Below are 70,135 nucleotides of genomic sequence, written 5' to 3'. Positions count from 1 at the left end.
ATGGGTGTTTATTGTGAAACTTAAAGCTAATGGGAGCATTGACAGGTACAAAGCAAGATTAGTTGCCAAATAATACATCCATGGCTATGGAATTGATTATGAAGAGACGTTTGCCCCTGTAGCAAAGATCAATACTGTTTGAATCTTGATTTCACTTGCAGCAACTAAAGATTGGCCTCTACATCAGTTTGATGTGAAGAATGCTTTCCTCAATGGAAACTTGGAGGAAGAAGTGTATATGGATATGCCACTAGGAATCAAAAATATGCCTTGCGATACTGACAAGGTTTGTAAGTTGAAGAAGTCTCTGTATGGTTTGAAGCAGTCTCCAAGAGCTTGGTTTGGAAGGTTCTCTAAGTCTATGAGGGTGTTCGGATATAGACAAAGCAACTCAGAACATACCTTGTTCATCAAGTGTAATCAGGGTAGGATTACCACACAGATAGTATATGTTGATGATACGATTGTCACAGGGGATGATCTAAAAGAGATGGTGGCCCTAAAAAAAAATCTTTCTAAGAAGTTTGAGATGAAGGACCTTGGGCAATTAAAGTACTTTCTTGGAATCGAAGTTGCAAGGTCTAAGAAGGGGATTTCTTTTTCCCAACGTAAGTATGTACTTGACTTGTTAGCTGAGACTGGGATGCTTAATTGCAATCCTATTGAGACACCAATCGAGATGAACCACAACCTAGCCATCTATCCAGATCAAGTTCCAACGGATAAAGGAAGGTACCAACGTCTAGTAGGGAGACTTATTTATCTTTCTCATACTAGACCTGATATTGCTTATGCTGTGAGTGTGGTTAGTCAGTTTATGCATTGTCCAAGTGAAGAGCATATGGATGCAGTCTATCGCATTCTGAGATACCTTAAGATGGCACCTGGAAGAGGTTTGTTGTTTGAAAAAAATGATGAGTTGGAAGTTGCGGGGTACACGAATGCAAATTGGGCTGGCAATAAGACAGACAGACGATCCACATCTGGGTATTTTACATTTGTTGGAGGAAACCTCGTGACTTGGCACAGTAAGAAACAGAAGGTTGTTGCTAGGTCAAGTGTTGAAGTCGAGTTTCGAGGTATGGCACATGGAGTTTGTGAGATGTTGTGGATTCATAATGTGTTGAAAGATTTGAGTTTTAAACTCAAGAAGTCTATGAACTTGCATTGTGATAGCATATCTGCTATCTAAATTGCTCGTAATCCTGTACAACATGACCAGACTAAGCAGGTGGAAGTAAATCGGCATTTCATTAAGGAAAACCTGGATAGGAAGATTATCTGTTTCCCTTTCGTGTATACAGAAGATCAGTTAGCAGATGTTCTTACGAAAGGAGTGTCAAGGAAAGTGTTTGACAACTCAATTGACAAGTTGGGCATGATCGACATCTATGAACCAACTTGAGGCGGAGTGTAGAATATTCTGTAAATATTTACTTTCCTTGTACATGTAGATTACGTATTCTGTATAATTGTAGGAGATTTTTTCCTATTAGGATTACTCTTGTATCTCTTTATAAACCTCCTTTTTTGGAGAGGAATATTATTGAAGCATTCTAAACATATCGAATTCTTATTTTCTACTAGAAGAACTGACAGAATTTTTTTTTTTTTTTTTTTTTTAAGAATAAAGGGTAAATTGGTCATAAAATGACCAAAATATGCTAGCTACTAGCTTCAGTAACGGAGCTAACGGCCCCAGGTACATATATTCAGTCGGAGTACGAATCTCAAGTACCGTTATGATAACTCTGAAACTTGATGTACCGAAGTTTAAAAAGTGAGACAGTTCAGGTACCATTTGGACCAATGTCCCTTTTCAAAACCAAAATTTCTTTGGTTACTAACCACTAATAAACCTTTATTGGGGGCATTAAACTGTTATTACCCCCCTTCCCCCAATAAACATCCTTAGACTTTCAAAATGCTTTCTGTAGTTTTTGACCCCTCAGAAAACCTTTATTTGGGGGCAGTAAACGTAAAAAACCTTTATTTGGGGGCAGTAAATGTTTATTGACTTGCAAAAAGCCCATAATAAATCTCCATTTTCAATCATTTTTGCAGGTTTTTGTTGTCCAACAAACACAAAACAACATATACATCAATTTATAACGGATTTCGTCCACAAACCCTATATTTGACAGAATTTCACACATGCAAATCCAACCTTCTCATCTACAAACTCGATTAACCAAATTTAGGCTACAAACAACTTTAAAATGCATATTCAATTTCACAGAATACTCCAAAATCTCAAAAGTGAAATCGGATATTGAATTTTTAACCAACATGTCACAGCTCACGAACTAAAAGTTAGTAGTTGGTTTCTGAAATAAATTTTTAATTAATTATTTATTTATGATTTAACTTTTTCATCTCTAACAATTAGAAAAATATATAAAAATATTTAATATTTTAAGATTGTAAAAGTAAAAAAAGTCAGTTATGGTGAGCAACGCCTCTACGGCTCTACTCTTGCAAAACTTCAAGGTTCCATTTCCCCGCTGTACGAACACTAGTCTTTTGGTCATAAAAAAGAAAAAGAAAAAGTAAGGTCTTCTCCAAGTCTTTCGAATTCCGAGACGAGAATTTGATTCGACACTGCAGCCCGTAGCCATACGAAGACACTGAAGCTCAAGATGGGCTTACTGGGTCTTGTTGGATTTGCGCTCCAATGCTTTGGTGTTCTTGCATGGTACGCTTCCTCTACGAAGATGAACGTTCACCCTGGTAAAGTTGAGAAAAATTTTCTCAGAATATAATAACAATTTTGGTTTTGTTTATGATTTACTTGCAGGCCTCTCTTTGCTCTCGGCTATCCTCTGTAAGTCCCTCTCTGACTTAACAATTGTAATATTTAACTCATGATGATGATGGTGATCATGATGATGGTTTCCCTGATCATTATTCTGACAGGTGTTCTTCCATTAGAGCAATCGAGACAAATTCCATTACAGATACTCACAAGATAAATACGTATTGGGTTGTCTTCTCATTGATCTTGCTATTTGAGCATGCTTTTATGAAGTTTCTTGAATGGTAATTCTTTATTTTCTTTTGCTTTTTTATTGGGTATTTCTATTTTTGATTGCCAATCAATGAAAGATCACAAATTTTGGAGCCTTGTATAATGCAGGCAAGATAACAGTGGTGAAATCCTATTTGTAATGTGGACTGAAAGTTGTTAATTATCCCCAAATTTTTTGCAATTGAATTGGTTATTCGTGCTTATATTTGTAACTACATACTGAAAGAAATGAAAAAGTAGTAGTAAAATTTAGAAAGCAATCTTTAAACATTTCCTACCCATTACCAGAATTGATACAAAAGAAACTTTTCACACTATGGCTGTACTTAAATGCTGGACATGTAGTGACAGGTATAAAATGCAGAGTTGGCATGACATATCCATTGTTTTTGGTATAATCGAGGAGAAATGGAGTGTTTTTCTTCACTAAGGAACAGAAAGTTTCACGAGTCGTTTTGAAAGTAACATCTAGACGGATATGATATATGTATGTGTATTGTTATATTAGATAAAGCATTGTTACTTTTGTAAGGGGAAATATTGATAACCATAGTTTGTTTAGATGTAGATGATCCTCATGTGTAAAGAGTAGGATTACATGAATTTTCTGTTCTTTGTTGTTCTCTAATGTACTTCAAGCTTTTCTAATGGATGTAATATATCATTTCAGTTTCAAACTCAATGTCAAATCAATATATTTGCATGTACCAATGTATATCTGTGAGGAAGCCTTCATTCCTTTTTCTTTTATCCAGATGTTTTTATGTGTTTTTCAATGAAAAGAGCTACTTAGTTTGATATCAGTCAGGTTTCCTTTATGACAAAGTGCTGAATCTTGTTATAATTTTTCAATGATCGCGATGTAATATTCGTTTCATTAACTTTAGTTTCCTATTTTCCATTTCAATACCTATCAGGTTCCTGCTATGGCCATACATTAGGCTACTGATTGTCTTCTTTTTGGTGATGCCCCATTTTGATGGTGCTTTATATGTCTATAAACACCTTATATGTCCATGCCTCTCCATGGATCCCCAAATTGTTATCAACTCGTTCAACAAGCGGAAGGAGTCCTTTGTGAGGGATAACTTTCTCTCTGAGGTGGAGAGATATGTAAAGGAAAATGGACCTGAAAGTTTGGAAAAATTTATTCCTTGCAAGGTAAGCAGATCTTGTTACTTGTATCATTCTATTTATTCATTAAGTACATGAATGCTTCAAAATTTGAAATTTGAGAAAACACAAAATCAGTCTTGGTCAGTAGTACCTTTGATGAAATCATTGTTAGGGATTGATTACTAGCTCCTGACCTGGTGTCTCACTCCAATTTTTTGTTTCAGTCAACAAGGACAAATCTCGATGTACAAGAGTTCAATGCAGTTTCATCCATGGATAATGAAGCGGTAGAATGCATAAGATCCTTTATGTGATTCATGAAGATGTCATGGTTCTTTCAATACAGTATTAGTCATTTTGAGCTAGATGACTTGCCTAATAATCCCAAATGGCATAGGAAATATCTTAGTTGTTTAATGTGATCACTGATAAACCCTGAAATTCTGGCTTTCTTTTATTACTTCAACTGACCTAACTATTAAGGTGATGATCTGACCTTTCCTTGTCTTTTCTTATAGTCAAAATCCTTAAAGCCGAATGATCGACAGAATGATATCAAAGCTGTGCCGGTAACGGCAAAAAAGAAGCAAACAACTGCTACTCAAGTAAGGTTTCACATGAATTTGAGCTTTACTCTTTATGTGGAATGTTTTGTTCATGTTTACTTTCTTTATTGCAAAAGAATTGTGTCCATTTCAGGAGTGTATAAATTAAATGGAAAAAAAAAAAATCCTTTTGAACCTTGTTTCATTGCTTGTCAGGCAGAGCCTAATCTCACTGTGAATGAAGATGGATTTTCTTCTAGGAAGATGAATGAAAAAGTCATCGAAGTTGCAGCCGACAGGGAAATTCTGAAGACTCCGCCTCCAATGAGAGTCCAGAAGGAGTGGACCACAGTCAATCCGGTGCAAAGTCAAACTAATGCAACTTTGAATTCCCCTCTCGGTGATAATAAACACAAGGCTACATACGAGGCACTGAACATAAAGAATGAGGCAGAGCCTAAGCTCACTTGCCCTGAAAACCGTACTGTTGCAGGTATAGAAGATCCAGAGTCTCCTAAAGAAGTCCAGAAAGAGTGGACTTGTGCTCTTTGTCAGGTAACTACTTCAAGTGAAAGCATTTTGAATTCCCACCTGCAAGGGAGAAGACACAAGGCAGCATATGAGGCACTGAAAGCAAGGAACCAGGCATTTGTGTCCAAGATTGCCCCAGCTTCAAGTGCAGAAACATCCAATCAACCGAATAAGGAGCCAGGAAAGAGTATTCCGAGCAGTGGATCAAAACAAAAAGTTCCTGTAAGTGAAAATGTGCAAGGCCAGAAAAATAGTAGTCCAGCTCAAATCACAAAGAAGCACCACAAACAGAAAGAGGAGCGCGCAGACGGTGTATCCAGCAATGGCCAGAAAGGGAAAATTCCTATACACGTCGAGAAGGTACAAAGTCAACAAACGAAGCCAAATAAAGTTCCAAGGGTGAAGAGTTCTTTGTGGTGCACAATTTGTAGCATACGCTGTCCTGGTGAGATTGACTTGCTGTCTCATCTCAAGGGAAAAAAACACAAGGAAAAGGTGCAAGAACTACAAGAGAACCTAATCAAGCCCAGGGACCCTTTGTAATACCGCAACTGGTGAGTTTGACATGGTATATCATCTTAATTTAATTGCCGTCATAGTTTATTACCAGAAACGCAGGTTGTGGAGATATGCTTAAAAAACTCTTGTAATTCTGATTTATTTCTCTTTGCCAAGCAACTGAAGACATTTCGTGATCAGTTTAAATCATGTTCTATGATCTACATGAGTTGCATCCCCTTTAAAGGCTAACAGGACCTCACAAACTTACTCAACACGTGCTTAATATATAGACAAAAACAACGTAATTGGCTTATATGAGTTCCATTGACTTTACCCTTCAACAAAGGCCCTCTTTCACGGCAACCACTACATAAAATAACTACAAATTCCATATGCTCAAAACCCCTCAAGTAATGTATTCAAAGCCAAGTGAATGGTGGAAAACTATGGGCTTATTGTCTCGCATGGTCCAAAAAAATAGCTAGAAGCCCTTGTGTCAAACTCATGTTTTAATTTTTTCACAAATACAGCTTCTGGTTTTGTAATTGGGGAACTGGGATTCAAAAGACTATGGTCCTAAACCATAAGTCCTAAAGCCCTTGCTTTAACAGAAGGATTCCTCTGCGCACAAGATGGAGGGTATTTGAAAATTATGCTAAAATGGAAAGTGGATGCAGCATTCCTTGGCATCTAAAGATGCTCATACTTGACATCAACTCTCTTGTTCGAAGAGATCCCGTTTTCTCACATCTTGGGCTTGTGATCTTACACTTTCGACCTAGAATTTGTTGCCCTAACCGATAGTCCAGTTTACTAGGATTGGCAATTGAATTCCAAAGGAAACTGATTCTTCCAGCAGAACTTAAATGTTATGCTAGAACAACTTCAAGTCTACTTGACACTGAACAGAGCTAAATCAAAGTCTAGGGGGCAGTGATAATTCCTTTTTCTTTGTTTCTGTCAGTAAATTCTTTAGTTTAAGTCATTTTTTGCTCCGAGTATGGCCACATATTCTCTTGGCCAAAGATAACTCTGCGCTTCCAACGCAACAACATTAATAGGTATATCTTAAACTAATACAGGTTGTTTCTTTTGACATTCACTTAGCTATTGGGGTTTAGGCCCTATACCAACTGCCCACTTCTTCAAAAGAAAACACCAAATGTGGTAGATAGCAAACATATAAAGGGAAGAAGAGACCTTGACATTGATTTATTGTAATGAGTTCCAGTTGGTACAATGTTTTGTAGACAACTATGCCTTTTGAGAAGTTGGCATGGCAAGATTAACTACATTGCTGCCTGGTAAACTTTTCCACTGCTGGGTTACTGTTTTGATCTGGGTGAAAAAGTTAACACCTGCCTTGCCTGTAATTAAATAACAAACTCGGTAATTAATACCTCAAAGGAATTATTTACAATCAGCTTTTAACCAATAACTAGCAAAATAGATCACTACTATCACCAAACATAAAGCCAAGTAACTGGGAAAAGATAGGTCATACCATAGAAGTTCAAATCCCCTGCAAAAGATGCCTTGCTGCCAGTAAATGAGAAAAAGGGCAAGGGAACTGGAATAGGAACGTTGATACCAACCTGTTTCATACTCGAAATAAGTTAGAAATTATATAAAATGTATTAACTTTTCTTGCCAGGTTGTTCTTAATAAGTTGACCATCACAATTCATCAGTAATAAAGCTAGAAGGGAGACTGTAAACACCGGCCAGCGCAGCCAAGAAAAATTTGTAATTTAGTTTCTTGTTTGAACTTTCTATCAGTCCAACTATTATTCTTGCAAATTCAGCTACATAAGATGCTCAAAAACACTGCCCAGCAGAGCCAAGAAAAAATTTGTAATATAGTTTCTTGTTTGAACTTTCTATCAGTCCAATTATTTTTCTTGCAGATTCAGCTACATAAGATGCTCAAAAACGTAATTACCTGCCCAGCCTCAATCTCCGTCTGAAATTTCCTAGCAGCTACCCCAGATGTAGTAAATATAGAAGCGCCATTGCCATATCTGTTCCAAAAAATAAAGTCCAAAAATAATGAACCCCGCAGAATACTTGGGAAATTGTTCTAATATTAAGGAAATAAGGGAAGCAACAATGAGTACCTGTTTCTGTTAACAATGCTTATTGCCTCTTCTAGACTGTCAGCCTGGTATTAAGAAGAAAAAATGTATGTTAGCAATCTCCTTGCCAGGAAAAGAAAAGAGGTGCCACGCTGAGAAACAGGAATGTAGTCATCTATATACCTCCAAGCAAAGAAGAACTGGACCAAAAATTTCTTCCTGCACAGAAGGTAGAAGATAAATAAGTTCCCATCATCATAAAATCCAAACAATTTACCAACGGGTACAAGTCTATCCTATCCACTGAAGAATATATTGATATCCAAGTTCATAACTATGAAATATCAATGTTGGAGGATTCTTCAGCAACACAAACAGTGGAAAATGATGTATAAAAAACTATAGTTTACAAAAATTGCTAATTGATACAGTAGGATGGATAGTGAACAAGCTGATTGAAATGGGTCAATGATCACAAATAGTTTTATGTCTTTTTTTAACCCTCTTATTTGAGCCATAAAATTAGAAGGGAAGAATGTCCACCAGAAGAAGAATTTTGAAAATCTTCACCATTCACACTAGTGCTAAAATCCATTATTCCTAAAAAGAACCTAAATAATGTACTTTCCTCATTTCATTATATTCTGGCCAGATATTGGATTGATGATATCCTCCATTCCCATATCCATATCAGTGGCTTCATAAACAGATATGTTGGTGGATATTTTAATTCATGATCTACCAAGTGCTCTCTAGAAACTAAGACTGATCCACCAAGCAGAAAACAAAATGGAAAATTTAAGGAAAAGAAAAATGCCAAAAAGAAAAAAAGAAATATTTTCATTCATGATCTACCAAGTGCTCTCTAGAAACTAAGATTGATCCACCAAGCAGAAAATAAAATGGAAAGTTTAAGGAAAAGAAATATGTCAAAAATACCTTGTAGCACTCCATGTCAGCTGTAACATTTGATAAGATAGTAGGGCCAATAAAATTGCCATGCTCATAACCTGGGACCTGCATGTCATGCATGAAGGAATCAGAGCAAATCAATCTCTCTGAAAACCGAGTCAGTTGCATATATAGACATTAAGAGGAAAATTATTAAATCTACAAAAAAGTACCACTATATCTCGCCCATCCAGCAGTAGCTTGGCACCACTTTCAACACCAGATTGGATTAGATTGCATATGCGCTCCTTGGCCTGTGAGTGAATCCCATAACATGTCATTAATAAAATCTAAAAAGCAACCATGTCACCCTGATGTTTTCAAGGACCTGATACCGCTGCCTTAACAACATATGCTATTTTTGGCAACAGCTATGTAAATAATGGATAATATATAGAAAGACAACTTTCAATATCACTATTGTGTCTCTTGAAAAATAAAAATCATAATCTTGTCGTAAAATTGGTCTTCAGGAAAAAAAAAAAGGAACTTCCATGCACATACTTGCTTGCTAATCACAGGACCAAGGTCAGCATCAGGTTCTGTTCCTGAACTTACTTTCAGTGATTTTCCGTACTCCACAAGTTTATTCTCCCTGGAAAAGAGTAATAGTTTAAATCTAATGTCAGTTATTCATTTTGTTTTTTAAGAAATGACATTGAAATAATAATAATCTTAAGGCGGAGACTACAAGGATACAAATAAAAAATACAGATGAACATAGTAAAGTAGGTAGAAAATTCCTTTTCTCTAATGTACATAGCAAAGAATTGGATCTTAATATGTCAGTCTTCTTAAACATGTGGTTTGATTTTTCATTTTTCCAGAAATACAAAGGTATATTTCATACAAGAACTGTGGAAATGGTTAGTAAATATACTTTACTAAACCTATATGTTACCAGATGGGAAAATGTTGGAACTCGAAATTTACAGGAACATTGAACCAGGGAGGTCATTTTGCTTGACAAGTGAAAGGAGCTAGGCAAGACAAGTGCCATATAGATTATCTAAAGATTGAGTAGAAGTATGAAATCTTTATAAATCTTGATTCTACAAGAAGAGTAGAACAATGTTCTTTTCATCAAAAAGTAAAATAATGATGACATGGTAACCAATTTCAATTAGGTCTTCGGAAAACAGAGTAATGTATCCACATTTGTTTTTAGTCTTCACAAGACCCACATTTTTTTTTTTTGGCAGAGTCCTTTAACTATGTAGAACATTGTGAGAGCAGCAAGTGGAAATGGTTTACTATCTTTTAGTGTCATTATCTTCTAATGCATATGACTACCAAGCAATTTAAAGGCCAATAGAAATTTTCCTGTAGTTATGCTCTGTATGTAGGTTTAATAGCTTTTAAGTTTTAACCTTCCAAAAAAAAATGACTAATGTGCCTAAACCTTGAGAAAATCAAACAAATTTGAAAGAGTAAAACTCAAAAATACGAAACAAACAACCAAAGAAAGTGCCATACCATGACTTTGAACCTCCAACGAAAACAACTGTGCTGAGTGCCATGCACCTCTGTCCTGCAGCACCAAAACCAGCGGCAACTAGAGCACTCAAAGTAGCATCAGGACTTGCATCAGGCATGACAATCCCATGATTTTTTGCCCCCATATTGGACTGGAAAAAGTAGCTTATCAGGTACCTATCAGTTCACCTTCAACAGTTCCAAAAAAATGAAGGCCACTACTTTCTCTTAAGAAAGCTGACTAACCTGAACGCGTTTCCCTTTAGCTGATGCTCTTGAATATATGTGCATGCCAGCCTTTTGATGTAAAGAATATTGTGTAAGAGTACAGTTAGGAAAACTAATTAGCATGACAGGAAAAATTGCGAAAAAGAAAAACTGAGAAGATCACATGTGTTTGTCCCAGAACCATATTTATTCTATAAATGCTAAAGCAGCTATTCTGCCAAAGATAGTGATAGCATACTCACCCATCTCAAAGACTGTTGACAACAAAGGTAAAAGTGGAACTTGAATCCCACACAAAAAACTATAACTCGAGGAATATCTTCAGAAAGACAATTCATATTGAAAATATGTCATATTTGAAACTCAAGCGCTTTCATTCTTAAACTTAGACATGTTTGCATTTCTTGCTTGAATGAAAACCACTTTCACAGACAAACTACGAATCTATACTTATCCTCATTAACTTCATATGCAGGCTATCAACTCCATTGTAGATTAAACCCTAAACCAACCAGATAGACAACTAGTAGGACTATTTGGGTTATCAACATGCAAATATGCATCAACTAATGAATTAATGATACATAATACAACACAGGAACTGGAGCAAGGATGCAATCACGATGAGAATACTTACTGTATTAGAACCCACAAATGATACAGCTCTGATATCATCATCATCACAAATTGCATTAACAATATCCTGCCACAAAGTACTACGCGTTTAGGAAAACCAAGTTCTCAAAGGTAGCAAACTTATTACAGAGTACCCAAATTTAAACACAACTGTACAAAATATAGTAAATTCAAATATTGAGATATTTAGAGGTGAAAACCAACAATCATCAGAAAGAGAAATTGCACCGCACAATTAGTGGTTACCAAATTCCTGCTTGTCTCCAGGAGAAAATATCTTCTTCACAAAAATACATAAACCAAACCGAAGGAAAACCTTTGTTCACACACTCTCAATACCTGGAAGAGCATTCTCACTCAAACCGTTCGTGCAATCAAGCTAGAGTCACATGTCTAAGGATAACATGAAATATTTTTTTTTTAATTCAAAAAATGGAAAAGCTTTTCATTGTAGGAAAGGAATTCAAAGCTGCCATTAGCATCCCATTTTGGCTAATATTGATGATTTTCACAAAAACAAAAAAAAGGTAACTCCAAGCAAGTCAAGGAAAACAACTTATTTTTGTGCATCCCTTACTTTTATTCTCACCAATATCAAGTAGCATATCAGTAAAGATCCGAAATAAGAGCAAAAGAATACCTAACCATCTACTTGGGCAAAACTGAAGATAAGTAATGTATAGGTAAGTAAAAGTAGTTTGAGTGCAGGCATACATTGGTTCCATGAACAATATTTAAGACACCATCAGGCAACCCAGCCTCCATTGCCAACTCTGCTAGCAGTACAGAAGCACCTGCGGAAAAGAAAGTATAGCCCCCAATTGGTAAGAAAAATTCAAAAGAAAATTATGTGAATATAATATAACATGACAGATGATTTCAATAGATGGATGCAATTGGTAGATTCTAGAAAAGTAGATGTAAGCCTCTTATATGACTTCAGATTTAAAACAGAGTACAAGTAAACTAATCCCATGAGAATAACATCCTTCAAGTTCCCTAGGAAAAAAATTCTTGTTCCACAAATAACATCAACAAGCAGAAACAGCACCTACTATATTAAAAACCTAAAATAATTTATACACCAACATCAGGAAGCATATTGAATCTTTCTCATGTTTACTCTTCCCTTTTGATTTTATAAACACAAAGTTGAGGGAGGTAATGCTCCAGGATTAGATACACAAAATTTAAGTCACAATCACCTGGATCTTTTTCTGATGGCTTTAGGATAAAGGTATTCCCACAGGCAACTGCAATTGGGAACATCTGCGGTAAGATCATGAGACAAACAATTAGAAATGGTTGATGTTTTCTTTTTCATTCTCTGGAAAACTGAACACTCAACTACCATTTAAAAATCCGGAAAAAAATAAATGTAGTAGAAGTAGTAGTGGCTTTAGTGTGCTTGTGTGCTTATGTGAAAATAAATATGGAAAGCTGAGATAGAGGGAGGGAGGGAGGGGGGGTTTCGGACACCGGAATCCACTACAGTATCAGAAGCTGCAGTGTTGAAGCAGATGCATCATGACAGTGTCTTGCCGAAGCATTTACGCGACACACACACACACACGAATCCTGTTGTATAACTTATGAACAATAAGAGAAAAAGAGGTGAAGGCAAAAGAAGAAATATGTTTTCAGACATGCACGGTCAATCATGCAAATGATAAAAATTAGAAAGGACAGCAGTCAGTCAATCATCCAAGTAGAAGGGGAAAAAAGAGATAGTAGGCTCACCCATAATGGAATCATTGCCGGAAAGTTGAACGGACAAATCCCGGCACAAACACCAAGTGGCTCTCTAATGCTATACGTGTCAATTCCATTTGATACATTAGAAACATATTCCCCCATTTGAAGAGTCGCTGTGCCACATGCATGTTCTACCACCTCTGAATAAGAAAAACGCAAAAATAATCATCACCGACTAAAACTCCACTATTAAAATGCACAAAGTATTCTTAACAGCAAAGCGCGCGCGCACTAACCTAGCCCACGAAACACATCACCATGCGCATCCTTTAACGTCTTCCCCTGTTCTGTAGTAATATTCAAAGCTAACTTGTCCTGAAAATAGAACACAGTGATCAACATCACTCAACCAAAAGCATTTCATTTAAATCAAGGAAATAAAATTTGAAACCCATCACACTCACAATATCTCTCCGGATAAGCTCTTGCAGCTTAAACATGACACGCTGACGTGTCGTAACCGGTGTGTGACGCCACGACTGAAAAGCCTTCTTTGCTGAAGACACTGCGGCTTTGAACTCTTCATTTGTGGTCAACGGAACTTGCGAAACAACTTGTTGCGTGGCCTAAAACAAAAACAAATTAGAAAAAAAAAAAAAAAAAAAAAATCAGATTCATAAATTTAGCAACTAAAACAAGGGAAAAAAAAAAAGATACAAGTGAAGCATATGAAGAGCTTACAGGATTTATGACATCTATGGACGCAGAGGATTGTGAATTAACAAAAGCACCTCCAATTAGATTGGGAACTCTCTGATATTATACAAACAAATCAAACACGAAATTCAATAAACAAATTACAAACATCATAAGATTGGAAATCAAAATAGTAAGATGGATCGATTACCGGAGGAGTAGAAGACGAGGATGGCTCGGCCGCTGTGGAGAAATGAGAGCTACGGACAGCAAAGATCGTCGCTCTAAAAGCCTTGAGATTTCTCACTGCGAAACACAGACCATTTCACACAGTGCATCACAAAATCCAAATTCTATGAACAAAATGGTTTTGATTTTTCCGTACCTCTTGGAATTGAAAGCTGCAACATTTCTTCCTTCTCTGTTCTTCTTTAGATGAATTTTGATCGAGTAGTCAAGAGTGTCACTGAAAGGCCTACTGGATTTGGGCTTTTAAAGAAAAGGGTGGCGAGGAACTAGCGCCGTCCGATGGAACGCTGACGTCAGCGGAGTGATTCTTTTTGATAGTAACGGACGGTTGGCCTTTATTGTGGACACCTGGAGTGCGATCACTACTTACTATTTAAATATTTATTTGCTGACGATGGAGGGATAAGGGATATATCTTACACGTTATTGCTGCTGAGTGTGATAATAATATTTTTTTTGGAAATGTGAAATTTTTTTTTTCTTAATTCTTTTTTAGGAAATTTTAAATATACACCCCAAACTACTTAATACACATTCTTATTATTTTATATTTCAAATCAGATTTTATAGATACATTAAATGACCAAAATAGATATCTATATATTAAAACAAAAATAATAATAATCATATCTTCCTTATATGATTCTATAATTATAAATACAATAAATTTATATACATGCATCCTCATTTAAAATAAGAATAAAGTTAGAAACCATCTAATTTAAATTTTCCTTAAATAAATTGTAATTAAATGGGGTGAGAAACTATATAATTAAGAATTTTACAACTTTTACTATTTCATTCTTAATTGTTAGATAAAATCTCATGACCAATAAAATCAAAACAGTTGGCTATTACTATATGAATCTTGTTTTTACACATAGAAAACCCATATAAAAAGAGGATTTAAATTCGGATATTAGTGTAAATTTACACACACACACACACACACACATTTTAACCATGAACCAAATCATATATAAATAACAAAGACATAAATATCCACATTTAACATTTTCAAAAAAAAAAATCCACATTTATTATGATTTAAATTGCATAATGTTCATCTAGTCAGTAGCTGACGAAGAAATTTATGTTCAATCATCGTTGAATGTAAATCTAATGGTAAAAAAATAAACTCAATTAAGAAATAATTAATACCACAATTGAATTTATATCTAAGAGTGATTTGAGTATAATTTCTTTAGTCAGTTACCAAGCAAACACCATTGTTTAAATTGTTATAATCTAACATTTCTAGATCATATAATTACTCTATAAAGACAAAAATGTAAATAAATAAATAAATCACATGAGTCGATCAAATCATAAAATGGGCAAAGCATTTGGTGCTGATTGAAATATTTCTTTTCAACAAAATATTGGTAGAAATCGTTTAATATAGGATTAGTGGAGGCTCCTATTTATAATTCAGGATGCATTTCCATTGATCAATGTCATCGGAGTTTAGATACTAGGTCCCCCCCCCTCCCCTGGGCAACCAAATTGTACGTGTTCAGTAGTTTTACTAATCAAGGAGGTTTGAGTCATACTGGATTTGAGCTTTTAAAGAAAAGGGTGGCAAGGAACTAGCGTGGTCCGATGGAACGCTGACGTCAGCGGAGTGATCTTTTTGGTAGTAACGAACGGTTGGCCTTTATTGTGGACACCTAGAGTGCAATCTCTACTTACTATTTAAATATTTATTTGCTGACGATTGAGGGATATGGGATATATCTTACACGTTATTGCTGCTGAGTGTGATAATAATGTTTTTTTTTTTTAAATGTGAAAAAAAAAAAAAAAATTCTGAATTCTTATTTTCATTCGATACCTAGTGAGATTTGATTTGAAAATTTATATATTGAAATACGTTCGATGATGATATGACAATGTAGGTTGTACCATGTTTGTAGGATGGAGACGTACGTGCACGAGTGTTCACATGTGTGAATGCAATAAAAAACAATCATATGAAATATATCAAAAATCATTGAATATGACATTGTAGATACGACTTTTACTATTTCATTCTTAATTGTTAGATAAAATCTCATAACCAATAAAATCAAAACAGTTGGCAATTACTATATTGAAATAACCAATAAAATTTATATATTGAAATACGTTCGATTTAAAAATTTATATATTGAAATACGTTCGATGATGATATGACAATGTAAGTGGTACCATGTTTGTAGGATGGAGACGTATGTGCACGAGTGTTCAGATGTGTTGATAGGAGCACAATGTGTGACGATATTAATGAGTATGTGCTCCATTTTAGCCTTGTTTCTCCCTGAAGTTTCGTGTTTTGAGTCATCGAGTCATTTTAAGAGTCTTGTAGAGTGTTTGGCATGAAATAAGCAGAAAACGCAAAATTCATGAAAAATCCTAGCTAGATTAGAATTCCTCACCATCATGCTAATCTGTGGGCCTTAAGAGAGAATTTATGGGTGTATTTTTCTGAAATTAAATTGTTTTAATTTCTTTTATTTTCTCTAAAAGAATTTAATTTTGTACCCTTTATTAAATCAGGTTGACCAAGCAATGAAGAAGGGAAATAAAGTGAAAAACGTTTTCAGTTGGAAAATAAAGGAGAAAGATGTTTCAGCTTGGAAATTAAAGGAATTGCCCCATTATGAGAGGAGTTAAGGCCTTAAAGGAGATGTTTCAGTTAGAAAATTAAAGGAATTACGATGCAATCCCATCAGTCCAATGATGAAGGGTATGATCGACAAAAGCCAACCAATGCTCCCCTATAAATAGGCAACGTCCAGAACTGAATTTGCATCACTTCCCAGCCAAGATCACTTCCTAGCCAAAAACTTTTCCGAGACTCTGCCCAATTCACTCCTTAAACTTCCATCACCTACAAGACCATGACCACCATCCATCCATCAATCTACGAAGCTCTTAGGCGCTGAGTCAAGGACGCTCCACCACCATAGCAGAGACGAGTTCATCACCTTGTTGCCAAGCCGCTGAGGAAAGCTTCAAAGTGTAACTATGACTCTACTTATAATTTTTGTTTCGGTTTTGTGTGTTTGGATTTGCGAGTTGTATAATTGGAGATATGAAATTTTCAGAATATTTTTGAGATTTTCAGTTTATTATTGAGTTAATTTTGAGAATTCTTTTATGATGCATGTTACAATCTTGTGCCCTTTTACGTGTTTAGGTAATTTTCAGAGTTAGGTTCATAAGTTTGCATGCTAGAATAACGGTGAGAGTTCTTGTGTGTTTGCTAAATTTGCCAAGAGCAATTGTTATTTGTTAAGACGCTGAGTTAAACAAGTAGTAATTAGTTCTAACGAATGGTAAAAATCATGCTTTAATGATTAAACGATTCTGGAAATTACGTGTTAAATTCTATGTCTAATGGTTAATTTGCACGTGTGAGTTGATTCGAGGGTTAGATAATACTACTAGTTAAGAGAATTACGCTGAGTGTTTTCGAAAATTAGTAGTATTAGGTTTGGTAAGGACTTTTCCGATCCAAGCCTACATTAGAACGAATCAGATAAATGGATTGATCCGCTGAGGCTTTTCATTTGAGCTCTTATCTAGGCATTAAAGATGGGCACATTTTTGTAGCATGTTGAAATGGATTTTCTGTTTTTACACTTAGTAATTTCTGAGTGGTATTGGTCTAGGTTAGGGAAGTCGATCATTGTATATAGTTTTATTTGTTTCGTTTTTATTTTAAGTAGAATAGGAACCAAATTTGAAAACCCCCCATTTTATTATTTTATTTGTTAATTGACATTTTTGTGTAGGTGTACCCTACAATCCCCGGACTGAACGATCCCTGCTTATCCTATACTGATAACTACATTTTGCAGGGTTAAATTGTGAGGCTATTTTAGCCGCATCATATGTGAATGCAATAAAAAAAAAACCACATGAAATATATCAAAAATCGTTGGATATGATATTGTAGATTTATATATTGAAATACGTTCGATGATGATATGACAATGTAGGTTGTACCATGTTTGTAGGATGGAGACGTACGTGCACGAGTGTTCACATGTGTGAATGCAATAAAAAAAAAAACCACATGAAATATATCAAAAATCGTTATTGTAGATACAACATTTACTATTTCATTCTTAATTGTTAGATAAAATCTCATAACCAATAAAATCAAAAAAGTTGGCAATTACTATATGAATCTTGTTTTTACACATAGAAAACCCATATAAAAAGAGGATTTAAATTCGGATATTGGTGTAAATTTACACAAACACACATTTTAACCATGAACCAAATCATATATAAATAACAAAGACATAAATATCCACATTTAACATTTTCAAAAAAAAAATTCCACATTTATTATGATTTAAATTGCATAATGTTCACCTAGTCAGTAGCTGACGAAGAAATTTATGCTCAATCATCGTTGAATGAAATCTAACGATAAAAAAATAAACTCAATTAAGAAATAATTAAATATCACCATTGAATTTATATCCAAGAGTGATTTGAGTATAATTTCCTTAGTCAGTTACCGACCAGGCGAACACCATTGTTTAAATTATTATAATCTAACATTTCTAAATCATATAAGAGAAATTTTATTCACACATTGCTAAATTATAGATACACATCTCTTACTTAATACACAACCTATTAACTTTTTTATTTTAATATTTTACTAGAAACACAAAACTAAACTTCCTAAACTATCCTCATTCACAATACACAATATCTTTTCATTAAATACATATCCTTTTTTTTTTTGCTGAAATAAATTGAGATAAATATTTCGTAAGAGATTACCATATTTTTTTTCTTATACAAGAGAGACTACCTATTGCATTGCTGCAGTTGAAAAAAAAAAAACGAGACCTAAAGAATTGCATATTACACTAGCATTATCAATTCCTCAATGGCTCAATGTGAGAGTTTCGGTAAATCACATCGTCATTACTAAAGTTAATACAATGGCACCCAAACAATGTTTTAATTGTTTTTCACTTGTTGGGTTGAACATACTCAAATGCCAAAGGGTAATTGCTTGTCATTGAGGACTTGACCAAGACAATATTCATATGCCAATTATTGAGATTTGTGAACTACTGATGATGAAATTGGAGCGAAACAAAACAATACATCACAAGAGTTCTTGAGGAATTTTTCAACGGTTTTCACTTGCTCTTGTTTGTTCATATCATTTGAACAGTTAATACATTTTTGAAACTAGATGGATAAGAAGGCTCGATTCCATGCATGCTAAATTATTGACAATCAAATTCATGATATCCATCTGCGGTAGACTTGGAAACAAAAAAAAACTGCATATATTTCTTAATTCCAACTATGTTTCTTTATTATTAATATAAATATCTCTTTTGGTAATTTAACTTGAGTTTTTCTATTGGAACCTCCAAATGTACTCACTTGACCTCTATGCTTTTTACACCTCCTATCAAATTTTCAAATACTAAATTTACTCATTAAACCTCACTAAAGTTCCTCAAATAACCTCACTCATATAATTAATTTACAAACAAACTAAGATCTTTATAATAAAAAAACTTAGTCATTTCAATGATTTAATTATTTTAATAAATCTTAATTGAGAGTTTCTATTAGGACCTCCAAATCTGCTCAATTGACCTCACTCTATTATGAATTATTAAATTACATATATAACCTAATATAAAATGACTATTAAGGACAATAATTATACCAAAAAATTACATTTATTTTATGTAGACTTTCCAATTCAATAATATTAGATTGTATTCCTAATTATTTTCCTTATCTATTTTCATTTTCCAATTTCACAACATACTCATTAAAGCATTCATATATATTTAATAAGAATTAAATATATAAAAATGTATTAAGATCATGTGACATAAAAATGTATGATATATATGTTGAACGCATATTGGTGAGGGAAAACAAAATAATTTCTCTTATGATTTATGACCTAAATCTAAGTCAATCCATTATATTTGTAAAAAATAATAATAATAATAAAAATAAAAATATTTAAATAATTACTCATGTGGTACAAAAAATACAAAAAAAAAAACATTAAAAAAACGAATGATTATTTTTTTTTGAGAATAAAAACAAATGATTTTTTTTTTGCACAGCTAAAATAGAAAAAAAAAATTTAAAATATAATAGTTCATGGCATTTTCTTATTGATTATACATTAATTTTTGAAACTCAAGTTTGATTAAGAAATGTATATTTAGTTACGATTTATAGAGTGATTAAATTATTGAAATGACTAAATTTTTTATTTTAAAGATAATAATTTGTTTGCAAATTATATGAGTGAGGTTATTTGAGGAAGTTTAGTGAGGTTTAGTGAGTAAATTTAGTATTTGAAAATTTGATAAGAGGTGTAAAAAGCATAGAGGTCAAGTGAGTAAATTTGGAGGTTCCAATAGAAAAACTCATCTTAATTACATCTCTATTCCTTAATCAGATAACATAAGAGTTTTTCTATTGGAACCTCCAAATTTACTCACTTGACCTCTATGCTTTTTACACCTCTTATCAAATTTTCAAATACTAAATTTGCTCACTAAACCTCACTAAACTTCCTCAAATGACCTCACTCATATAAAAAAATTTAGTCATTTCAATGATTTAATCACTCTATAAATCTTAACTAAATATACATTTTTTTTTTGAAAGGACTAAATATATATTTCTTAATCAAACTTGAGTTTCAAAAATTGATATCTAATCAAAAAGAAAATGCCATGAACTATTATGTTTTTTTTTTAAAAAAAAATTCTATTTTAGCTGTGCAAAATAAAAAAATAAAGAAATCATTTGTTTTTATTCTCAAAAAAAAAAAAAAACATTCGTTTTTTTTAATGTATATTTTTTTTTCTGTATTTTTTGTACCACATGATTAATTATTTAAATATATATATATATATATATATATTTTTGCAAATATAATGGATTGACTTAGATTTAGGTCATAAATCATAAGAGGAATTATTTTATTTTCCCTCACCAATATGCGTTCAACATATATATCATACATTTTTATGTCACATGATCTTAATACATTTTTATATATTTAATTCTTATTAAATATATATGAATGCTTTAATGAGTATGTAGTAAAATTGGAAAATGAAAATAGATAAGAAATACAATCTTGTTTTAGGGAATCAGAAATTGAGAGATAATCGCTGTGTATATTCATTGATAATAGGGGCCTCTTTATATAGAGGATTACAATGCATAGAATCTCAATCATACAAGGAAAGTAATTCTACATTGATTAGGATTCTAGATCCTTCTAATTAAATCCTATTACCACTAGGTCAAGTAACCTAGAGTTTGGGCTAAACACAAATTAGGTTTTCCTTGAACACTCCCCCTTGTGTTGCCCAAACGCGGTGCTTCTCTCGTTGCCTCGTTAAAAACCTTGCCGAGTAACAAAAACCCAGTGGGACAAAAATAACCTCGATCGAAGGGGAAAAAGAGCACAACACACCCTTCACGTTTCGAGGTGAACATGTAGACATCTCCCCCTGATGTCTGCGTCTCCCCCTAATGACTACGATCATGGGAGTTCAGATAATTTCCGCAAGCCAATTCTTGCCACATGTTTCTTGAACGTGGATTTGGGCAATGACTTAGTAAACAAGTCTGCCTCACTATCCTCAGATTGAATCTAGTTCACTTTGATCTCGAGGAGAGTCTGTTATTGCTGATTGTGCTTGGTGTTATCGCTTTTGATGTAGCCTTGCCTCATTTGTTCAAAACAAGCAGCATTATCCTAAATGCTCGTAGGCTCATCTGTGGTAGACTTCAAACCACAATTGTTCGAACATGCGTAATTATGAATCCAATCCATATTCATTCACGAACCACTTCATGAAGAGCAATGATCTCTGCATTATTCGAAGATATAGCGACTAGGGTCTATTCTGTAGACCTCCAAGATGTCACGGTCTTTTCCCATGGTGAACACTTAACCAAATTAAGAATGACGTTTGTGTGGGTCAGAGAGATACCCAACATCAGCAAAACCTTCCAAAACACATGTCGTTTTGGGATGGGGATAGTAGACGCAAGCCAGGGTTGGCGGCGTACCTGGTGTGTGATGGGTCCGAATCCATCATCTCTTCGTAGGGATAGAACAAGCCCATATCACTCATACATCTCAAGTATCGAAAGATATCTTTTACACCAATCCAATGGCGTCGCGTTGGCGCAGAGCTATATCTAGCTAACAAGTTCACAACATATGAGATGTCCGGTCTTGTGCATTGGGATAAGTACAATAATGCGCCTATTGTACTAAGTAAGGCACTTCTGCCTCTAGCACATCTTCGTCATCATCCTTTCGACGAAGATGATCCTTTTCAGGATCAAGACTACGGACGATCATGGGGGTGCTTGAAGGCTTGACCTTGTCAAAATGCCTAAGCATCTATCGACACGATGCTCAAGTTCCAAACCGAGACATAATCGTGTTTTCCCAAAATCCTTCATCTCGAACTCGGATTTCAAGTGTTCAGCGGTTTCCCTTAACTCTTTAAGGGCTTCTAATGAAGATCATGTCCAACATGAACCGCGATAGAATCCGAAACTTGTCATAGAAACGCGTAGGCATATCCCTTCCCAATCAAGTAGTCACTTTAGTGAGCGTTTCAACCTTATTGTAAACGCGCTCCATGGTCTAGAGCCACTTGACTTGGGTAAATGAAGTTCGCCATGAACCTTCATGTATATTCCGTATCTAGATCCCTATAGAGATACGAAGTGACCATATTTGTAAGCTGCATGTTCAGTTATTCGGAAACTACCAAACTGACAGGGTAGTGGAGTGCAATGACATCCATTACGAGAGAATATGTCTCATCGTAGTCGATTCCAGGGCGTTTTGTGAGAAGCCTTGCGCCATAAGGCGAGATTTCCATATCTTTTTCTCATCACGCTTTCTAACGAAGACCCATTAGTCAACAGGTTTTATGTTAGGAGGTGTTGGCATCTCTAGCTCGAAAACATTCCTTTTCGTTAGAGAATCCATCTTAACCTGGATCGCATCTTTCCATTTAGGCCAAAAACTCTCTACGTTGGTATTCATTCATCAACGGAGCATAGTTCGATATCATCTGACTCAACAAACTCATGCGCAATGAAATGCGCAACTACATCATCAATTATGATGGAGTTTTTATCCCACGTCTCATGTACACTTGTGTAAGTTTCATAGAGCTCTATATTCTCAGGAATAGGTTCTGATGTTGAGGCGTCCCCCAACGGTAACCATAACCCGGAAGATACTCATGAGACGGATTTTGAGTCTTGATGATCAAAGGATTGGAATGTGCCAAAGTATCCTTCGAACCCACGGGCCTCCCACGCATCCTAGCTGGGGCCATGGCCTGTAACGCCATAGTGCCACTCTCTTTGGAATTGGCTCCATGCCTACCTCCGTGTAGGGTGGCGCTACGTCCTCTCGTAGGGACGTCCTTCCTTGCAGGAATGTTTGCAGCATATTTGTGTGATCTCGTCACTTAAGGGGTCAAGATGAGACATAGTGGGAATAGACCACGACAAATCCTGTCGTTCCTGTTGAACATCTGTGTTCTTATCTCCCCCTAACGACGGGAAGACTGTCTCATCAAAGTGACAACCCGCAAATCTAGCGGTAATGAGATCGCCTTGCAAGGGCATTAAGTGGCGGACGATTGTTGGAGTCTCAAATCCAACGTAGTTGCCTATTCGTCTGTAAAGACCCATCATAGAGCGCTGTGGCGGCGCAATTGGCACATAAATGGCTCACTCAAATGTGCGTAAGTACAAAAGACGTGTACCCAGTCACTAGCTATAACGCATAGGTACATTGAGTGGCGGTAGGTCGTAGACGAATTAGCATAGCTGCATGCGATATTGCATCACCCCAAGCAGATGTAAGAAGATTGGTGCGCATTACCAATATTCGGACTACCATCGTAGTCGTTTCCACGAGACCAATTGGGTGTGTACATGGAAATGTGATGTCCAACATCAAGCCCATTGCAATATCCATCGAAAGTCTTTCGATGTAAACTCTCTAGCATAGTCAAATCCAATTGACTGAATAGGATGATTTGGGGAGTGAGCCCGTTGTCATATGATATGTGCTAGGAGTGTAGCATAAGTAGCATTTATAGGTGGACAATGGCAGAACACGTGACAGGGCGTGTTTGCGTGTCAACCAACATCATAAAATATTTAAACGTCCGCAAGTTGGTTGAATTAATCCACAAAATCCCTACGGATTCTTTGTAAGAACAGAATGAGTATTGTCATATCCTTTGCATAGGACGGTCTCAGTCCTAGTTTCCCTAAGGAACGGGCTTTGTAAAACGAGCGAGAGGCCTTAGAAGCAACCATTAAGTATTTTGGTTAGGCCTGAGCGTTCGAAACGCTATGTGAAGCAAGTTGGTGATTGCAACATCACCTGAGGCGCCATCACCATGATGGACGCTATCCATGGCGTGATGGATATGGACTACGCCAGCCCTAGGCTGATGGTGGACGGAGGCGGTGCCCTAGGCAACAGCGTCGGTCACACTTAGTCTAGGAATCAACTTTTGATTCATGCTTCATTTCGCTCGAAAGAAATGATGTCCATGTGAAGTCTTTTGTAGACGGATCATCATATCATGACTAGGATGATCTATCATGTCGTGACAAAGCCAATATGTGTCTAAATCCAAGAGATCTTCTCTCATAACTTTATTGGATTAATAGCTCGAATAGTGACATAGAATCCACTAGAGAGACACATAAACTTCTCTAAGATGCGTCTGTGTTCGTAATCATTAGAGGTAATGCAAAGGAACTCATTTCCGTTCTCTACATGCATGTTCGCATGGAATTCGTTGGCTATTCATAGGGTACGATTTACCCTAAGAGCGTAGAGAGTTTCTGTGACAGTAGTAATCAAGGTGCCATTTCGCAAGTGGAACTTGGGCTATTCTATGTCCTTGAATTAATATTAATGGCCCAGCCATCGTAGTTACAAAGTAATATACTCAGAATCAAAATTGAGTCATAATGAAAAGAACTCGAAATTTTATTCATAAGCCAATGGAGTATGTCATTGTTTCTTTGATCAAAGAAAATCTAATCCAATAAAAAGTAATATGGCAATCGCCTACATCTCTTGGAAAATAAGGCTTAAACAGAATTGGCGATCTATTGATCCCAGCCAGATTTGTAGTCTTCAACCCTTCACTCTAGATCATCTTCTTGATCTTCTTGTTCCACATAGTGAGCTTCTCTTGCTTCACAATATGCTTTGTAGGCGGTGACAAGTTCTTCACGAGCTCTACAAATGTGTGCCCAATGATCAGACACTCCACATCGAGAACATACATCTCTTTGCTCGAACTCCATTGATTGAGGCACTTTGAAAGCGTCATTTAGATGGCTCTTAATGTTGGTGGCGCCACCAACATGGCCAGAGGCGTTGCCTCCCTCTCTCTTTCCACGTTTACTTTTTCGGTTCCGTGTTCGCCTATTTTGGCGGTTACCTTCCCAAGTAGAGTGATTATATGGATCAGAATGTCCAGAAGTATACCTAAGATTAGGGTTTCGCTCTTGGCGCCCTCTCTTAGAGGTGCGACTATAATTGGATTCCGGAATATGTTCTGTTTCCACGGATCTCGAATTATAGTTCTTCACAAGGATATTATCATGCTTTTCAGCGACATTCATAGCTCCAATGAGCTCATGAAACCTTGTGATCCGTCTTGCATTTACATCAATTCGATAGTTCTTAGCAACCATCAATGCAGAGACTGGGCAGGTAGAGAAAGTCTTCTCAATCAACATCGCATCTGTGATCTTTTTACCACAGAATTCCATTAAGGATTTAATGCGAAGTGCTTCCGAGTTATAGTCAAGAACTGTCTTGAAATCACAGAAGCGGAGACTATGCCATCTCACTTCTAGGTCAGGAAGCAAGGAGTCACGGACATTGTCAAATCTTTCTTCGAGTGAGACCCACAGCCTTCTGGGGTCTTCTTCATTCATATACTCGTACTGGAGCGAATCATCCATATGACGAGTCATTAGGATGATGGCTTTCGCCTTATTTGCCTCTAAGGCTGCTCTATTTGTTTCCAAAGCTTGAGCTTGCTCAACAGTTATCACGTCCTGGCTAGGCTCGAGAATCATATCCAAGATTCCATCGGCCTTGAGATGCTGGCGGATATCACGAACCCACCTGTGATATTCAGAGCCAGTTGTTCCCAATGGAGCAAAGTCCAATTTGTTCAGGCTACTCATCCTGAAAGAGAACAAGAAATTAGGGTTAGTTTCGGAGCGAAGTAGGCTACCACGAAAACAAATGAAATTTCTAAACGTAATCGCTTCCAAGAAATTAGGAATTTCCGAGCGTAGTCGCTTCCAAGAAATTCGATTCCAAGAGATATTGGATTAGATCGAAACAATGATGTAAGTGGGCGATCATAAATTCTCTACAAACTCTAAGTTTGGAGATCTCAACAAGCTCTAAGCTTGGAGTGAGCGCGAACCCCCACAGTTCGGCTTAATTTGGTCTCCCCTATAATGAAGAAAGGGGAGTAGAAGAAGGGAGGTTGCAAGTCCCCAAGAAAAAGAAGAGAAATTGAAATAAAAACTCAAAAACGGGAACTTTTAGTAAACCACACCTCTTAGGATTGCAGATCGCATTCGATCCTCATTGTAGGATTGCAAACAAGCTTCAGTTCTAGGCGAATCAAACTTGTTGAAATTCGGAGCAGATTCGCTTCTAAACAGCTCCCACTCCGATTGGTGTACAGGTCACAAAATGTCTCCAATAGGGCTGAAATTTGGAAGTAAGAAAGAAGAGACCGAGGCGAACAACTTTGATGAAGGAAGAATTTTGATCTGAAAATCCGAAATAGAAGTTTAGGGGCTTGCAAGCTGACTGATATGCACAGGAACGAGCATGCTGAACAGCTCCCACCTTGAATACTGTACAGGTCTCAAAACGTCTCCAATAGGGCTGAAATTTTGAGGTCAGATATAGTAGATAGAGATGAACAACTTTTATGAAGAAAGTATTTCGATCAAAGGTCCCGAACAACACGTTTAGGGGCGTGCAAGCAGGCTGATCTGCACAAGAACGAGCGAGCTGCTATGCTGCAGGGGCAGCAGGAGTGCCGCAATGCTGCATGGGCAGTAGGTGGCACATGGGTGCGCAAGGGCTGCAGGGGCAGCTTACGGCATGGCTAGCAAGGGCTAGGAGCTTGCGGCTGTTTTGGTGAGAAGAGTTTTGGTTTTTAGGGCTAGGGTTAGGGCTCGTGCTGATAACGTGTTTTAGGGAATCAGAAATTAAGAGATAATCGCTGTGTATATTCATTGATAATAGGGGCCTCTTTATATAGAGGATTACAATGCATAGAATCTCAATTATACAAGGAAAGTAATTCTACATTGATTAGGATTCTAGATCCTTCTAATTAAATCCTATTACCACTAGGTCAAGTAATCTAGAGTTTGGGCTAAACACAAATTAGGTTTTCCTTGAACAAATCTAATATTATTGAATTGGAAAGTCTACATAAAATAAATGTAATATTTTTTGGGTATAATTATTGTCCTTAATAGTCATTTTATAGTAGGTTATATATGTCATTTAATAATTCAAAATAGAGTGAGGTCAAGTGAGTAGATTTGGAGGTCTCAATAGAAACTCTCATAACATAAATCTCTTATCCAATAAAAAAAAAAAATCAAACACAAGGTATTGAGTTTTAAAAATCAATAAAAACAAAATAACATGAACTATTACGTGATTTTTTTTATTTACTTTTTCTTTTTTAGCTGTTAAAAAAAAACAAGATTAATCATTTTTTTCTTAATGTTTCTCTATTTTCTGTACCTCATGATTAATTATTTAAATATTTTTTATTTATTTTTATTTTCTAGCTCTTTTTTTCTTCTTCTTGTTTTTGTTTTCCCTGACCAATATGCGTTCAATATGCATATCATACATTTTTATCTTAATCATAGTTTTATTTCTTAATATATATATATATATATATATATATATATATATGAATGCTTTAATGAGTACGTAGTGAAATTGGAAAATGAAAATAGATAGGGAAAATAATAAAGAATGCAATCTAATATTATTGAATTGGAAAGTCTAGAGAAAATAAATATAACCATTTTTTTGGTATAATTATTGTTCCTAATAGTCATTTTATAGTAGGTTATATATGTCATTTAATAATTCATAACAGAGTGAGGTCAAGTGAGCAGATTTGGATGTTCAAATAGAAACTCTCATTTAACTTACCCATAAAATGTGATGTTGGGTGTGTGAAAAAAGGGATGTGTATTTAGTATTTAGAGGTGTGTGAATAAAATTTCTCATTAATTACTCTATAAAGACAAAAATATAAATAAATAAATAAATAAATCAGATGAGTCGATCAAATCATAAAATGGGCAAAACATTTGGTGCTGATTGAGACATTTATTTTCAACAAAATATTAGTAGAAATCGCTTAATATAGGATTAGTGGTGGCTCCTATTTATAATTCAGGATGCTTTTCCATTGATTAATGTCATCGGAGTTTAGATACTAGGTCTCCCCTCCCCCCGGCAACCAAATTGTACATGTTCAGTAGTTTCACTAATCAAGGAGGTTTGACGGCAGCCACACAAACTCTTAGTTTCAAAAAAAAAAAAAATTGTTCATGGAAGTTGCACTTTAGAATATAAAAAAATAAAGTAAAAATTAATACTCTAACTTTTTTTTTTCCCTAAAATAATGGGGTTTCTAACCCAATCAAGCTGGGAGGCTCATCCCCACGTCCATGTTATTATTTATTAAACTTTAACCGGGGGTGGGGGGGACGTAATACCTTAAATACCTTAACCTCGTGTGTTTATAGTAGCATTACAACTATCCTCATAGAGGACATCCTGCAAAAAAGCAGGAGCCTCCTCTAAACAAAGGTCAATAGAGTGACCTATACTAGCAAAGTAAGCCAATCTATCGGCTACACTGTTTGCTTCCCTAAAAAAAATGACGAATAACAATATAATCAAAAAGCACCTAGATAGTCCCTCCAATCATCAAGTATTCAACTCACCTCAGAATTACTCTCCACTTGTTGGTTCAGAACTGCAACCAACAAGTGGGGGGGACGTAATACCTTAACCTCGTGCGTTTATAGAAGCATTACAACTATCCTCGTAGAGGACATCCTGCAAAAAAGCAGGAGCCTCCTCTAAACAAAGGTCAATAGAGTAACCTATACTAGCAAAGTAAGCCAATCTATAGGCTACACTGTTTGCTTCCCTAAAAACATGTCGAATAACAATATAATAAAAAAGCACCTAGATAGTCCCTCCAATCATCAAGTATTCAACTCACCTCAGAATTACTCTCCACGTGTTGGTTCAGAACTGCAACCAAAACTGAGGAATCACTTTCAATCACCACATGCCTCCAGCCTTAGTGTATGGTCGAACGTAACCATGCCCTGCAAGCTTCAGATTCACTATGTACTGTAGAAGCCAGATAAGGATGAAACCTCGGCCAAGCCTTTCTAAGACCACCCTTATCATCTTTGACTACTACACCGGCACCCTCACTACCAGATTCCTGCCAGAAAACGCCATCAATATTAATTTCAATCTTCCCCAAGGTGGGAATTCCCACTTCGCTGCCCGCCTTCTACCCCTGCTTCGGGTCCTTGTTTGGGTGAACACGTTGATACTCCTGCAACCAAAATATTCTCCAAGACACTACCTGCTGAGGTATGAACATACTGCCTGCCAAATTAAATGGTTTTTCTCCCACCAGATTGTCCACAGGCCCATGAAGAAGATGTCAACTTGCTGTTTCTGTAAGGAGCCCACAATGTCCAACACCCAATTTCTGATAGTAGTAGCATTATGGTTTCTAGCTTTTAAACCCAAAGAACTATAAAGCCAGAGACAAGCTGTAATTGAGCAGCCTTTGAAAAGATGTAGGTTGGACTCCCTTTTTCCATGACAAAATGCACAGGATACATCATCAATTCTGACCTTCTTATGTAGAGCTTCCTTTGTTGGGAGAATATTCTTAACCAACCTCCAAATGAAGCATCTCATCTTAGGTAGCACACCAGCCCTCCAAATAATCTTCCGTAATGCCTTTAATTCTCCATTACCACTGGAGGACGAAGCTTGAATAGGTAAAGAAGCTATATTCCTTTCCACATGGTAACCACTCTTTACAGTGTATACTCCATGTTTATCAAAATGCCACACCAACCTTTCCGTTGGGTTTCTCAAACTAAGAGGGATTTTACAAATGATACTAACCTTACCTGCCGTGAAAAGCTCCTCCAACATTTCTGCCAACCAATCATTTGTATCCTGATCAATGAGATCAGCCACCTTTAAGTCTTACAACCCCTCCATGACTGATGAGTACGACCTGAAGGTGTGAGGCCTTGGCACCTATGGATCATACCACACTGAAATTTGGTCCCCCGTACCCACTTGATACCGGAGACCCTTTGTAAGAAGCTCATTTCCAAACATCAAACTCCTATATGTATAGGAGTCTCGGGAGCTCACTGAGGCATGTAGGAAATCCGACTGTGGGAAGTATTTAGCCTTCAAAGTCTTGGCTATAAGAGAATCTGGATATCTAATTAGTCTCCACCCTTGTTTGGCCAAGAGTGCTTGGTTGAAGGCTACTATATTCTGAAACCCCTAGCCACATTCCTCCTTTAGTATGCACACTTTATCCCAAGTTATCCAATGGATCTTTCGGCCATACTCCGTGTCACCCCACAAAAACTCCGCCATACACCTGTGCATCCCCTGAAAAAGATGCTTTGGAAGTTCAAAGCAGCTCATCACATATGTTGTGATTGATTGTACCACTAACTTGATCATCACCTCCTTACCAGCAATACTCAGGGTTTTTTGTTTCCAGCTCTTCATTTTGATTCTAGTCTTCTCCCTAATGAACTGAAATGCCTCAGTTTTGAAATAGCTAACCTCTGTTGGGAGACCCAGGTATTTATCATGTTTATCTACCCTAAGAACACCCAAAACCGCTACTAACTCCTCATGGACTTCCATCACAACATTCTTGGAGAAAGAGATGCAGCTCTTCTGAAAGTTTACTTGTTGGCCAGATGCTTCTTCATAGAGTTGCAGAATCTCCCTTAATCTGAGACACTCCTCCCTTTCAGCCTTCATAAAAATGAAGGAAGCATCTACGAAGAAGAGGTGACTGATTGGTGGAGCCCTACTTGCCATAGAAACCCCATGCAGGCGCTGAAACCCTTCTGCCTGAAACAACATCCGTGACAAGCCTTCAATACAAAGCAAAGTTAAATATGGTGAAATTGATTCACCTTGCTGTAGGCCTCTAGAGAGGTACAAACATCCTCTTGGCTCCCCATTCAGGATGAACGAGTATGAGACAGTTCAAAAACAGCTCATGATCCAACCAATCCAAGTCTGATGGAAACCTATACTCCTCATTACTGCTTCGATTAAAGCCCACTCAACCCAGTCATATGCCTTGCTCATATCGAGCTTCAAGGCACTATAGCTATGTGACCCACCATACTGCCTTTTCAAGAAGTGAAAAATTTCAAAAGCTAGAAGTGAGTTATCCGAGATCTGCCAACCGGCATAAACGCACCCTGATTCGGGGAAATGATATCATGGAGGAGTGGTTTTAATCGGTTGGAAAGAATCTTGGATCCCAGCTTATATATCACTAATAAAGAAATAGATGCTATGATAATTAACCTTAATGGACACATATGATGTACTACACCAACACAAAATCACACATTGGATGACATCCAAGGTTAAAAGATTATGTTGTGTTGATGAGTTAGATCTTTCCAAACAAAATAACTTAGTAAAACTGATTTATCTCAACACCACCTCCCTTACGCTAAATTAAACAAAGATTTGATAAGGTATTGGTCACTACCACTTCCGAATTATAGATTTGTGTTGTTTTGGGCAACAATCTACAAGGGGTTGCACCACTGATTATAGTAGCTTCTTCTTTATATTCAAGTTTTTTGGGTGTTCAGAGCATTATTGTGTGCTTGGGTGTCCCAATTTTCCCTTTGTTTTTGTATCGTTCTTATGTTTTATTGCCTTCCAACTATTGTTAGGCATGATTACTTTGGTTTGTTTTTGTTTTCATGTTGGGGTTTTGGTTTTTTTGTGCTCCCCTGAACAAAAAAAAAAATTAGAGGAAGAAGAATATCCACAAAATGGTCATATCTGTAACTTGTCCAAAAATCCCCTTGTGCGGTTACCTAGGAGCTAGGCAGTGGTTAGCCACCTTGATTAGTCTGAAAGGCACCTAGGCAGGCTCGTTTTAGAAGGGGCCGTGCCCACTTACCTAATTTTAGCCTAAAAATTGCCTACTTACTCCACTAAGAGTTTTTTAACCTCATTTACCCAATCTAACATCTATTGACAGTATTGCCCTCATTTTAATTAATAAATTACACTCATCTCTCTCTCCTCCCCCTCACCGATCTCTCTCTCTCTCTCTCTCTCTCTCTCTCTCTCTCCCCAGCCGGATGGCCAGATGCCGAGCGACGACGCCTCCACACCTTCCTCTCCGAGACCGGCGTCGACAAGCACATCCTAGACGCAATGTTCGTCGACCTCCAACCCACCGTCCCAGTCGCTGCTGCTCGTGCTAGTATCGGCCAACAAACCCTCGTTCTGGAAGCTTTCGGAGGTGATGGTCTCGATGTGGGAATTCGGGTCGGATAGGAACCCGTCGAGCGCGTCCGAAATCACAATCGGAGACGACGACTTAGATGGTGTCGTAAATGGGAGCAAGGAGTCGTCTCGGTCTTTGGCGCTTGCCATAGAGAGAGAGAGAGAGAGAGAGAGAGAGAGAGAGAGAGAGAGAGAGAGAGAGAGAGAGAGAGAGAGAGAGAGAGAGAGAGAGAGAGAGAGAGAGAGAGAGAGAGAGAGAGAGAGAGAGAGAGAGAGAGAGAGAGAGAGAGAGAGAGAGAGATTTGAGAAGGAGAGAGAGAGAGAGTGAAGATGAGTTTTTGGGTTTTGAGGGGCTTAAAGTTGGAGTTGGTGTTTTCCAGTGGTATGGGAAGTGGAGAATGGGATGGGCTAAGGAGAGACTAGACGACTAGTAGCAGTGTGTGTGTGATTGTGTGAGAGGCTTTGGTCAACACTGAAAGGGGAATTATGACACATGCTTTTATGGGAGAAGAGTCGTATTTGACTCTTTGAGCTTCTTGTTATTGCTTTTTAACCCCTCTTGAAAATTCTTGTATGCATCGGTAGTCTGATGAGTGACACAGTATCTATTAGGTAATCTCAACCCTCATTATTGGAGGGTAATAATATGATTATTGGGCCAATAATATGATTATTAGGAGACAATAATATGTTTATTAGGGGGCAATAATATGATTATTAGGGGGCAATAAAATCAGATGCCGGAATCTAATCACCAGTCAAGTAGCCGAATTCCGGTCATCGGTTGCCGGATTCCCCAGCCGGCCACTGGTCACAGGAGTCCGGCAAGGTCTCCGATGACTTCTCTCTCTAAGTCACAAAGAAGGAGAGGGCAAAAATGTCCCAAAAATAAATAAAAATGAATAAAAAAAATACTTAATTGGTATTAGGGAAATGATTTGTTAGAGTGTTTGGGTAAGTGGGCAATCTCTTAGAGTGTTTGGGTAAATGAGGTTAATTAATCCCAAAATTGGGTAAATGATCATTTCCCAGTTTTAGAAAAAGTTCAAAATATTTTTTTAATCAAATTCTTAAAATAACTTTTTATTTGTAAGTACTCATTATATATTTAACTTTTTTCCAATCTTTTCAATCAACTATACTACTAATTAATGAATTAAAAAGGACACCTCAAGGCGTGAAAAGCTTGATTTTCCCTTCTCAATGCCTTTGTTTCAGGTGACCAGGCTCATAAGGAAAAAACAAGATGAAGGCGTACGCCTGATGAACTGTTGTTGCAATCCAAATCGTGAAATCCAGGGATCCAAAAGTTTCCAAAGCTCTTCTGCCATCATTACCTTTTACATTCTCTGTCTCTCTTTCCGCCAACATTACCTCGCAGTGGAATTCATCTATGAAGACTTCTTTTTCTAGGTTTGAGCTTCGCATCAATACGATTGGAGAATCCTAAAGGATATAGACTAATGGAAGATAAGTTCCCTTTCTGAAAGAAAAATGAAAAGAAAAGAAGGATATGGATCAAGTCGTAGATAAATCAACCAGAACTCATCAATCAGACTTTCAAAATAATTCAAAATACTGGATAAGGATAAATTGACCTAAAATTATTTGATTGATAATGATAATGTTAATTTTTTACTATTCTATTAGTGTTTATATATGTATGTATTTTGTTTTTATATGTAAGGCTTACGCCTTTGTGAAAACGCTTTGAGTCACGCCTTAGCATTTTAAAACATTGCTACTAACTATAGTTTTTTTTATTTTAATTTCACTTATCTATATGTTGCATAGTAAAATTAAAATAAAATGAACCCACGCCTAAGGCCCCCCAAAATCTATAAACAACAGCTTAATAGTTTTAAGATTAAATTATGTTTAGTCCATGTACTATGACCCTTTTTTCGTTTCAATCCCTGATATTCTCAATTAATCTAAAAAGTTCCTAACGTCAAAATCTCCGTCTGATTGGTCCCTCCCGCGTCAAATTAGGAGTTGGTCTTAGGTGATATGTCCAATATACCCCTCTGTTATTTCTCTTTCCTTTTTAATTTCTTTTTCTCTTTTTTTTCTTTTTCCTTTTTAATTTCTTTTTTTCCTTTTTTTCTTTTTTCTTTTTAATTTCTTTTTTCTTTTTAATTTCTTTTTTGCTTTTTCTTATTTTTTTCTTGTTCCTTTTTAATTTCTTTTTTTCCTTTTTTTTCTTTTCGTTTTGCCTACTTTCTCCTTCCTCAACCCACCAATCCCATTCCGATCAAACTCCACAACCCATCTGTTTCTCTCCCCAAATTGAAACCAAACCCAGTGGCGGTGCAGAGATGGACATCGAGCAAAACCAAGAGGCTAGGAGCTGATCGATCACTTCTTCACCTTCTCTGAAGCCATCTCCCTATGTTGGGATCCGCCCTCGCCTCCATCGTCGCAGACACCATCTCCCAAACACAAGCAGATCCCAATCAGCTCAAAAATTCGCCGCTAAACCACTGCCCTCTTGTTTTCACAGCCTACTTCTCTCTCTCTCCCACTCAAATCTCACTTTCTCTCTCCACATCAAGCCTCAATTTGGAAACTTTTCACTGAAAACTACCATTTTTTCAGACCCTGAGGTTTTTGGGTCTTGCTCAAAATGGTGATTTGGATTTTGGGTCTGGTTGAAATGATGGTTTTGATGGCCAAGTTGACCAAAACCAGAAGTGAAGAAGAAGAATAGTGATGGAAAAGAAAAATGGCCGCCGGCGTGGAGAACAATAATTGGGATTCCGGGTCGATCTGAATTGGTTCGCCGACGTGGTGCTACCGATGCAGCAGGATACGATGGTCATTAAAAAGGAAAAAGAAAAAAGAAAAGAAAAAGGAAAAAACAAATTAAAAAGGAAAAAAGAAAAATAAAAAAAGGAAAAGGAAAAAAAATTAAAAAGGAAAAAGAAAAAAGAAAAAAAAGGGTCGCCGGCTTGGAGAACAAGAATTGGGGTTTCGGGTCGATCTGGATTGGTTCGCTGACGTGGCGCCACCAATGCAGAAGGATACGATGGTCATTAAAAAGGAAAAAGAAAAAAGAAAAAAGGAAAAAAAGGAAAAATGAAAAATAAAAAAGGAAAAAAGAAATTAAAAAGGAAAAAAAGAAATTAAAAAGAAAAAAGAAAAAAATTTAAAAAGGAAAAAAGAAAAAGAAATAGCAAAGGGGTATATTGGACATTTCACCTAACGCCAACTCTTAATTTGACGCCGGAGGGACCTATTGGAGGGAAATTGTGAGGTCAGGGAGTTTTTAGATTAAATTAGAATGTCAAGGACTGAAACAATGAGAGGGACAAAGTACATGGACTAAACAAAATTTAATCCATAGTTTTAACTTTTGAATTAAGCTTTTTATTATATTTTGTCAAAACACTTTGCTTTTTACACAACATAAGCTATGCTAATTTGGGCCATAGACAGTCTAGCTCTAGATATAGTGTATACTTTGTTTATGGGAAGAATATATAACGACATTAGAGCAAGTTCACAAGTGTTTTAGCACGGTTGCCATATAAACCTACCACAAAATTTCAAAATTAAAATGACATTAATAAGCCATCATTCTCCCCGACCCTTTTCTTCCTTATTTGCATGATCTATTCTAGTTTTGAATAAAAGGAGTTTTTATTCATATCTCCAAATTTGGCATTTGGACCTCCCTACTTAATAGACCTCCAACTTACTTTCACAAATAACCAATTTGCTATCTACACCTCTCTAATTTTCCTATAATGCCCATCGTCCAATAAAAGACCTTTTTTTTTTTTTTTTTTTTTTTTTTAAGATTCTATTCATACTTTAAAAAATCAGTTTTTGAAGATTTGGAATTGCAGCATTTTTTTTTTTTGAAAGTTCATCCTCCATATACGAGTAACAGAGGTGCTAGCACTTTTTCAATGAATTGTCGACTCTTGGTTAGCGTAGGCAACAATACCATGTTTGCTCATCATCTCATACAAATATGTTTTTCAATTATTATTTTCATTGCATTTCGGTGTCATTGTCCCTAAACTGATTCTCTCCTACTTGTTTCCATAGCAACTTGAAATGAACATACATGGTCTTTTTGTTTTAGATATGTATGGTAATCAACCATGAGTCTAGTACATTCTCCATAGATTTATATCAGAGGGTCGAATTTTTCATCATATCTATAGAATAGTTCCACATAAAATTGCTCTGCACTGATGATGTGCGGGAAGATCTTGTGGACAACTACCTATTGCTGCGTTTGTCATATAAACATGCTGAAGTACTATTTTTTGTCGCCGCTCGTTCACATGTTTGATTGCATTCAGAATGAGTAGGGCTTCATCAACTGAGGTGTCTTTGTATTTCCCATTTTCTCTCTTTTTTTTTATTTATTTTTTTTTATAGCGCAATGATAGATCTTGTAAATTGTCAGTTATGTGAGCAAGAAAGTCTATCACTTTACGAAGACAAAGTCAAATTCAGAAAAATTTTGACTTCAACGTTAATTAAATAACATTTGGCGATATATATTTTACGGTTTACATTGGAGGAGAAAATTTTTCCCAAGTTGAAGACTATTACTGTTCGTAGAGATAAGAAGAGAATTTTTTTTTCTTCCTTATTTGTGTCTTTATTGGTAATTTGACATGAGTTGACAAAGTCAACTATTACTTGGAAAAAGTGAGAGGTCCAAATACCAATTTTAGAGGTATGAATAGAAACTCCTTTTGAATAATTAATTATAATGCAAAAATAAATTTTTTTTCCCTAACCCTGACATTGATCTAGCGGATAAAAGCAACCATAAAAAATTGTCAATGTTTCATGCCTTTACCTAATATTCATAACTTTGCCCTAACAGGTAAAGTTGCTCTTAGTGAATGATGAAGCAATGCTCTAAATCCTACTTCATTATTCCTACGGACAAGCTAAAATGAGTGTCAGATACTTTGTGCACATGTTGCTTTATCACATGCTTATTTGAGAGTTTTACATGTCAATTTGGGCTGGTGGTTTAAGGTGTGAAAACAATATTTTAAAATTGATTTTTATATTATTTTTGGAGATTGGAGTTGAGATTCAAAAACAATATTTTGTTGCAGTCGATTATATTATTTTGAAGAGTGTTTGAGGTTCTGTAACATTTTGAGTCTTGAGTGACTTTTAAATGTTTTGGTCTATGGATTGAGGGTCACAGTAGTGATAGAGGGTGGGTTATCGGTGATGCGGCTAAAATAGTGTCACAATTTAACCTTGCAAAATGTAGTTGTCAGTATAGGTGTGATGCCCCGGAAATTCTTATTTATTTTCTGAGGATTTTCCAGAATCTAAATTATGGTTATTGGACGGTTTCGTGGCTCGTGGATGGAGCGGAAGTGTTTCGGACGAATTTCTATTCGGAAGTATGACTTTAGGGGGGGGGGCTCAAGGTTGACTTTTTATACGTTGGGATTCTCTAAAAACTTCCTTCATGAAAGTTGTAGAGAGCATCGATACGAGTTCGTGGATATATGAAACGCGAGAATCGGAGTTCGTATGAGAAAGTTATGGCCATTAGAAGGAATTTCCATTTTGGTATAAATAGAAGTTTCCCAAGTTGGAAACTTACTATTTTCATTACTTCCATTTTCGGAAGTTCACTTTCTCTCTCTTCTCTCTAGGCTGCACCTTTAGAATCGAAGATATCTGGCTGACCCGACCCGAACCCGGACGATCCGACCCGACTTTTCCGGCGACCAAACTTTCCAGATAGGACCGTCTCCTCTGTCTGGTCATCCCTCTGGTGTCCTCTAGCGCCGATTCTCCTCCACGGAGGCGCTGCAAGGCGGTGCAGTTTGAGGATTTCGGACCCGGTAGGAAATCCTTGTTCCGACGTCGGCAAGGCTTCAAGTCTTCTTGGTTGAGCTCTGAGCAGCCCTTACGTTTTATTTTGTTGTTGACAATTTAATTCGTAAGTTTGTGTAATATAAAACTCTATGGAGCGAGTGTATATTAACTTTGAGGGTTCAGGGCATCAGTATGTACTTGGTTTAAAGGGAAAAAGATTCCAAGTATTTTGTATTGATGACTGAACATTCACGCATGTATAATTATGGGATTATATATATATCGATTTTCTTGTGTGTAAAATCAGGGGCGTGACAGTTTGGTATCAGAGTGTAAGGTGCATATTTGGTAACAATCAATACTCCTCGAGTGATGGCCCGTCTGCAGCAGAAACCCATCTGATGCTCTTCGGTATTGATATAGTCATTGGGTATGCAATGAGTGTTGGAATGTGAGTCTTCAGGGTAGTGTTGGCTCAGTGAATAAGTTGTAGGAGCTTAAGGTAGCTTCTAGGAGTTATAGTCTTTTGAGGAATGAGGACATTTAGATTTAACTCTTGTTTACATAGGGGATAGAATTGTATCTTCTGACGTAGTGTGTGGTTGATTTAGTCATAGCGATGACTTATACTTGTGTTCGAAGATTTTACAAGTATTAACCAAGGTTGCTATGCTCCTTAGGTTATGGATTCACAAGAAGGACGAGCTAGGGGTCGAGGCAGACCCAGAGGCAGGGGTAGAGCCCGAGGTAGGGGCAGGATTCCTCCTCCTGTTGAAGAGATGTTTGAGAATGATATCGAGGTATCGAATGTTGGGCTGCCTATCCCACCTGTTGTGGAGGTTACGAATGTTGTAGATCCCACTCGTTTGTCGAAGTTGGCAAAGGAGATTTCGAGGTTGGGAGGAGTTCCATTTCAGGGAAGTACGGATCACATGTTGGCAGATCAATGGATCGAGAACATGAAGACCTACTTCGAGATGGTCGTCTGCGATGACGTTGAGAAGAGAAAGATTGCCACATTTATGCTCCAAGGAGATGCACGGGTGTGGTGGAATGGTACACAGAGAGTTATGGATGTGTTCACCCTAACTTGGAATGAGTTTGTGGAACTGTTCAGGAAGAACTACTTTCCTCCTTCAGTAAGGGAGCAGTTGGAAAGGGAATTTATCTCGTTAGTCCAAGGGACTAAGAGTGTGAGGGAGTATGAGGCTGATTTCTCAAGATTGTATCGCTTTGTGCGGCAGATGGATGCTGAGAGCTTAGCTATGAAGTTTCAGTGGGGACTGAATGCTTCAATCCGGCGCGATGTTGCTGTTCTGGAACTGAAGGTGATGGAGCTCATTTTCGTTAAGGCTATGGCCATTGAGCAGGAGAATCTGACTTTCCAGGAACAGGAGTCGGTTGACAGGGACCTTCGAAGGAAAGGAAAGGCAATTGCTGTGAACAATGAAGGGACAGATAATCAGGGTGGGTTCTGGAAGAGGTAGAGGACTCATCAGCAGGCGCCAGGTAGAGTGGCAGCTGCACCTGCTGGGGTTGCACCTAACGGGCAGGTGGCACCCTTAACATGTTATAACTGCAAGGAAGTGGGCCATATGGCGAGGCAATGTTTGAAGCCGAAACCTAGGTCGTGCTATAATTGCGGACAAGTAGGGCATTTGGCTAATGAGTGTACCCGACCTCGGGGCATGAGACAGAGGGATCAGCAGAGGCAACATCCTCAGGGACATGCGAGGGTGGTTGCTATTGGCCAGCAGAATGCGGGGGTGCAAGGTACCTTATCTGCTTAACATTAATCTTGTGTAGATGAAGTGCTTATCTGCTTGAAATTAATCTTGTGTAGATGAAGTGTGATAGTAGAGTTCCGCATCTCTTTGAGCTAGTGTAGTGATGGGTTTATCTGACGTCTATAGTTGGACCTTTGTGTGTGGTATCACTACTAGAATAATGTCATTAGACATCACCACTATTAAATCGGTCAGGATTGCACCTGATGTTAAAAATCATGTTAACATCAGTTTGTGAAGAAACCGATTTCTATTGTTATTATGGACATCAGTCACCAAAGAAACCGATGAGAAAATTTTCGTAGGAAAAATTTACAAAAACGCGGAGGGACTAAGTTTCAAAGTTTGAGAAACGCGGGGTCTAAAATTTTAATTCCCCCCAACACTTAGTCACTTTATCTAAAAACTTTCGAACCCTAATCGATAGTCTCACTCTGAGTCTATGACTGCCTCCTTCGTGCCCCCGACCTGAGCTCGGTCTCCAACCTGAGCTCGTTCTCTGCGTTCAGCTCTTTCTCTCTCTCTCTCTTCTCTGAAACCCTAGCGCTCTCCTCCCTCTCCTGCTCTCTTTCCACAGCTACTGTCTCTCCCTCATTGAACTACTGCCTCCGTCCCCTCACCGGTGCCATCGCCTCTGCCAATGCTTCTCTTCCAACGCCACCACGTCGTTGCTTTGAGATCCGAACCCCAACTGGTCCAACCTGCCTCCAAGGAGTTTATCCTCCTCGATTGGTGCGACTTCGAGCACCAAATGCCAGCATGGTTCTAAAGCTCGCCTCTCTCTCTCTCTCTCTCTCTCTCTCTCTCTCTCTCTCTCTCTCTCTCTCTCTCTCTCTCTCTCTCTCTCTCTCTCTCTCTCTCTCTCTCTCTCTCTCTCTCTCTCTCTCTCTCTCTCTCTCTCCCTCCCGCAGCCCCGCTCTCCTCTCTCTCTCTCTCTCTCTCTCTCTCTGTGTCTCTCTCCGGCACGGCCGCACGACGCCTTTTCTTTCTTCGACGGTGACGCCGTGATGGACCGACGATGAGCGGTGAGTCTGGGTTTCTATTTCTCTTAATTTCTGCTTTTGGGTCTTTACTCTTTAATCGATTTATGGCTTCCTCTTAATTTCTGCTTCTGGGTATTCAATTTTCAATCTTCAAGTCTGGGTTTGGCTCGAACTCTACTAGGTGAAGCAGCTTCAATTTCAGTTTTCGACTCGATTTCGGAAACTTCAAGCTTGGTAAGTTGTTGCCATCTTTCCTGCTTCGATTTCTGGGTTCGAATTGCATCTGTTTCTTTTGCTATACGCTATACATATGATTGATATGAGATGAAAATTGGATATGTGATCTGTTTTGTCCTTATGGATTTCTGGGTTCGAATTGCATCAATCACTTTTTGCCTTTCTGTTTTGACTTTGGACTTGAAAATTTGAAATTGAGTTGCATTTGTAGACTTGTATTTGTTTTGGTAAAGCATTGAATTGTTTGATGTATTGGTTTTGGATCCCATATCGTAGATTTTGAAGATTGTATCTTTAGTTATGTATCTGTTTTGTATCTCTTTTGCGACTGTTGTTGTGATTGTTGTGGTGAAAATTGTGTACCACTTGGAATTATTTCTAATACAAAAGAAGCTATTAGTAATTGGCTTGGGGAGATTTTGGTTCACTTGGGGAGATTCGAGAGACAGTTTTACAGTTGACAGCACCACCTCCGTTGGTATGTATCTATTTTCTATTTTTTCTATTGAAGGCTTCAATGTCAAAAATTGTATTTTGTAACAGATGATATATTGCAAATGCATGCAATTTTTATTTCAAAGCCTGCAAGCACATGATCTCCTTATGGATATATGTTCCAATCTCTGGACTGTTGTGGTATCCAATTATTCATTTTCCAACATAAATTGTTAGTAAAGCAGTCAAATAATGACTTCTCTGATTTGGGGCTGAATCAAGAACTAAAGTTTTATATATGGGTTGTGCAGAATTCTTTACTTAAACTGAAGTTTTAAGTTCAGTAAAATTTTTTTATTGAATCATTGTTCTTGTCAGTCATTCCTTTTCTTGATATGATATATAACCACTAACCTGTACTGGTACCTGTAAGTAAAATAACTCTAGGGGCCTCTAGGCAGAACGAGCAATTTAAGTGAAAGCTTATTTTGAGAGTTACTTTCAGGTACAAGAGCTGAAGACTAAGATGCAAAGTTCAGGAATGCCTTGGCCTGGTGATGAGGGTGAACAACGATGGGAACAAGCATGGTTGGCTATAAAAAAGGTAAGAATGCTTGGCTGCATATGCCCATTTGAACTTGTTCTTAAATCCATTAATGCTAGGAATTTAACTGCACTTGATATTAGTATTAGAGCCTTGAATTATGTCTCAAACCAATCTTTTCATATCTATCTGCTTTCTCATTCCCAGTGTACTCTATTGAGTTGACTGGTATATATTCTCCTTGTTTCTCTATTGATGCTTCAATACAGTATGAATTTTTTTGTTTTTTGTTTCTATGGGACATGGCTAAAGCTTTCTGAGACCAGGGGCAGCAATTTCCCATGTTTTCACTACACTTTAAGAAAAGTAGATCTCACAAACATCATAACTTGTTATCAGAGCTCAAGCTGCCTATCAACTTAATGCAAATCAAATTGTTTTATCTTAAAGTTTTCTGATATATTGCGGTGTGCTCATCTCTTATAATCCAGGTCTGGGCTTCAAAGTGGAATGAGAGAGCATACTTCAGCACAAGAAAAGTGAAATTAGACCATGATTATCTTTGCATGGCTGTCCTTGTTCAAGAAATAATAAATGCCGACTATGCATTCGTTATTCACACAACTAACCCATCTTCAGGAGACTCGTCGGAGATATATGCTGAGGTATTCAACAGTATATATTGTAAGTACAAGATTTTGTACATGTTATTTGTTGGCATTCCCATACAAAGCTAGTGAAGTATATCATGACAATTCATCACTGAAGAAGCTGGAAAAGGGCCTAATACTGATCTCAAATACGTTACAGGTAAATGCATCTCATGAGTCAGCATATGCATTGGGATTGCAATCTGTGTTGCAATCCTTGAGTCAGTCCTAGGTTTTAGGAAGTTTGTTTTTGGAAAGTATCTTTCTATTCTTAAATTTTATTATGCAAAGATTTTTTTCACCAGTTAAAATCGTCCCATTGAAGACCTAATTGATTTAGGTCTGTTTATTTTAATTGGCAATCTTTTGTTAAAAAGATCTTTCCTAATAGGAATCAATTAGGGTTAGACGCATTGATTGTACACGATTCTTTCTCCATATAATTCTGAAAATATGGTCTAGGTTTAGAGAGCTTTTAATTTGCATATCATATCAATTTGCATGTGATTGATGCATATATTATGGGTCTAAACTCTCCAATTCAAATAGTGTTTAAGGAAAGGAGTTTAGGAAATCTTATCTGCATTTAGAATTGGTTTGAATACATATCAGATAAAAGATTGTGATTGCATATTGTTTTGAAAAACCTTTCCATGTTTATCTCAATCGGTGTTTAATGTGATTGGATTGAGGGGGAGTCTTTATCTTCTATAAAAGGTTTTGAAACTGCATTATGAGAGGTAGAGTTTTTTGATTGAGAATTTTAATTGTGCTGCATAGTCTGCACTAACTGTTTTACAAAACTCTCATGGTTTGTTTGATTGATTGATCATACTGCTTGTTCACTGCATTCATCACTTGCATATGTGATTGAGATCAGTGAGGCTTCAAGGCAAGATTGAATCTGAAGGCGTGTCCAGATTTCTTCATCTATACAGATTGCTTCATAGTTGTTTAGAATAGGTCTTTTACAGTTGTGAGCAAGTTAGCATTGTTGCTAGTAATGTGGTTGTGTTGAATACCACTACTTGTGATCTGTAACGATTTGATTCATATTGGATTTGATTCTCGTGTTGGCTACGTTAAAAGCCACGCAGTGAAGTTTCCTCAGTGGAGAGGTTTACACTGCGTCAGCAATTCTTGTGTTCTTTTATTTGTGTTGTTGCTTGTTTGAATAACTGTCATTACTCAAACTCTATCAATTTTGTTCCATCCGGTAATTACAATTGGCATCAGAGCGGGTTCTAAAGCTTTTTAGTAGATCTGAGGACATGATGGAACATGAATCTGACAGAGCTGCTAGTTCGATAAATTGTCCCCCATATTTTGATGGTGAAGATTACTCGCAATGGAAGATCATGATGAGGTTCAAGCCTAAGAAAAAGGTACAAAATTTTGCTATCTCTTCTGTTAAAATGAAAGATGTGGATGATAGTGATTCTGTGGATTTAGCTTTACTAACCAAAGAGTTTAAAAAATTTCTGAAAAATAAAAACTCTTATGGTAGTACTTCAAAAAGTATATCTGAATCAAAAATGGGGCAATTATCTGAAAAACGAATTGACAAAAACCTAAAAGTCAATAATTTTGATAAAGAGAAAAGCGTTGTTGAAAAACCTATACGTTATGAATGTGGTGGTATTGGTCATATCTCTTCTGATTGTGGAAATAGAAAATATAGCTCACGAAATAACAAGGCTCTTAAGTCAACTTGGAGCGACAGTGAGGAAAATTCTCAAACTAAGAATGAAGAAGAGAATATTGCTTTCATCTCCTCACCTTATCATGAGGCATCTGACGATTCCAACAGTAAAGGTAAGATTTTTGATATATCAGATGATGTGACTAATGAAAAGTGCAGGGAACTGTATAAAGCTTCAAGAGTGATGTTCAAAAGAAATCTTAAACTTGAGAACGAGATTGAGCAAATCAGAAAAGCAAAGATCAAGGCCGAGTTAAATCTTGAATCATGCAAAGAAAAATGGGAAGGTGAACGCTTTGCTTACACTGACAAAATTGATATTTTGCAGGATAAGATGAATTCCCAAAATTGGGAGGTGGAGCGTATTGAGTTGATTGACAGGACTAAAACCCTTCAGGTTGAAGTTAAAGCCCAATCAAATCTGAATATCTCACTAACCTCTAAAATTGAGAGTTTGCAGGTCAAGCTTGAAGAGTCTCAAGAAAAGTTCAACAAATTCTCAATAGGGTCAGATTTGGTTTCCAAAATGATTGGAATTGGAAAACCACACACCAACAAGAAAAGGTTGCGGCATAAAGGTGCAAAAATCAATCGTTCTAACTTTGTGAAATGTGTGAGCTCAAGTGTGCACTCAAGCTCATCAAATGACCAAGAAACTCATCCCCCAATTCTTCCTCAAAAGCCTAAATTTGATTCAGCACCTCCACCTCATCAAAGGAGAACTCAGGTAAGTTCTGACAGTCACATCTCTGTGCGTCAGCCTAGGTATGTTCATAACTCAAAAAGTTTCACTCCTACTTGTCATTTCTGCGGAAAATTGGGACACATACGTCCTAGATGTAATATGCTCCGCAGGGTCACTCAAAATCAGAGGAAAGCATCAAAAATAGGCTCAACTGCATCGCTGCAAGCAGAGCTGAAAGAGCATTTGAAGTTGATTAGCAGGATTGCAATCCCCAAAGAGCAGAATTTGAAGCAGAAGCAAATCTGGATTAAAAAAGGTTCAAATAATTATTTTTCTGCTCATATGAATAATCTTGATAATATGCTTGAGCTTGCTTTCGTTCCTACGTACTGAACACAAATTGTCTAATTCGTTTACTAGGCCTTTAGACAGAACTCAATTTGAATCACTTAGAAGCACCGTTGGTGGATGCTCTAAGTATTGATACTCTCACTTCGCTTGATCCATTTTGCATGCATTCATGTTGTATGTCTTCATGGTAGTATAGGTGCATTATTATTTCCGTTTCTGCATTGTTAGGATCAGTTTCTGGAAATTCAAGATTGTGATTTGTATCCCTAAGTGTCTGACAGATTAATTTGAACTTAGATTGACGAGGGCTCTACTCCTTTTCTTAAATCTGTGTGCAATAAGCTGCTTAGCATGTTTTGAATTTGTTCCTGCATCACTATGTAATTGTGAGCTTGAACAACATATTCTCTATCACCTTGAATCCTCACATGCACACATACTCTAAGTGGTGGTAAGTCATATTTGTTGGTTGGCCTGTTCTCAATACTCTTGTACGGAATATTTCCTTATTTTTGCTGCTCCTTGAAAAAAAAAAAAAAAAATGTTTTATGGAGCATGGCCAGGCTATTGCCAAAGTAAACAGCCCTCGGTCGTGACGAACGATATGAGGATTGGGAAGAAACGGGAATGGTTTGGTCACCCCGGTGGATTATGAGACTATTGACTCGAGTAGATGTGCTCTTTGGGATGTCCTTGTTACATCTAGTACCCTAAAGTCATCTGACTTGGGAGCTGCTAGCTTAATACTCGTTACATGGGTCGTAGTCTTCTTGAGCAAAAATGTTACTTTGTGTGAAAGGCCAAAAGAAAAATTCAAAATCATGCCCTCACGGTGTTATAAGGGGGAATATAGTTTACGTGCTTAAATTTGTTTCGTATGTGAGGCTTGGTTTTCAGGTTTCCACAAATATTACACACCCCATCTTGAGATATGTTCACTCTTCACAACAAGAGGTATAGAATACTCGATCACCCTCTATCTTATCTTGTGATTGTCGGAATCAATTCACTCGTGTGAACTTATTTTGTTGCACTCTTGTTTATGATTAAGTGGTATTGCTCTTGTTGGAAAAGCTATGCGAATTAAATCTGTTCTTAGCATTTGGATACAACCCACTCATTGTGTGTTTGCATTTCATCCTTGCATCTCTCATCACATGATCACACTTAGGGGGAGTATTGATACTTGGGCTATCTTTCTCTGATTGATTCTTCTTGGGCTGGTGTCTATTGCGAAACATCTACTGGTGATCCTCCTTCTACATAGCTTCCGCTACATAAGTTGCATTTGTCATAAAAATGTCAATGTTGCATCGCTTTTTTGTGTGTTCCGTGATGATATCATATTTCTGATATACATATACCTAGGCCTGGCAATTCAGCCCATGACCCGTTAACCGCCCATTAACCGCCCGCTAAAAACCCATTTATTTCCGCCCGATAACTTAACGTGTTAATGGGCTGCCAACCCGTTAACAACCCGTTAGTTAACGGGCGGAAACGGGTTGCCCGACGGAACCCATCGAACCCGATTAGAAGAGAAAAAAAAAAAATAAGATTTTTTTTTTTTTTTTTTTAAGAATTGTGAGCCCAATATGTATTAACTTTTGATTTAATGAAAATCAACAATGAAAAAGAGTTATAATGGGTAATGGGTTGGAAGAGGGTTTAAAAAAATAAAAAATAAATTTTTTTTTTTTTGAGAAGGGTTTTAATAGATAATGGGTGTGAAAAAGAGTTTAAAAAAATGCAAAAAAAAAAAAAAAAAAAAAAAAATTCATTTTATGTTAATGGGTCTTAACGTGTTTCAATGGCCAATTTATTGTTAACAGGTATTAACGGGTTTTAGTGGGTAATTGATTAGAAAAGAATTTTAAAATTTTTTTTTAAAAAAAAAAAACCTTAGCGGTCTTAACGGGTTCCAACGGGTAACCCGCGAACCCATCGGGCTCAACCCGTTATAACCCGTTAAGATAACGGGTTATAACGGGTTGAGCCCGTTAAGACCGCCAACCCGTTAAGTCCGCCCGTAACCCGCCCGTGACCGCACTATTGCCAGGCCTACATATACCAGAGATGGGTCTATCCCGTGGACAAAAACCGTGTAAATGATTTTGGTTTCAGTGGTGAAGCCGATCAGGTCACCGATCAGGTCATTGAATAGGTCACTGATTACTGAACATGAGAAGTTCAATGAATTTGGAAATGAAAGTGCGCTTGTATGACATGAAACCAAGCACTAATTGGGAGGCAATCCAATGAATGGATGAGGAGATGGCAACGGCATAGGAAACTTTTATGTTAAAAGGGTGTTATAGTTTACCTGAATCTTCTTTTCAATTTCTTTGCTTCTTTTCTGGTTCCTTTTTATGTTTTTAGTGTGTGTGCAGGTCATATAGTTGAGGAAAGATAGAAGAAGATCACTGTTAACCGAAACAGTTTTTCTGGCTCGCGAATCGGTTCATTTTGAACGGCTAGGGTTCACAGATCACTTGGAATCAGAAGACGTGCCATACATGGATCAAAAGCCCCAGGAGTCTATTTTCCAATGGAGTTGACAGATAGAAATTCTGAGTTCTAATGAGTCTGCAGTCTCCAGTTGAGTACAGAAAGGTCAGGGCAGAAAACCAGAAAACTGGGCAGCTGAGCCACATAAAGCGCAAAACAGGGGATAATTCCCGGGGTCCAAATGAGACAAGCCTTATATGTATTTGAAGCCCCAGATGTCTACTTCATTCATACCAAAGGGTTTCTGAATGTGACCCCTGTAGCTTCCGGTATTCAGGTTTGAATGGACAAAGGACATTCTGTCAGCATTCTGACAGTTTTCTGTATTTTTTTGCTAACTTTGCAGGTCTCTAGTTTTCACATCCCTTGGACTTAGAATTCGCGCCACATATGTACGGAAAGCCCTGAATATGAACTTTCATCTCCAAGTAGGATCTTTGGATTCCGATTCTGAATGGATGAGCTATAAGCCTCGGAAGTAGGACTGCTGCAAGGTTTTAGCTGAAATCAGTTTGTGACAAGTGATGTTTCCTATTGTCTTTGAGCATTATTGGAGTACCTTTGGAGCATGTTTGGCATGGAGCTTATGTTAGGAAGTCAAGGCTTAATTAGCCTTGAGGTTTGTGTCTTTAGTTCGTCTCCAAAGGTTGTGTGCATTGGGAGGTCTACAAGAGGGAGCATTCTCTACTTTTCTTAACTATACTTGTTTTTGTTGTTTTCTTTTCTCTCTCTTTCTATACTTAAATCTTTTCATTACATGTGATTATTTGTCAAACATTGAGGACAATATTTGGTTTAAGTGTGGGGGGAAGAAAATTGAAACCTTTTTGCTATTTTTAGGTTGTTAGTTTTGCGTTTTCGATATATATATAAAAATTTTAAAAATTTTTTTTTAAAAAAAAAAAAAAAAAAAAAAAAAACGATATTCAGTTTTTGTGTGCTTCATAACCTAGTTCGTTATCTTCCTCTATCTACTTGACAATGAATTCATGGATGGTTCTTGCAAGCTCTGGAGTTGGCTGCTGCATTAAATTTTGGAAAATTGGGAAGGCCATGCACATAGAGATTGATAGAAGTGGGAAGATACCAATGTTGAGGTTCTGAGTCCCATGCAGGGAATAAGACAAAGGAATATGATGATATCGGAATGAAATATTTGAAGTATGTGCTTTTGTTCCTTGTTGCATGCTCCTCTATTTATTCACTCAAGTACGAGCAGCACAAGAGCTGGTATTCTTGGGTTCATTCACAAGCTGTGTCTACATGTTCGGTTTTATTATGTTTTGCTCTCACTTGTTCATTAACTACAAGCTGAAGGTTGCCTTTGTCATTCCTAGACAAAAAGGGGGAGAATATTGGTGAATTTGATCAACTTGTGCTTTGATTGTTTAAATCTTTTGATATTGATCTTGAAATTGTGTTGACATTCCTATGCCTTATCTTTAACTTGCTTTTTACAAGGTGTGTGTGATAAGTGTTACAGGAATTGCAGGCTTCTTCCCAAGTGAGGATCCTCAAGTACTTGTTGAGGGGAGTTTGTATTAATTAGATGTGTTTTGTATAGGAATGCCAAAGGGGGAGATTGTAAGTACAAGATTTTGTACATGTTATTTGTTGGCATTCCCATACAAAGCTAGTGAAGTATATCATGACAATTCATCACTGAAGAAGCTGGAAAAGGGCCTAATACTGATCTCAAATACGTTACAGGTAAATGCATCTCATGAGTCAGCATATGCATTGGGATTGCAATCTGTGTTGCAATCCTTGAGTCAGTCCTAGGTTTTAGGAAGTTTGTTTTTGGAAAGTATCTTTCTATTCTTAAATTTTATTATGCAAAGATTTTTTTCACCAGTTAAAATCGTCCCATTGAAGACCTAATTGATTTAGGTCTGTTTATTTTAATTGGCAATCTTTTGTTAAAAAGATCTTTCCTAATAGGAATCAATTAGGGTTAGACGCATTGATTGTACACGATTCTTTCTCCATATAATTCTGAAAATATGGTCTAGGTTTAGAGAGCTTTTAATTTGCATATCATATCAATTTGCATGTGATTGATGCATATATTATGGGTCTAAACTCTCCAATTCAAATAGTGTTTAAGGAAAGGAGTTTAGGAAATCTTATCTGCATTTAGAATTGTTTTGAATACATATCAGATAAAAGATTGTGATTGCATATTGTTTTGAAAAACCTTTCCATGTTTATCTCAATCGGTGTTTAATGTGATTGGATTGAGGGGGAGTCTTTATCTTCTATAAAAGGTTTTGAAACTGCATTATGAGAGGTAGAGTTTTTTGATTGAGAATTTTAATTGTGCTGCATAGTCTGCACTAACTGTTTTACAAAACTCTCATGGTTTGTTTGATTGATTGATCATACTGCTTGTTCACTGCATTCATCACTTGCATATGTGATTGAGATCAGTGAGGCTTCAAGGCAAGATTGAATCTGAAGGCGTGTCCAGATTTCTTCATCTATACAGATTGCTTCATAGTTGTTTAGAATAGGTCTTTTACAGTTGTGAGCAAGTTAGCATTGTTGCTAGTCAATGTGGTTGTGTTGAATACCACTACTTGTGATCTGTAACGATTTGATTCATATTGGATTTGATTCTCGTGTTGGCTACGTTAAAAGCCACGCAGTGAAGTTTCCTCAGTGGAGAGGTTTACACTGCGTCAGCAATTCTTGTGTTCTTTTATTTGTGTTGTTGCTTGTTTGAATAACTGTCATTACTCAAACTCTATCAATTTTGTTCCATCCGGTAATTACATATATGTAAGATAGAATGTATTAATATCAGAGACATTGATTTGGGTTGTTTTACCGTGATAGGTTGTCAAAGGTCTTGGAGAAACCTTAGTTGGAGCTTATCCTGGACGTGCCTTAAGTTTTATTAGCAAGAAAAATGCTCTGGACTCTCCTCAGGTAATGCACTACAGTGCCAAAAGTGGCATAAGAGTAACAGACCATGTAGGGATTGAATTGCATTGATAACTTCCACATGGATTATATACCTAAGTAGTCTATGAATTTACCTAAATTGGTCATTGGTTTTCACTGACCATGTAATTAGGGAACACCAAGTATCTCCACCATTCTTTGCACTTCCAAATAGATTATCTAATTTACCTGAGTAATTTATCAATCAAAAAATTTTGGGGAAATTCCCACTTACACATTTTCTAGGGGGTAATTCCCAGTCACCCAAAGTATTTTCAAAATACCGAAAAGGGGTACAGGAGGAGCATAGCAGGATCTGCACCATCACTTGTCCTTACCATCACATGGAGTTTGTCTCCTTCATGTTTGAAAACCCGTGGGTCAGCCTGCAAGCCTAGAAAGAATAAAATATAGTTTTATAGCTTTTATTTGTAGTTTTGTCAGCAAGCTCTTTGCGTAAGAGCTATTGTCCCTTTTTGCATGGGCTTTTGTTTATTTCTGCATGCTGTTTTGTATAGTTATGCATGCTTCTTCCACCTGTTTTTGCAATCACCACCGTAATCTTGTACAAAGCCAGCTAGAGCTGGTATAAGAAGGAAGAATAGATAGCAGATGGAGTACGTTGGAGAAGAAAAAATCTCAGTACCCATTGCTTTCCTTTGTAAACACTTTCAGTATCAATAAAGCCCTTTGTTCATAATATCATCTGTTCATATACTTTCTACTTATTAACACCACATTCATCCATACATAACCCACAACAATAATCTGTAGCTGTAATATGGAGCAGTAGCTGTTCATGATTAGCAGTAGCTGTGGTGACACTTTATTCATGTTCGTGTGAAGCAAACTAGCATTCAACCAGTGTTTTCTATTGCAACTCCATAGAAGACTGTACAGTTTGTACTAGCACGTTCAAGTAGGTTCATCTTACTTTTTATTTTCCGGTTTTCTTAGTAGACTTCTAGTCCAAAATAGGGAAACACTGAGATAATTATGCTATTATATTGCTAAACGGACGATCATATTATCTTTAAGGATTCCTGTTTTAATTAACATGCATGCCAAGATAACTAATAAAATTAGTCAGGGAACCTCTGAGTCTAAGAACCTCTGTTTCTGCTCTTGTTTGGCCCAATAGGTTGGCTTTGTATGCAGTTTTAAGCTCTTGTCCATGTTCAAGACTCAATCTTTAATAGATGTTTTGGCATATGTGTAGTTAGGACAGACCCCCTTAAATTTGGTATCAGAGCCTAGTTTAGCATTATAATAGTATAGTTATATCAGTAAAGTACCTTGAGGACAGAAGTCATAAACACACCTAGTAAGAAAACAAGAAAAATTTGAACCTGTAATTAAGAGTCAGTACAATCCAACCCTGTATTGGGGGGCAATAGACGACTATTGGAGGCCAATAGACGATTCAGTTATCTTGAAATCTAAACTGTTTGTTACATATATTTAAATCTGTTGTTGTTTTATGATAGATTATCTTAATTTAGAGATTACAGAGCATCAAAAACGTAAGATCACTCTAGATCAGAATACTTTAGTTTGTTATTTTCCACAGAAGAATAATAAGCATATTTTGCATAGTGAAGAACATCCACTAATTAATAGTGTCATAGACCTTATAATTAGCCAAGCAGAAAGTATAAAATTAGAACATAGTCAGTATAATCAGAAATTACAGCAAGTATTAGATTATTTTCAGAAAAATTCCCTACAAATAATTAGACAAAATTTAAGTTTTATACAATCACAACTAGAAGATAATAATAGAAATATACAAAGGTTTCCTAGTAGAAAAGAAATAAAAGAGCTTGTAGACATCATTGACAGTAAGCCGAAGCAAGTAGAATTGCAGTCCTTAGAAATTGTAGAACAGCTGAAAATAGAAGTACAGAAAATTAAATTAGTACAAAAAGAGTTAACAGAGCAAGTAGAAAAATTGCATAGTAAAATAGATAGATTATTAGTTTAATGAATGATTCTAGAAATAATAATAATTACATCAAAGCATTAAAAGAAGTTAGTGAGTTAGAAGAAGAACCAATAGGATTTTCAGACTTTACAACAAGTGTTCCTAGTAATAATATTCCCATAAGGCAAAATAATATTATTATCCAATTGATAATAAATTTAGCAGAAAAAATAGATCACATAGAGGAACAAATAGCAGAAATTAATCAACTTTTAAATAGCACATCAGCATCATTACTACCATCATTAGTTACTAAATTAGAAAATTTAACATTAGGCACAAGCAATATAAGAAAAAGAAAAATAAACCCTTTTGATAATAGCAAATGGAACTCTTTAGAAGAAAAGGAAAAGAAATAGTAAGAACCGAAGATATATATCCTAGTGAAGAGGAAGCACAAGACTTTCTTAGAAATGGATTTTTAAGATCACAAAGAAATAGACATAATTTATATCAATTAGGAAGATTTGAAAATAGAAATAGCATAGTAAGTAGCATAAGTCAATATGAAATAAGTTGCATAGATAAAGAAGTTATACTAAATTTACTTAGTAATTCGGCAATAGAACAACTTAGAAAATCAAACTATTCACAAATTCATATAGGAACTATATTAATCGGAATAGCAGGATTAACTAGAGCACAAGTAGGAACTAAAGCATTAGTATACATATATGATGATAGATGGGATAATCACCAACAAGCAGCCATAGCAACAGCTGAAGTAGACCTTAGCACAAACTTAGCAATTATAGGTTGCATTCCAAATTATGTAATGAATATTAAAGAATTTAGTAAATATATTAAGGTAAGCATTAGAACAAAAAATAATAATATGAAAGGCGATTTTAAAAACTTAAGTGTTAGTTTAATGTATGTAGGAAAAGTGTCAGACAAATTTAACTATAAGTTTAATGTTGAATTCCAAAACTTAGTACAAACTTTTGGAAGTAAACATGTTAATATGATAGAAGCAAAACCAGTAGATAATAGTTTTTTAGAAGGAACTCAATGGTTATTACCTAATTTACATGGATCAAAAAATAAACAACCTGATAAAGCACAAATTTTTGAAAATCACTTAGGAGAAGCATCAGTAAGGTTTAGCAATTATAGACAAATAGAAAATGTGGACGACTTAGAAAGTGAAGCAGAAATTAATATGGCTTTTGATAATTTAGAAATCAATATGATTGAACATAATTTTGATAACATAGTAGATAAATTAATAGAAGACATAGATAATTTGAGTGAAGAACAATACTTAGAAAAATATAAAACTTATGAATTAGGATTACATAGACTAAATGATGAGGAACTGAAGCAATTAATATTAAAAATAGGATTAGAACATATTTTAGGAGAAAAGAATATAACAATATGTTAATACAAGTAGAATGTATGCCTGTAGAAGAAACTAGTTCAACAGGAACTTCAGGAATCCATACTGAACCAAGAGTAGGTAGAACCGATCAACAAAATATAAGACCAACTAGAGAACATTATGCAGAAAATAGTAGAACTTATGATTATGAAGAAACTAGACCTAGAAGAAATAGAATACCTTATTCAGGAATAGAACATGTAAACTTAGCAGGAAATATATTAAACATAGATCATGTAGACCCACAAGATTGGGAAAAAACAATAGAAAGATGGGAGAAAGGATGTGTACATGCGGCAATCATGTTAGATTTTAGTAATACAACTGATATGTTAGATTATTTTGAACATACTTTAGATGGAATGGTATTTGATTTCTTTCAAGCATGGAAAGTAAAAAATCCACAACAACATCAAGCAGCAAAAGAAACTTTTAATATAGATACTTTTGTTAAACTTATTAAGTATGAGTTTCTAGATCATAATAGGTTAGATGGTAGAAACGAACAAGAACAAATTAGAGCAATAAGAAATTTAGAGCAATTACAAATTTGTGATTTGCAATACATAGGAAAATATACTACAGATTTCTTTAAATATTTAGGAAGAACAGGTAGGATTAATGACATAAATTTATTAAATACATATATGACTAAAATTAAAGGACCAATAGGAGAAAAAATATGGAGAGAATGGCAAAACCACCCTAGAAAAGATGATATAGCAATAGGACCTAGAACACAACATGTGTATGATATATTAAGAGAAGAATGTAGACAATTAAAAGCAAAGAGACAAATTAGAAAACAATTTTACATGAGCTGTAAGAACATAGATTTACCTAAGCAATATGGTTGTCATAGGAAAGATAAGTATAATAAGAAAATTAGACCATATAGAAAGAGCTATAGGAAGAAGTATAGATCATATAAGCAACATAAGACCTTTGACATACAACCTTCAAGAACCTTTAGGAAGAGAAAATACATTCCTAAGCACTTTAGGAAAAGAACCAATAAACCTTGGATTAGAAAATACAAAGCACCAAAAGATAAGAGTACTTGTAAATGTTATTTTTGTGGTGAGGTAGGACACATTAGACCTAAATGTCCTAAGTTAGGAAAACAACCTAGAGAAAAAGTACAATTAATTGAGCAATTTAAATTAGAAGAAGATGAAGACTTAGAGTCAATATATAGCTTAGACAACTTAAGTGATAGTGAAAGCATTTATAGTATAAATAGCATAGATATGTTATCCGAATCAGAATTAGAGTCAGATTACTCTAATAATTCAGATAGTGAACTAGATGAAAATATATGTATGTTTGAGGAAGAACAAGAAGAATTTCAATATGTTAATTTAGGTTGGCCTCAAGAATGTAGTAAATGTAAGAAAGTAGTAGCTGAAAAATATTATACAAGCAAGATAATATTTTGTAAACCTTGTTATACTAATGAAACATTAGAGCTAAATTCAATAGAGGACGAAGAAATTAATATGCAAAACATTGGAGAAAATCAGAAAACTAGTTCTTTAATAACTATTAATTGTGAGTTAGAACTATCTAAAGAACATAAGATTCAAATAGTAGGTATGATAGATACAGGTAGCACTAAGAGTGTCATAAAGGAAGAGTTAGTACCAACACAATTTAGGCAAAAACTAGTTAAACCAGTTAGAGTATCACAATTCGATACTAGAACTGTATACTTAACACATTGTATGACTAATATACCTATAAAGATAGAAAGACAATTATTTACCTTACCTTTAACATTTATATCACCTGTAGGATCTTATCAATTTATCTTAGGATTAAACTTTCTTAAAAGCTTACAAGGATTTTTGTATATACATCCGGATATAACTTTCTTTAAGAAAGGTATAACTACAACTGATCAAAGTAATTTGATAGAAGCTTATAATAGCATTAGCATAGAAGAGTCAAGAGAAAATAGCTTTAGAGAAGAAGAAAATCTAGATAACAATGTCGATGAGCAGAATAGTATAGAATATGATGAATCAATCTTTGAACTTGAGTATCCAAACATAGGAGAAGTAGCTCTAGTAGAACTAAAACAAATAGGTAGACCTAAAACATTAAAAGAATTATTACAATTAGCAGAACATACTCGAATCATAGGAGAAGATCCCCAACTACATTGGAATAAAAATAAGATTTTAGCAAAATTAGATATAATTAACCCAGATTTAACTATTAAAACAGCAGATATGCCTTGTAATTTATTGGATAAACAAGAATTTGAGCAGCAAATAAAAGAGTTATTAAACCTTAAAGTAATTAGACCTTCTAAATCTAGACATAGGTCAGCAGCCTTTGTAGTTCGAAAGCATTCCGAACTAAAAAGAGGTAAAGCTAGAATAGTTTATAATTATAGGAGACTCAATGACAATACTTATGAAGATAGTTATAAATTACCTAATAAAGATGAGTTAATAAATAAGATTCAAGAGAGTAAATACTTTAGTAAATTTGATTGTAAATCAGGTTTTTGGCAAATTAGATTAGCTGAAGAATCAATAGAATGGACAGCCTTCACTTGTCCAGAAGGACACTTTGAATGGTTAGTCATGCCATTTGGATTGAAAAATGCACCTTCTATTTTTCAAAGAAAAATGGATCAACTTTTGAAGAAGTATGATAGTTTTTGTAGTGTATATGTAGATGATATACTTATACACAGCAAAAATAGAAATGAACATAGAAAACACTTAGAAATAATCTTGCAAGAGTTTATAGATAATGGTATCATTATTAGTAAAAATAAAATAGACTTAGAAAAACAAGATATAGAGTTTTTAGGAATATATATTAAGTCAGGAACTATTCAATTGCAGGAACATATAGCTAAGAAGGTTATAGAATTTCCAGATCGATTAGAGGATAAAAAGCAGTTACAAGCATTTTTAGGATTATTAAATTATGCTAGAAGTTTCATCCCAGATTTAGGAAGAAAAATAGCAGTTTTACATAGTAAGACTAGCAAAACAGGTCAGAAATACTTTAATACAGAAGATATTAAATTAGTTCAGCAAATTAAACAAGAAATTACACAACTTGAACCTTTAGCACTACCATTAGATAGTAGTTACAAAATAGTAGAAACAGATGCATCAGCATTAGGTTGGGCAGGAATTTTATATCAGAAAAAGTTTAAAGAATTACCAAAGTCTGATGAGCAAATTTGTAGATATGCATCAGGTAAATTTAGTGATATACAATCTCGATTACCAGCCACAGATTTAGAAATATTAGGCATAATTAATTCTTTAGAAGCATTTTCTTTATTCTTACATAATGAAATATTTACAATTAGAACTGACTGTCAAAATATTGTTTCTCATTATAATAAAATCACTACTAATAAACAAGCAGCCAGAAGATGGGTCAATTTTATAGATTGTATTACAGGAAATGGATTTAGGCCACAATTTGAGCATATAAAAGGAGCTGATAATACACTTGCAGATATCTTATCTCGGCTTCTTCTTTGACAGGTATGGACTTTTTCAGGCCTTCATCTTCTAGTACTCAAAGAGCAGAAAGTGGTAATACACTAAGCATGACAGCAAGATCAGCAAATATTAGTTACAACTTTAATGGCTACACTGTGCAAGAAATTAGAAATCCACTCTTTAGATATAAAAGTACAGCATCATTATCGACTAGACAACAAGTTCTATTAGATAATTTTTGGAATATTAGAATAAATGCTATGGATATGAGAAGGGGTCAAGAGAAATTAATTAGAGCACTTGAGCAGGAATTTTCAGCCAATAATTGTGATCTTGCTAGATATCAAGAAGAGTATCCTAAGTCAAGAGCACAATATGCTAGACTTCAAACACAATATAATCACCTTAAAGCACAGCATGATAATCTGAATGCATTGTATGTGATGCCCCAGAAATTCGTATTTATTTTCCGAGGATTTTCCGGAATCTAAATTGTGATTTTTGGACGTTTCGTGGCTCGTGGATGGAGCGGAAGTGTTTCGGGCGAATAATTATTTGAAAAGTATGGTTTTAGGGGGTTGCCAAAGGTTGACTTTTTATACGTTGGGATTCTCCGAAAACTTCCTTCACGAAAGTTGTAGAGCGCGTCGTTACGAGTTCGTGGACATGTGGAACGCGAGAATCGGAGTTCGTATGAGAAAGTTATGGCTAGCGGAAGAAGTTTCCATTTTAGTATATATAGGAAAAATCAGAAAAATATATTCATTTTTCCACTTTCCTTTTCCGGAAACCACACTCTCTCTCTCTTCTCTCTCGTCCGCGTCTTCAGAGTCGAAGTTTTTCGACTGACCCGACCCGGACCCGGTCGATCCGACCCGACGTTTCCGGCGAGCTCCGGCCATCTCCGGCGACGAAATTTTCCAGACAGGATCGTCTCCGCCGTCTGGTGGTCCCTGTGGTGTTCTCTAGCGCCGATTCTCGGTGGTAGCGGCGGTAGAAGGCGGTGCAGGTTGGTGTTTTCGGACCCGGCCGGAAAACACAACTCCGGCGACTTCATGGCTTCAACGATTCCTTGGTTGAGCTCAGAGCGGCCTCGTTGATCGATCCTTGGTGGTTGTTTGGATCGATTCACGTGAAACTTCGATCAACTCGGATTGGATCACTGTTCACAGCTTGTGAGGTAGTTTTCGATCCCTTAGGCTTGTTTTCTGACTTCGATCCAGTTATGAGAATTCACAAGCATGCTTAGATGAAGCTTTTTGATGTTGGGAGTTTTGTGAAATAATGAGTTTTTGGCCGGCGGCGGTGCACCACCGTCTGTGGCGGTGTTCCGGCCACTTAAGGAACTGTTTTTGGTATTATATATGTTCTACTCGTTGATACGAGCGTTTCGATATATAATATGCAAATTTTGGAGTTCGTATGGAATTGTTAGGATTTTTACCGTTTCATATCGTTGAATTTATTCGATCCGTGAGGATTTGAGCGTCCGATCGACTTGTGGTTTGGTCACATCGATCGTGGACGTATTCCAGAGACTTCGGGAGGTCTCGGATGTGGTTTTGCCTCGATTGGCGCCACTTTGGGGGATTTTAGTTCAAAACAGGGGTTTCGGACTTAAAATTGGTTATGAATCGTTACTGATTTGAGATCATTGGTGAATAGGTGCTTCTAGAAGGTGAATTGGACGAGTTGTTGGTGATAGTGTACTAGTTCGGTTCTGTATAGAAGACGCAGCGGGATTCTGAGGTGAGTAATCTCACGAAGTTCATTTCACGAACGGGAATACCCTTATTATTTTGAGAGTTATTTAGTTAACTGCAAACTATAGATGGTATTAGTGGCACTTTTGAGTAGATGATTACGTGTGTATATATGTATATTATGGGATGTATATATATACATACGTATTCATGTATTAGTAGATATATGTTTACGTGAAATATATATGTTTTGGGTGGTTTGTGGATTTATGAAAACAATATGCATGAAATGATGCTTTTTATTGTTTTGGGGTGTGGCTTTTGGAAAACAAATGATTTGTGGAAATGATTGATTTCGATTTGTTTTGAAAAGCGTTGAGATTTGAGAAAAGTGTTGAGATTTGGGTATGAAAACAATAGGCATGAATTGATGCTTTTTATTGTTTTGTGTTATGGCTTTTTCGGAAAACAATGATTATGGAAATGTTGATTTCGATTGTTTTCAAAAGCGTTGCGATTTGTGTAACATTTTGGGTCAGATGCGACTCCTTTAATGTTTTGCTCCAAGGGACATTGCGGCCCGAGGATCGAAGGTCTAAGACCTTGGGCAGAATCTCAGGTGACCACGTCTTTGGCCGGACGAGTGGTTACGTTTTTCAGTTAGAGCTCTAATCTGTCTGCCATATAGGTAATTCATGGGGTAACGGGAATTGGTTATTTACAACTCATGACATTACGTATTTTTAGGGAACAAGGTGTGAGTTGCTTCCTTATTAATGGTTTTTAAGGGGACAAGGTGCAAGTTGATTTCCTTATTAACGATTTGATAGAAATCAAGGTGTGAGTTGCTTTCTATGGTACGCTTATGGTACAACTGATAAAATTCAAGGTGTGAGTTGTTTTCTATGTTTTATTGATAGAATTCAAGGTGTGAGTTGTTTTCTATGTTTTATTGATAGAAATCAAGGTGTGAGTTGTTTTCTATGTTTTATTGATAGAATTCAAGGTGTGAGTTGTTTTCTATGTTTTATTGATAGAAATCAAGGTGTGAGTTGCTTTCTATGTTTTATTGATAGAATTCAAGGTGTGAGTTGTTTTCTATGTTTTATTGATAGAAATCAAGGTGTGAGTTGCTTTCTATGTTTTATTGATAGAATTCAAGGTGTGAGTTGTTTTCTATGTTTTATTGATAGAAATCAAGGTGTGAGTTGCTTTCTATGTTTTATTGATAGAAATCAAGTGTGGGTTGTTTTCTATGTTTCGTTTTAAAAGGAAACAAGGTGTGAGTTGCTTTCTTTTATTTCGATTTGAAAGGAAATTAAAGTGTGAGTTATTCTCCTTTATTTCGTGTTTTAAGGAATCAAAGCGTGAGTTGTTTTCCTTATTTTTGGCGTGAGTTGTGTGTGGTTTGAGTTACTCATACGGGCTTGCAAAAGCTTACCGGGTTTGTTGTGTGGCAACCCGGTACACTATTCAAACGGTGTAGGGGTTAATCCTGCAGGTTAGGATAATCGGGGCTGAAGCGGAGGTAGCGTCTTTGCGGCTTTACGGTAGGAAGCCATTTTTGTAACTTTACCGTTGATTAAGGACTTCCGTTGTATAGCTACTCTGAGCTGCATTTACGTTTTATTTTGTTGTTGACAATCTATTTCGTAAGCATTGTTATATATAACTCTATGGAGCGAGTTTATATTAACTTTGAGGGTTCAGGGCATCAATATCTGTGTAAGTTAAAGGGAAAAAGATTCCAGGTATTTTGTATTGATGACTGGACGTTCACGCATATATAATTATGGGGTTATATATATCGATTTTCATGTGTGTAAAATCAGGGGCGTGACATTGTATTATAATTTGCAAAATGAGCATGATACAGTAGTTGATCATTTTCGTACACTGAATATAAATTATCAGAAAACAGTTGAGTTTATTAAGCAAGAAGAAGAAAGTAGTTGGCCTGCATCTCTGTTAGAAAGAGAAACAAAAAATCCCTACTTTTTACAAGCCCTAGCAAAAGAACGGTTTTCGTATTTACCTCATGATTGTAAAGATAAAATCTTCAAGTTACAGCATGATAAGCATCTTTCCCTTCAAGTAGCTATCCAGAATTTTCTCTTTAATCTTATATCTCATCCTCAACCTGGTATAGGAGTCATTTGTCATGATACATTTTCTCATCCTGAAGAAAAAGCACAATTTCATATTCTATTAGCTACTATTAATATGAGAGACTTTGGTGAAATGTACATTGAGCATGATAATCGTAGAGTTAGAGTTACTCCAGGTTTTCTAATGGAACATGGAGTGTTAAAAAGTCTTTATGTCCAAAATGAACATCATATAGAGTCATTCTCCTATCACCTTAAGTATGCTATATCTCATTATCTTAAGCAATGGGGAAGTATAGGGTTAGGTTATAGTACTATCCGACTAGAAATAATTAGCATTCCTTCATATCCTCGTAGAACCAGTCTATATCATGATAAAGCCAGACACCTAGTCATCATATCACTTCGTAATTATATAGAGCCACCTCCTTTACCAACAATTGATGTGGCACCAACAGTGGAGGATATTCACAAATTTCGTGCAGCCCAGCTTGTAGTAGATGATTTCTTTGATGATACAAATCTGCAATTAATCTACCAAGCCAATGCTTTAAATATCTACACCAGAGAACACCTGGATGGAGTACCACGACCAGGAGAGCTGTACACTGTTGATATGAGCACAACCACTAAAGAAGTGTATGATTTATTGTATAAAGAAGAGCAGGAGAGCCAACAAGTGCGAGAAAGTGATGCTGATTATTGGGATAATCTCGATGATGAAGAACTCCACAACATTGAAAACATGATGGAAGCTTGACGATCATCTCACTACATCAATAGAAGATAAGATTCAAGCATGAAGATATAGCTTTACACTTTTCAAGAAGTTCATTTATCAAGCAAGAAGATCAAGATGAACAGCTCAACATAGTCTTCTCAGCAACTGGCAAGAAGAAACGAAGCAGCCATCCAAGAGGCAAGAGGCAAGAAAAAGCCAAAATAACATTCAGCTTGAGACAAGCAAGGAATTCCTCAAAAAGATAAGGACATCGATGTCTTTTCACAGCAAAGAGTTGTGTAACCGGGCAACTTTCGCTCGTACTGGGGCAAATGGGAAATATCCCAAAAATTTTCTATACTGCGGAATAAAACTTTGGTCATTGGCCAGACGATGTAATTAGGCAACACAATATGTGTATAAATCCCTACCATTGTTTGCACTCTTGAGTATGTGGATATTTTTCAGGTGTTAGGTTACCCTAGCAAACCGGTTGGCCTCTTTATCAGACGGTCCATAATCTTCTGATCCGATTCCAATGGTGAAGATCTTGAAGGTTATGCCGATGCAGGCCTTTATGACAGGTGAACTACTATACAAATATTCAATCTTGTAAATGTCATTAGTTCTAATTGTTGAGCACCTTTCTGAGGGTGGAAAATCGTCTTTGATTTCATCAAACTCTTGTTGAAGCAGTTTGCCTTTCAGAAGGCAATGGTTTTATTGAAATATGGTGTTACTGCAGGTTTTTGCATGTTATGATAAGAAAGGAATACTAGACTTTTTGAAGGAAAGCTAGGAGAAGAGTTGACATCTCTAATGATAAAGTAACATTGTGAATTTCTTTGCAGCAGTTGCTGTAGAGTGCAGAGGCAGAATTGATGTTTTTTAATTTTATTTTGGTCAAAATTGATTAACTACACTATATATTTCGTGTCTATGCCTTCAAATTCCTTAAAAGTTGCATGAAGACATTATTTGTCCAAGAAGTTTTAATGTCTCTATCGCTTTTCTGCAGAACATAGTGGAGGACAGTATATGGCCAATGCTTTAGAAGGAGGGTTTAAAAGCTCTAGGTGGGCTGGGGCTTCTTTCTCTTGGAGGAAAATTAGTTCTTAGGCGAATTTTTGAGGTGTGTGCTAAGTATAATAGGAATTGACAGTTTTATATACTAGATGTAACAAATGTGAGAGTAATCTGGAATATTTAATCCAAACCGATGCTAAACTAAGTTGACTATGCTTGGAATTATAGCTGGAAGGATGTTCAGTCATTGGAACTATAAGATCCGTCTTCCAAATTACATGATATATCAGAGGGCAAGCCTTCTGTATTCAAAGGTTACTTTTGCATAGTTTGACATGTGGTACGACTGAGATGTTTTGCAATCCTAAATTGTTGCCTTATAGCTGTTAAATATTTATGGTCATTCACACATTTGTTTTTCAATCTTATATTCCAGATGCTGGAGCCCTACTTACTTTCGGTTGGGGGCTTTATGGACAGGTGAGTTTATGTAGTTCTAAGCCTTTTCTCGGACTGCCTCTGTGCCTCATGGTTTCTCTTCTTGAGAATATTATTGTGAATATTTCTGTCTTCATTTGGAAGGGTGCTGATCTGGGTTAAATTCGCTGCATCCTACTGCACAACTATTTGCTGGATAGTAAAAAGTCAAGTCCAACTTCCCATTCCAAACTTCTGTACAGATGGTTTCTTGATTGCAAAACTGTCAATCTCGGTATCGTTTACAGAAAATTAGAAACTCAGTAGCAACAAAAAAAAGTTAGAGAAACTCATTGCCAATAGTGCTAAACACGATATACCTGGTCCTACTACTTAAGCTGGAACACTTCTCACTACACCAATTTTTCAATCAGACGACAGTTTTTCACTGTCGTCTGATAATAGAGTTTGCTGTTGTCTATCTCAATGCCGTCTGATACATAATCAGACAATACCAAAAAACTGTCGTCTGATAAAGTTTACTACAATAGCGACTACTATATTATCTGTTGTCTGAATACCACGAAGAACAACAGCAATAATACCAAAAAACTGTCGTCTGATAAAGTTTACTACAACAGCGACTACTATATTGTCTGTTGTCTGAATACCACGAAGAACAACAGCAATTGGCAACTTAACTGTTGTGCAAAGTAATTTCAGTTGACAAACCCCAGAAGAATATGGACGTGTAATCAAAATTTAGAGAACATTGATTTGTAAAAAAACTGTTGTCTGAAAGAAGCTTGTACATCTGCAAAGTAATTGAATACTATTGACTGACTTTGAACAAGACAAGAGCAAAACTATTAAAGTCATTGTGTATCATTGCTTCATACTATTGCATCCTAAAATAAACTCTTGTCTAAGATTTTGTTGAACTACAGCTTTCTTGCTTCATGAATCCTTAAAGTCTCTTTACAACCATATGGCGTCCCAAGATGCTGTACTAGTTGATCAATTCATACAATTGTAGCTTTTCAATTCTCTGTGGTCTTCGTTTTCATCAGACAACAGAACATATTATTATTTTTATGTGTTATATCTTGTTAGACAACTGAATATGTTTAATAACTATTGTAGATAGATGATTCAGACAACAGATTTTTCTTTCTTTTTTCATCATGTTCATTTGTTAGACAATGGTTTGCTGTTGATTTTGAATTGTCTGAGATATAAGAGAAGACATACATTCTGTACAATTGAACACATCCTTAATTCCAAAAGCCATTTCATTCATCAGCAATATTCATCCCAACATTTACATAAGAATTAACATTGCCTAAGTGGCTATAACTGCATAAAGCCGGAAAACATAAACACGTCCACATTGCATTAACCATGCCTATAACTAAAGCAAAAACTAAAACTAGCTAGCAGGAGGCCCATCAAAATATCAAAACAAAAATGCCTTCAACTGCGCATTAACCATGCCTAAAACTAAAACTAGCTAGCAGGAGGCTCATCAAAATACCAAAACAAAAATGCCTTCAACTGCGCATTAACCATGCCTATAACTAAAGCAAAAACTAAAACCAGCTAGCAGGAGGCAGGTAATCAAAATACCAAACTAAGCGCCCTGCCTTGAACAACCATCACAGCTATGCAATATGATACTTCATCACAAACTTAGCCCACTCTGACCTCACAACATCAACATCCTTTTGGGTGTAGAACAATTCGGATCGTCGCTGCCACTGAAACAAAAGGCATAGTTAATGCGCAGGAATTATTGCTAGGACTTTGTAAAATCCTTGCATTAGTATACTTTTACCAATTATTGTCCTATCCAAATGATATCTGACTTTGTTAAATTGTAGGTAGAAAATGGCAAAAGAAACCAATTCATACTATGATATCTGACTTTGTTAAATTGCAGGCACCAAAACAAACTCATATTATTTTGTCACTCTTTATACTAACAAAATCAAAAGATGATTGAAAATTTGGTCCTCTACTATGTCGATCTCAGATTATAGGAAGTCCCTAGGAAGTCCCAATCTATTACATACTGAAAAGCTAAAAACAGAGGTAGGAGATCAACAATACGGACCAAAAGAAAAAACACCGACCTTGCACACCTATTTCACAACAGATAAATCAGTTGCAGCAATAATAGTAGTAGTAGGTGAAACCTGCATACAAAATGGTTTAACATTAAAAACACAGATGTGATATATCAATTCTCAGTTTTCTCTTGTGCAAATTGAGAAAGAAATGATAAAATGCATGTATGTAAATATAATCGAAACCTTGGTCCCAGCATCCCCTAGCAATAATATCAAACTGAGAAATTCATTGCAACAGAAGTTAAAAAATTATTGCTAATACTCCCAATGAACTTTAGACTGTCAAGCACTAAAATCATTAATGTAAACTTTGTTTTCTTCATCTGTTCTTAACATTGAATTATCAGTTAAATCATTACTCATGTATGCTTTGTTTTATTAGAGAAGTTAAACTGCATATATACTGATATCATATACTGAATGGATATATTCATGGTCTGTCTTCTATGATGGTTGGTGGCTCCCAATGAATAATACCCATCTATGCTTTGTTTTATCAGAGAAGGTTTCATAAGCAAGTTAGAGGAATCCAACATCACCTCCTAGTCTTTACCTCCAGATCATAGATCAAACCACAAAACCCAGAAGAAAAACACAAATTAAAACCAAAAAAGCCAGATACCTCAGATCAATTCCCAATTACCCAATCTGACAATCGCAAACTCCTGCATCACCAAAACCCCAAATCAATGACATGCAAAGAACAAACAAACCATAAATCGAAAGAAAAATAACATGATGAAGACATGCAGAACCTATTCTCTGCAATTCTCTCCCTCTCTTTCACTCTATGAACAACAGAAACAGCTCACCTTAAAAGAAAGAACAAACCCATAACTCTGCAGAGCAAGGAGAAGCAAAAGGGTGACACCTAATCAAAGGCATAGTTATTCGGATCACCTAACATAAATAATTGGTAAAATCCTGGCATGCCTTGTATAATCTATGACCTATTATTGTATTTCCATCATACCTGACATAAATATAGAAAATGATATAAAAACCAAATTTGCTATTAAACACATGAAATTCATCGTAACATATCAAAACATTACCAATAAGAAGTCCTCTTTTCGTCTCCTCCTAGCTTATCTTTGCGGAATGAAGAAATTTCAGTTCCTTGTTTCAGAGCATCATTAATATAAGCCACTGCATCATCTTGCTGGATACAAAAAGAATGAGTTAATTATTTCACACAACCAGAAACTAAAGGGAAAAACAGAACAGACACCTGAATATACTTGGAACATGTATTGACATGTTCAGGCAACAACAATTGGTAACATAAAGCTAGGATATCTGGTATGTACACCACTTGACATTAAGAAACAGAAAAAATAATGACAAAGGAGTAAATACATCGGCTCAGAGTTCACAGAGTGCTTTTAACATTAGTAAACGCTCTGTCGGATCAAGTCCTTTATAACGTGCTATCTCCTCTCTGCAAGGAAAAGAGATTGCCTTTAGTTGATATCACTTTTTGAATCATATTATATATAGTAAATCTAGCTTATTTCAGTACCCTTTAGCTACCACGAGTGGAATCTACCCCTCAGCAACCTGCAGTAATGTAATCACATACCAGTGAACATTTTAATCATGAATTACCACTCTAACATATATTGCTGGAACAGAAATCTCTTCCTTTGTACAAATAGAACTTCCTTCATAGCTCATATATTGCTGGAACATATTGAGAAGAGATACAATTGAAAGACTGTGACCAAGCCTGCTCAAGCAAATTAACATTTAGTAGTATTCTCAAGCAAATTAATATATGCATACCATTAAGAGTCACGATGTTCCGGTGCTTTATATCTCCCATTGCTTCAAGTTCTCTCTCAAATCCTCGATCTCTATCTGCACTTCCTCTGTTCCCTCCCATTGCTTGAAGGAATGAATCCATGGAAAAATTAAACATCTTAAAAGAGCTTGAAACTCCAATGCTTTTCAGTTTCGTTTCACTTTTGATCCGCTTAGAATACAATGCAGTGTTCCAATCACCCTAATACATCATCTCCATATATATGAGTACCATATTTGTATACCAAAGTGAGTTCGTTATGAGGTTTCAAACTATACTATAACGTTGATGGAAACTTGAACAGATTTAATTACCTTTATTCTCTTCAAGCTTTCATTTGTGGCCCTCTGATTCACACAGTTCCTGCACAGAGGATGAATAAAAGAAATCAATATTCAAGAATCTCCACTCAAATGTATTAGCCTAATTCAGCAACCCACAAATTAGATAAAGCTAGATATCTATATAGGTACGTAGTAGGCTAGTAGCTCCTCTCTTTGATCAAATTTTTCGTTTTGGTATAGGTCTCTTCAGTTTAATCAGTAACACAGGATTTTACAGTGAGGAAAATTTGCCTCACACTCCTTATACCACATCAAACGATGGACTTCGATATCATTCCAAATTCCAAGCAATGATGTCAAAATTGGTATTTGAATTAAATGAATGACTAGCTAGAAAATTACACGCACAAATTCAGCAAATCCAACCCACCCAAGAACTGGGATTTATCAGAATTAACAATTTCATTAGTTTTAACAATTTCAATTTGGGTTTTATCAATTTGGAGATGAATTGGGTTGTCTTAGAATACCTCTTTAACATCCAAGATTCGGTGGAATGACTGGAGTGAATAACCCAGCAAGGCAGCAACTGATCATGCCTCAAGGGCCGAGCTGCCGAAGAACTGATGAAGATCAGAAACTTCAAAAAATAAATGGAATATTCAAATATAAAGGAGAAGAAGAAGAAGAAGAATAGAAGAAGATGAGGAGAAGTAGATGGAGAGGGTGAGAGAGATACCTGGAGGCTAGACCGCTGGAGCTCAGAGCCAGCTGCTTCACCACCCAACTAGTCTTATCAGACGATCTCCGCCACAGCACCACCAAAAACCCAATTATCAACTCAATTGAAGTCGTCGCTATCACCACCGCCATGTCCGTCACCGAGCCTCCCAGCGAAACCCCAAGCGCCGACTCCAGCTTTCGCACCAATTCCGAATTCAAACTCACCGTCGGTAAATCTCTGACCTGAATCCCTCGATCTCTGTGAAATGAATCGGAGCCGCGGAGCTCTTGATTTTCTCGAGGTTGGTGAACTAGAAACTGAGAGAGAGAGAGAGAGAGAGAGAGAGTAGGGTTTGGAAGGACAAGGAAGCGAGAGAGAAGGAGAAGAGAGAAAAGTGTTGGTCGGAGGCGGGGAAAGATGAAGAGGAGAGTTAGGAGAAAATGAGTTGTTCACGGTTAGGGTTTGGGAAGTAAATGCAAGTGTGGGAAAATATATCCAAGTGTGGGAATTAAAATTTTTGTTCCCACCTTCAACTGTTTTAATTTTAAGTTCCCCGCTCCGGTTTTTGTGATTCCCGCAAAAATTTTAACAAAAGTTTTTTAGGGAGAGGGAATCTATGGGTCATCATGAATGCGGAAATTGTTGAAATTTCTAATGTTAGTGGATATTCATATGCAAACTATATCCGGCGTTCCATTTTAAAAAATTCCATTTCGTCCCCCATTTTGCTCATAGAGGGTAACAAGCCTAATAAACTAGTTATACATTACAAGACAAATAAAAATCATGTGCGATCCAAAAATTTAGAAATGAAAATCGATCAATCGAAAAATTCTTATATGTTTATACAATAGTGATAGGTATTGTGTAAAGAAATTAGGCCGATCCGCCGGGAATAAGCCACCTAACGGAGCGGTCAACGCTTTGCACAAGCAAACTTCCCTAAGGGGAGCGGCACCATGTGCGGACAAACGTTGAGGAATTTTAACATCCGTAAGTAGACCCCCTACCCATGAGAGTGTGGGAGCTGAAAGATCGAAAAAAGTGAATTGCCTAGGACCGGTTAAGAGCATATTTGTTTATGTTCTATTTAGGGTATTGAGTTGACCGGGTAGATCGAGGTCCAACCGAATGCGGAAATTGTTGAAATTTCTACCACTAACATATATTCATATGCAAACAACATCCAGAGGTTCATTTTAAAAAATTCCATTTCGTCCCCCATTTTGCTCATGGAGGGTAACAAGCCTAATAAACTAGTTATACTACATTAC

At 36.4% G+C, this 70,135-nt stretch overlaps 3 protein-coding genes and 1 long non-coding RNA gene across 4 annotated transcripts; 3 read left to right on the top strand and 1 right to left on the bottom strand.

Annotated features, from left to right (window-relative positions):
- Positions 1 to 2,499: 2,499 nt before the first annotated feature.
- On the top strand, positions 2,500 to 5,933 carry LOC112170515 (receptor expression-enhancing protein 4). Its single transcript, XM_024307839.2, has 7 exons — positions 2,500 to 2,695; positions 2,798 to 2,824; positions 2,917 to 3,039; positions 3,946 to 4,189; positions 4,369 to 4,431; positions 4,663 to 4,749; positions 4,906 to 5,933. The coding sequence occupies exons 1-7, from the start codon at positions 2,640 to 2,642 to the stop codon at positions 5,761 to 5,763; spliced, it is 1,458 nt and encodes a 485-aa protein (XP_024163607.1). The 5' UTR covers positions 2,500 to 2,639; the 3' UTR covers positions 5,764 to 5,933.
- Positions 5,934 to 6,748: 815 nt separating this feature from the next.
- Positions 6,749 to 14,019, bottom strand: LOC112170514 (methylmalonate-semialdehyde dehydrogenase [acylating], mitochondrial). Its single transcript, XM_024307838.2, has 19 exons — positions 13,863 to 14,019; positions 13,689 to 13,783; positions 13,523 to 13,594; positions 13,246 to 13,407; positions 13,078 to 13,156; positions 12,827 to 12,981; positions 12,292 to 12,355; positions 11,801 to 11,880; positions 11,088 to 11,153; positions 10,469 to 10,519; positions 10,223 to 10,374; positions 9,251 to 9,341; positions 8,920 to 9,000; positions 8,735 to 8,812; positions 7,979 to 8,014; positions 7,838 to 7,881; positions 7,663 to 7,741; positions 7,226 to 7,316; positions 6,749 to 7,088 (listed from the first exon to the last, which is right to left on the bottom strand). Exons 1-19 carry the CDS (start codon positions 13,885 to 13,887, stop codon positions 6,976 to 6,978), a joined length of 1,614 nt encoding a protein of 537 aa, XP_024163606.1. The 5' UTR covers positions 13,888 to 14,019; the 3' UTR covers positions 6,749 to 6,975.
- A 28,164-nt stretch (positions 14,020 to 42,183) lies between these two features.
- LOC112171157 (alpha-glucan water dikinase 1, chloroplastic) lies at positions 42,184 to 63,005 on the top strand. Its single transcript, XM_040509443.1, has 4 exons — positions 42,184 to 42,316; positions 42,748 to 42,921; positions 50,991 to 51,083; positions 62,946 to 63,005. The coding sequence occupies exons 1-4, from the start codon at positions 42,239 to 42,241 to the stop codon at positions 63,003 to 63,005; spliced, it is 405 nt and encodes a 134-aa protein (XP_040365377.1). The 5' UTR covers positions 42,184 to 42,238.
- Positions 63,006 to 63,701: 696 nt separating this feature from the next.
- Positions 63,702 to 64,317, top strand: LOC121049696. The gene is made up of 3 exons (XR_005801083.1): positions 63,702 to 63,843; positions 63,940 to 63,983; positions 64,086 to 64,317. It is a non-coding gene; the product is annotated as an uncharacterized LOC121049696 (long non-coding RNA).
- The last annotated feature ends 5,818 nt before the right edge of the window (positions 64,318 to 70,135 follow it).

The sequence above is a fragment of the Rosa chinensis genome, chromosome 6, assembly GCF_002994745.2.
Source record: "Rosa chinensis cultivar Old Blush chromosome 6, RchiOBHm-V2, whole genome shotgun sequence".
Lineage (NCBI taxonomy): Eukaryota > Viridiplantae > Streptophyta > Magnoliopsida > Rosales > Rosaceae > Rosa > Rosa chinensis.
Note: the sequence above shows the minus strand (reverse complement) of the source record. Positions and strands in the feature narration are given on the sequence as shown.

Coding starts and splice junctions, on each gene's coding strand:
- LOC112170515 (XM_024307839.2), top strand. CDS start 2,640: ATGGGCTTACTGGGTCTTGTTGGATTTGCGCTCCAATGCTTTGGTGTT. Junction 3,040..3,945: donor TTTATGAAGTTTCTTGAATG/GTAATTCTTTAT, acceptor AATACCTATCAG/GTTCCTGCTATGGCCATACA. Junction 4,750..4,905: donor AGCAAACAACTGCTACTCAA/GTAAGGTTTCAC, acceptor ATTGCTTGTCAG/GCAGAGCCTAATCTCACTGT.
- LOC112170514 (XM_024307838.2), bottom strand. CDS start 13,887: ATGTTGCAGCTTTCAATTCCAAGAG. Junction 8,015..8,734: donor CTGACATGGAGTGCTACAAG/GTATTTTTGACA, acceptor CCTTCTGTGCAG/GAAGAAATTTTTGGTCCAGT. Junction 7,089..7,225: donor AGGGGATTTGAACTTCTATG/GTATGACCTATC, acceptor ATTTAATTACAG/GCAAGGCAGGTGTTAACTTT.
- LOC112171157 (XM_040509443.1), top strand. CDS start 42,239: ATGCAAAGTTCAGGAATGCCTTGGCCTGGTGATGAGGGTGAACAACGA. Junction 42,317..42,747: donor CATGGTTGGCTATAAAAAAG/GTAAGAATGCTT, acceptor CTTATAATCCAG/GTCTGGGCTTCAAAGTGGAA. Junction 51,084..62,945: donor ATGCTCTGGACTCTCCTCAG/GTAATGCACTAC, acceptor GATATTTTTCAG/GTGTTAGGTTACCCTAGCAA.